The sequence below is a fragment of the Hevea brasiliensis genome, chromosome 2 (assembly GCF_030052815.1).
Source record: "Hevea brasiliensis isolate MT/VB/25A 57/8 chromosome 2, ASM3005281v1, whole genome shotgun sequence".
Lineage (NCBI taxonomy): Eukaryota > Viridiplantae > Streptophyta > Magnoliopsida > Malpighiales > Euphorbiaceae > Hevea > Hevea brasiliensis.
This window is the reverse complement of record NC_079494.1, coordinates 2,053,291-2,119,116: the sequence shown is the minus strand read 5'-3', so window position 1 is coordinate 2,119,116 and position 65,826 is coordinate 2,053,291. Positions and strand designations below refer to the sequence as shown.

At 34.2% G+C, this 65,826-nt stretch overlaps 10 protein-coding genes and 3 non-coding genes across 18 annotated transcripts; 9 read left to right on the top strand and 4 right to left on the bottom strand.

Moving 5' to 3' along the window:
- The first annotated feature begins 671 nt into the window (after positions 1-671).
- Positions 672-3,459, top strand: LOC110673772 (protein PXR1). Of its 2 annotated transcripts, none has more exons than XM_021836967.2 (4): positions 672-1,151; positions 1,357-1,521; positions 1,600-1,670; positions 2,924-3,459. In XM_021836967.2, the coding sequence occupies exons 1-4, from the start codon at positions 846-848 to the stop codon at positions 3,189-3,191; spliced, it is 810 nt and encodes a 269-aa protein (XP_021692659.2). In that variant the 5' UTR covers positions 672-845; the 3' UTR covers positions 3,192-3,459. The 2 variants fall into 2 exon arrangements, with proteins under 2 accessions (XP_021692659.2, XP_021692660.2); XM_021836968.2 differs by having other exon boundaries at positions 673-1,151; positions 1,357-1,512.
- Positions 3,460-4,665: 1,206 nt separating this feature from the next.
- Positions 4,666-6,793, top strand: LOC110673835 (uncharacterized). The gene is made up of 4 exons (XM_021837050.2): positions 4,666-5,372; positions 5,590-5,652; positions 5,828-5,902; positions 6,030-6,793. Exons 1-4 carry the CDS (start codon positions 5,007-5,009, stop codon positions 6,498-6,500), a joined length of 975 nt encoding a protein of 324 aa, XP_021692742.2. The 5' UTR covers positions 4,666-5,006; the 3' UTR covers positions 6,501-6,793.
- A 1,923-nt stretch (positions 6,794-8,716) lies between these two features.
- Positions 8,717-13,166, bottom strand: LOC110673828 (tubulin beta chain). Its single transcript, XM_021837042.2, has 3 exons — positions 12,415-13,166; positions 9,737-10,006; positions 8,717-9,651 (listed from the first exon to the last, which is right to left on the bottom strand). The coding sequence occupies exons 1-3, from the start codon at positions 12,812-12,814 to the stop codon at positions 8,975-8,977; spliced, it is 1,347 nt and encodes a 448-aa protein (XP_021692734.2). The 5' UTR covers positions 12,815-13,166; the 3' UTR covers positions 8,717-8,974.
- Positions 13,167-13,922: 756 nt separating this feature from the next.
- LOC110673832 (uncharacterized) lies at positions 13,923-18,700 on the bottom strand. Of its 2 annotated transcripts, none has more exons than XM_058131906.1 (13): positions 18,444-18,700; positions 18,101-18,234; positions 17,807-18,012; positions 17,620-17,710; positions 16,947-16,982; positions 16,718-16,816; positions 15,920-16,050; positions 15,757-15,805; positions 15,571-15,660; positions 15,432-15,485; positions 15,080-15,145; positions 14,314-14,411; positions 13,923-14,210 (listed from the first exon to the last, which is right to left on the bottom strand). In XM_058131906.1, the coding sequence occupies exons 2-13, from the start codon at positions 18,227-18,229 to the stop codon at positions 14,144-14,146; spliced, it is 1,116 nt and encodes a 371-aa protein (XP_057987889.1). In that variant the 5' UTR covers positions 18,230-18,234; positions 18,444-18,700; the 3' UTR covers positions 13,923-14,143. The 2 variants fall into 2 exon arrangements, with proteins under 2 accessions (XP_057987889.1, XP_057987885.1); XM_058131902.1 differs by having other exon boundaries at positions 17,807-17,996; positions 18,101-18,191; positions 18,444-18,697.
- A 1,670-nt stretch (positions 18,701-20,370) lies between these two features.
- Positions 20,371-20,467, top strand: LOC131178246 (small nucleolar RNA Z161/Z228). The gene has a single exon (XR_009147380.1). It is a non-coding gene; the product is annotated as a small nucleolar RNA Z161/Z228 (small nucleolar RNA).
- A 65-nt stretch (positions 20,468-20,532) lies between these two features.
- On the top strand, positions 20,533-20,606 carry LOC131178240 (small nucleolar RNA Z105). Its single transcript, XR_009147373.1, has one exon. It is a non-coding gene; the product is annotated as a small nucleolar RNA Z105 (small nucleolar RNA).
- Positions 20,607-20,807: 201 nt separating this feature from the next.
- LOC110673768 (putative E3 ubiquitin-protein ligase LIN-1) lies at positions 20,808-29,638 on the bottom strand. Of its 3 annotated transcripts, XM_021836963.2 has the most exons (17): positions 29,539-29,638; positions 27,139-28,162; positions 26,904-26,964; positions 26,414-26,803; positions 26,230-26,315; positions 24,793-26,073; positions 24,159-24,303; positions 23,817-24,074; positions 23,418-23,727; positions 23,203-23,327; positions 22,989-23,108; positions 22,723-22,854; positions 21,951-22,073; positions 21,717-21,827; positions 21,458-21,601; positions 21,113-21,364; positions 20,808-21,028 (listed from the first exon to the last, which is right to left on the bottom strand). In XM_021836963.2, the coding sequence occupies exons 2-17, from the start codon at positions 28,074-28,076 to the stop codon at positions 21,011-21,013; spliced, it is 4,494 nt and encodes a 1,497-aa protein (XP_021692655.2). In that variant the 5' UTR covers positions 28,077-28,162; positions 29,539-29,638; the 3' UTR covers positions 20,808-21,010. The 3 variants fall into 3 exon arrangements, with proteins under 3 accessions (XP_021692655.2, XP_021692654.2, XP_057987859.1); XM_021836962.2 differs by having other exon boundaries at positions 23,817-24,303; XM_058131876.1 differs by lacking the exon at positions 29,539-29,638 and adding an exon at positions 28,770-29,310 and having other exon boundaries at positions 23,817-24,303.
- Positions 29,639-29,695: 57 nt separating this feature from the next.
- Positions 29,696-30,452, top strand: LOC110673759 (peptidyl-prolyl cis-trans isomerase). Its single transcript, XM_021836942.2, has one exon. It carries the CDS (start codon positions 29,766-29,768, stop codon positions 30,282-30,284), a length of 519 nt encoding a protein of 172 aa, XP_021692634.2. The 5' UTR covers positions 29,696-29,765; the 3' UTR covers positions 30,285-30,452.
- Positions 30,453-33,831: 3,379 nt separating this feature from the next.
- Positions 33,832-39,577, top strand: LOC110673822 (protein PSK SIMULATOR 2). The gene is made up of 13 exons (XM_021837033.2): positions 33,832-34,142; positions 34,268-34,560; positions 35,844-36,169; positions 36,258-36,350; positions 36,448-36,538; positions 36,917-37,010; positions 37,276-37,373; positions 37,774-37,843; positions 38,111-38,214; positions 38,326-38,442; positions 38,528-38,604; positions 38,759-38,803; positions 38,921-39,577. Exons 2-13 carry the CDS (start codon positions 34,303-34,305, stop codon positions 39,423-39,425), a joined length of 1,878 nt encoding a protein of 625 aa, XP_021692725.2. The 5' UTR covers positions 33,832-34,142; positions 34,268-34,302; the 3' UTR covers positions 39,426-39,577.
- A 4-nt stretch (positions 39,578-39,581) lies between these two features.
- On the bottom strand, positions 39,582-39,689 carry LOC131178243 (small nucleolar RNA Z279/snoR105/snoR108). Its single transcript, XR_009147376.1, has one exon. It is a non-coding gene; the product is annotated as a small nucleolar RNA Z279/snoR105/snoR108 (small nucleolar RNA).
- A 9,584-nt stretch (positions 39,690-49,273) lies between these two features.
- LOC110673790 (chaperone protein dnaJ 11, chloroplastic) lies at positions 49,274-50,312 on the top strand. The gene has a single exon (XM_021836991.2). The coding sequence runs from the start codon at positions 49,563-49,565 to the stop codon at positions 50,070-50,072; it is 510 nt and encodes a 169-aa protein (XP_021692683.2). The 5' UTR covers positions 49,274-49,562; the 3' UTR covers positions 50,073-50,312.
- Positions 50,313-50,953: 641 nt separating this feature from the next.
- Positions 50,954-54,302, top strand: LOC110673789 (uncharacterized). 2 transcript variants are annotated; one of them, XM_021836990.2, is made up of 7 exons: positions 51,056-51,183; positions 51,261-51,480; positions 51,616-51,664; positions 51,808-51,859; positions 52,151-52,314; positions 53,060-53,173; positions 53,514-54,302. In XM_021836990.2, exons 2-7 carry the CDS (start codon positions 51,434-51,436, stop codon positions 53,685-53,687), a joined length of 600 nt encoding a protein of 199 aa, XP_021692682.2. In that variant the 5' UTR covers positions 51,056-51,183; positions 51,261-51,433; the 3' UTR covers positions 53,688-54,302. The 2 variants fall into 2 exon arrangements, with proteins under 2 accessions (XP_021692681.2, XP_021692682.2); XM_021836989.2 differs by having other exon boundaries at positions 50,954-51,480.
- Positions 54,303-58,357: 4,055 nt separating this feature from the next.
- On the top strand, positions 58,358-60,751 carry LOC110673814 (thaumatin-like protein 1). Its single transcript, XM_021837026.2, has 3 exons — positions 58,358-58,749; positions 58,847-59,537; positions 60,062-60,751. The coding sequence occupies exons 1-3, from the start codon at positions 58,686-58,688 to the stop codon at positions 60,252-60,254; spliced, it is 948 nt and encodes a 315-aa protein (XP_021692718.2). The 5' UTR covers positions 58,358-58,685; the 3' UTR covers positions 60,255-60,751.
- The last annotated feature ends 5,075 nt before the right edge of the window (positions 60,752-65,826 follow it).

Here is a 65,826-nt window from a genome sequence, read left to right as displayed (position 1 = left end):
TGTCAACTATTAAAAAGTAATTATTCTAATAGTCGTGAACTATTAAAAAGTAATTGTTAACTATATCAATAACTATGTCAATAATATTAATTATTCTAATGATCATAAGTTATTTTAATAATTATCAATTATTTTATTAATTATTAATTATTAGATATTCACGTTTACTAATTAGTTATTTATATAAAAATTTAAAATAAAAGTGTTCGATAAAAATAATTATTAAATTATTTATTAAAAATAAAAATAAAAATATCATTTTATTGATAATAATTAAAATATTTTCTTAATTTTTAAACATATTATTAAATAATATAAATAAAAAAATAATATTTTAATTATAATTAAATATTATTTTAAAAATATTTATCGAATATGATCTTAACCACTAATTTTGAGCCCGTGAACTATTTAACTATTCTACTAATTTTTTTACTAATAAAGTTATTTTCAGATAATTTTTTTCTCTTAATTCAATTATTTAATTACTGTAATTTAAATAATATAATTATTTAATTATCATAATCTTAAATTTATCAATTATTGAGTACTGTAATTTAAGTAATATAATTATTTTTTATTTTTCTTAACTAACTTGATTAATAAAAGAAAGTTCAAAAAAAAAAAGTATATTTTTCATTTTATTAAGTAGTTGCATATAGCTGGCGCGCTGTGGAGGGAGAGAGAGAGAGAGAGAGTAATTTCACTTAATGTACCTGTGAAGTGAAGAGCCAGTCCAGTATTAAGGGTTTGCAACCTCCAGTTGCTTTATGTCTTTCTAAAACAAAGTTGCAGGATTTCCTTCAATTTGTTCTGTGGAGTCAGAGGACGCAAAGCCAGTGAAGATGAAAGAAGAAGAGAAAGCGGAAGCTGATGAAAAGAGTTTAAGTTCCATTCCCCAAGCCCGTAAGAAGAGTAGGAAGAATCCTACAAATGCTGGTACTTTAACCACCAAATCTCGTCCCAAAAATGCCAAAGTCAAGAAAGAGGAACCCCAAGTTGATGACAACGACCATGATCATTTTGACACACCCATTATGGTTAAGGGCTCCTCAGGGTCGCGCCCTAAGGTAGCTAAAGTCAAGAAGGAAGAAGGCAAGGATGATGATGATGATCACAGATCCATCTCCAAGAAGAACTTTGATTCCAAGGTCCTATATTCTCCTCACTTTTCTTCAGTAAAGTTCCGTTTTTTATTAGTCTGGCCCTGTTTTTTTTTAAATTTTTTTTCTGAGAAAGGAGGAGGTAAATGGGATTATAGATTATTGCGTTTCAGTTTCAGTCAGCTACTAGAATTTACCTCTTTCATTGATATATGTGGTTTTATTTTGTTTTATGGATTGATTTGAACTGAAGGAAATGAACAAGAAGAAGAATATAAAAGAGGAAGAGAAGAAGAAGAAGAAGAAGAAGAAGAAGAAGAAGGGATCTGTAGTTTCAGAGCAAAATGGCAAAAAGAGGGAGAGGAAGGTTTATGAGTTGCCTGGCCAGAAGCGAGACCCTCCTGGGGAGGTATTATTCGTTAGTTGATTTATCTTACCATGTTTTCCTACTTCTGATTTTTCAACTGAGAGGATTCGGTGCATTATGTGATTGCAGAGAGACCCACTTAGGATTTTTTATGAAACACTGTATAAGCAGCTTCCCAACAGTGAAATGGCACAAATCTGGTGAGACTTTTTTTTTTTGCCATTGTTATGTTGTTTGTTTAGTCATGTCATACTCTTGTTTCATGTTTAATTTCTTGCTTTTGGTCTCCATAAATTAAAATAAAAGAATGCTTACACAAGGATTTAGTTCATGTTTTTGGTTGCTGCTTTTGAATGAAATGAATTTAGCTTCCGAGGCATTGTTAAAATGTCTGATGGTAAAATTTTAAGATCACCAACCGAACCATCTTTACAAAGGATTTTGTGAGATCATATTGGGGACAAGGAATTCTCTAGATAGGTAATTTTTTTAATGTTGAAGATGGAGTTTTAGCACATAGAGATGTTAAATGTCTTGCTTACATAATAGAAACATGATATAATGTATATGCACATGCAAGTTTAATCACCAACAGATCATGATACCTTGGGGAATATCTCTTATGTTGTGATGTGGAGACATGAATTGCTGTCCTCATACATGCTTTTTTTTCCTGTTCTCTAACTTGGATGTTGATGAGGACTTGGTGTTTAACAGATCCATATGGCCAACCCCAGCTAGTTTGGGATTAAGGCTTTGTTGTTGTTGTTGTTGTTGTGTATCTTCTCTAGTTGTTTTCGCATCCTTGTTTCAGTGCAGTAGCGGCTCCACCTCGCATGAATTTATTTATTGACCCTTCTTTTTGATAAACAATAAAATAAATGACTTATAATTATATGACTTGCTTGAATATGGTAGATATTTCTCTTTTCACATAAAAATGTTAGTTAAATTGACTAAATTTTATCCTATTAAAATTTTAAATGTCGAACTCTTAATACTTGAAAATAAATTTGAAAATTTTATTTTTAATATGCATATTTCTTTTAATATATTGGCACCAGTTTTTTTTTTTAAAGATTCGCCACTGTTTGAGTGCATCTTTAATGGGGTCTCTGTGTGGTCTTTTGAGAACGTTGTGAACCTAAGGGCAATTCAAATTCTTTACAGAACTGATCAAACTGAAGTTAAAAATTGTGTTCTCCGATTCTAGACCATGACACAAAAAAGGGATAAAGATTTGCGCATCTCTGCAAATTGCTATGATGAACAGCAATATCTCTTTCTGAAACTGTCATGACATGAGATGGTCTCTGAGGCAAAATGCTAATCTTGTACTCTTTAATAATTATTGCTGTATGTGTTTGTTTCAATCTTGAGTCAACATATCGTCTTGTGACCTTTACTGTCTACATATATTTTGACTGAGAGAAGCATCTTGATGTAATTTCAGGATGATGGAATCTGGTTTGCTCTCCAAAGAAGAGGCAAAGAAAGTTTACGAGAAGAAACAGAAGAAAAATCAGCAGAAACTGAGTTCCCTGATGAAAGCAGTTGTCACAACAAAGGAGACTCATTCTGTAACCATTGTTAAGAAAAAGACACCTTCATCCTCAGTATCATCAACTAAAAAGAAGACAATAGAATCCAAGCTTGAAATAAAGCAGTCCAAGAAGCGCAAGATTGCAGATCGAAGCTCTGGGGAATTTTCTGATAAATGATTCCATACTTGATGGAAACAGAAAGGAACGGAGACCATCTTCACCAAACTCATCTTAACACTAAATATAGGAAACAAAGATGTTTTGGAGGTCTAAATTGCCAATATGCAAACAAAAAGGGCACTAATTTGTGAATGTGACAAAAATGGTTCATTATTTAATGAGCCTCATTGCATTCATATCATTGGTGATTCCATTCCTTTCCTGTCATTTTTTGGAAACTAAAAGAAAATTGAGAAATATAAAGCAAAACAAAATTATGTGTCAAGTGGGAATTGACTAATTAGTGTTGCAGAGCATGAGCACACTTGTAATGAGCTTTCATGACTATAATATGTCCAAGATGAATATAAATGCTCTCCTATTTAATTTTTTAAATTTGGCCATAGAAATGGGAATATATATTAGCACATTCTATAAATATATTTTAATTAATTTATATATATTTTATTATAAATATTTAATTTAATAATTATTAAATTCGAACTCATGTTGGAATTTATTTTTTGTGTCAAAAGAAAAAAAAATAATTATTTAATTTTTATATTTTAATGATATTAATAATTTAGTTTTGTATTTTAAAAAATATAGTATTTAGTCTTTATATTTTACTTTCATTAAACTATTTAATCTCTCTATCAAATTTTTCATTGTTTATATTATTTAAATACTATTTAGTTTTTTTATTTTAAGAAAATTAATTGGTTAATTTTTATATTTTTAAAAATATTATTATTTAGTTTTTTTATTTCAGTGAAAGTAATTAGTTGATCAATATATTTTATAATATTTTAAAAAATATATTATTAGATAAAAATAAAAATTTTACTATTTAAAAATTAAATCTGAATTTATATTTTTTTTTAACTTTTAATTTCTTAGGCATCATTTTATATTTTTACTGTTAAAAATAGTTATTCCTTGTAAGAAATTTTCAATTTCTTAGGCATCAATTTATTAGAGTAAATAATTAATGAAGTCAAATCATATATACTAATTTATATATTTTTTTAAAATAGATGAATTAAATAATAATTTAATTAATATTAATTAATAAAAAAATATAAAAAATTAAATAATTTAATAAAAATAAAATATAAAAATTAGAATATATATTTTTTAAAATATAAAAATTAAATAATTAATTTTTTAAAAATATAGAGAGTAAATAAAAATTTTTCAAAAGAGAAAAAATGTTACCTTTTCTTTTTAGAAAAGAGGCGGAGGTTTTAACCGTAATGTCAAAGTAATGCATTCAGCTCCAAAACATTTTAAAATAAATAAATATATATATATATATATATAGTTTTTATATTGCAAAATTCAAGATTTACAGTGACCCAACCTTATCATGAAACCTGTTCTTTAACCCTTTCAAAAGCTACACCGTTTAGTCAACTCTAGGTTTGCAAGTTGCGACTCTGTGTATCCTTCTCTTCTTCGGCTACATTTCTTCTCAAATTCTAAAATGTGAAATATCAAAAAAAAAAAAAAAAGGCTATAAAGTTTATAAACCCTAAAAGACCATCTCAACCTCCCTTTTCACGACACGTGTCACAACAACACCCTTCGCCATGGATTTCCTGTTTCCATTATAGGAAGGGAAACCCCGTTTCCAAGTAACACAATCCCTCTCTGTCTCTCTCTCTCTCTAATCTTTTCTCTTTAAAGCCAATCTTTGGTCTTTACTTGTTCTTTGTCAGTCCAAATAAATTCTTGATTCTTTCTTGGTTTCTTCTTTCTCTACCTGGAGAATCGGTATCATTCTCTACATATATGTAGTTGTAGAGCGTAATTGTGACGGAGAAGAGCAGAATGGAACAGAGAAGTAGCCCCTCCTACCGACCCAAGTTCACTAGGAATGATGAGATTGAAGTCGCGGCAGTCTTGCTTATGCTTCCTAGTTTAATCGCTGATGGCCTTCGATTTTCATTATCTTGGGGTTCTAAAAAGCGGAGATCTTGTTCCTATGAGACCTCGTTTCAGAGCCGTGTTCATTTACAATCACCACCGCCCGTCCCTTCACTTCATGGGATTGGTTTTCTTCTGGGCTCTGCCTTTGACCCCGAGAAGGCTGCTGTCAAAGTCGAGGCTTCGAGTCCTGCCACGCCTCTCTCCTTCTGTCCCAGTGAATCTGATGAGAAGCCTAAGCGTTTGAAAAGAAAAGCCTCTGTTAAGAAGGTATGTTCTTACAGATGACTTCTTCTTCTTCTTTCTTGTTCTTATTCCCATTTTGGTAGTTTGCTTAGTGGGTTTTAATCATTTTAGAATTTTGATAACTGGGTTTTATCTGTAATTTATCAGGTTTCCCCCTTGCGTCTAAGATTTTTCTTTTTCTTCCAAGAATTCACTGTATCTCCATTGCTTACCGATCTGTGGTTTGTGGGTTATCTTGCAGACGAAAGAGGAGTGGCTAGAAATTATGGAGCAATACACTCAGAGCAACGAGTTACTTATAAAGGTGAGCTTTATTTTCTTATTTCCACAATCTGGAAGAACCATGTTTGTCCTTTTCTTAGATTTTACCCTTGAAAGCGTTTGTTTTTCTTCTAATTAATTGGTTTTTTCTTTAATTTCTATGCACTTTTTTTAGCCCAAAAAATATTAATTTGTTAAAAAAACTTCAAATGAATTAGGAGATAAAGCAGTTGAGGCATTATTACGAGGAGCTGAAAGCAAGCAATTTGTGGCTGCAAGCAAAGAAACAAGAGGTTTTTCCCCAATTTTCTTTTTAATTCATCTTTTTGTCTTCGTTATCTTTTCGCTTTTAAATTTGGTGTTGGTGGGGGCGAAGTATTGTTATTGACATTTTATTTTAAAAAAATAATAAATTTACAGCTGAGTCTTGGCAATGTTAGAGGAGAAAAGCCGCACTTGGAACTGAAAACCAGCTTAAATCTTCTCGAGGTGAAACTTGGGCAATCCACAGTGAAAGCATCTACTGTAGTTGGATACGAAGGTCATCATCTACATTTGGTGGTTGATCAGCGATCTTTGATCATGGATAAGACTGCTAATAAAGCTGGAATAGCCGAGAGTTATCCATTCCCGTATGATCAAGCACTGTCATTGCTCCCATCAAGAAGCGGATTGAGCATGAGCATGAGCATGATCAAAGGCGATGTGGGCCCAAATGGTATCCCTGATCTCAACGTATCTCCAATAGAGTCTGTCGACTTTGCTCAGCTAGTTGACGACAGCAGGACTCTAACCAAGGCAATGGCTGCGCAGGCTAGGCAGAGAAGGATGCAAATTTGCAGGGACAAGAACTCCAATTATGGTAGTAAGCTACGTCTCTCACATAGATGATAATTTTTGGGTTTTCTTTTAACTATTATAGTCGTAATCGTCAACTACGTCTCTCACATAGATGATATTTTTGGGTTTTTTTTTTTAATTAAATATTATCCCAATATATATTTCTACGATTGTAAACTCTAGTCAGGAGATTTTGGGCTATTAATTCTCCAATATTTGATATGAAAGAATCAAATATGTCGGAAATCTCGGCGTCTGTCTTCTCTAGATCCTAGTATTTGTGTAGAAATAGGAATCACTAATAGAAATAGATCCAATTTGTGTTGGAGTTGTTTGTTTGGTCAGTTTGGTTTGATTCACTTATTCAGGAGTAGATTTTATTCTCTCTGGTACATTTACAAGGCCACGTATCATATGAGAAAGGGGTTTACGTGATGCAATCGTAGCCAAAAAGCTAATTCTGGCAAGTTTAACATGTGGTGCGGCCTTATTGAGCCTCTTGTTATTACCAAGCATACGCCTAACCTTGACGCTGCCCAGCTCCATTGGCTTTACCTTTATGGCCCCCATTCCTCGTGGGTCGCAATTGAAATTGTCATTTTTTGCCAATCAGACGAAACAAAAAATCAAGTTGATTCAATGTAAACAGAACGGGTCAATTTGATACACAGCGGACGCTTAGTACTCACGGCTGTGTAAGAAAACAAATTTGCGTCACTGCAAACAGAACGCGTCTATTTAGTACACAGCGGACGCCTAGTACTCACGGCTGTGTCCGATTTCAGAGTCCAAATTGAATGTGAATTTTTTTTTTTTCCATGGGAATGTAAAAATTGAGCTATATTAAATTATAATTATAACTATAAAAGAATTTAATTTATTTTATTAATTTTTTAATTGTAATTATTTATCAAGAATATAATTAAAATCATACTAAATAAGAAAATCAATTATATATATATATATATATAAAATTTTTAGTCATATAATTTTAGTATAATTGTGAAGTTAAGTTATATGGAACTTAATACTACTTTTTATCTTTTAAATTTTAAAAATTTTAATTATAAATAATCTAAATTATCTTATAATCATTAATTATAAGCTTGTTAATATATTATATAATGTATTTTATAGTTATTAATTATATATTTACCTTATGTTTAAAGATGTATGTAATTAATTAAGTTATACAGAATAAATTATAAGTTGTCATAAAAATTATCTTTCATCTTCCTTATTAGTACATTACAAATTAATAAATTTAAACTGATCAAAATTAACTTTGATTATATAAAAAAAAATTATCATTTTTTTAATGATAAAATTGATATTTCCTAGGAATGAATGTCTAGTATTAAAATTTAATTGTTATAAAAAACGATTCTTTATGAAAATAATCATATAATTTTTTTTTCTAAAAAATGGGGATTTGAATTGAAATTAAAATATCAAAAATAAATTAAAATTGAATCAAAATCAAAATACATCAAAATAAAATCAAAACATTAAAATTGAAACTGAACTCTTATATTATGTTCTATAGTATTTTGATTACTTTTTGGATAGTTTACAGTGTTTCTAGTCTAATGAATTAGGATTAATCATGTTTATTAGATTTTATTTAAAGAATAAGAATTTTGAATTATCCATGTCAAACACACATTGATAGTAGTATTTCGATTATTAATAAAAAAACAGAACCAAACATAAAATTAATTAAGATTTTACGTGGTATCAACTATTAAGAGTTTCCTTACTGAAGATAAGCAGTCCTTGTAATGCAATTTTTGAAAATGATGAAAACTACGTGTCGATTGTACTAAACAAAAGCCAACTACAGATTTTCCTCTAGTAATACTAGTAGCTTATGTGCCTAAGACAAGTGAGCAGTGACCTTTCATTATGACTGATACAGCGTCTTTTCCCTTGTAATAATTAATCCCCTTCTGCTTCTAGATGATATCACCCATAAGGCCCAATATTAAATCCTGAACTCCTGAAGGACTAAAGATAACTTACTTTTCCTGAGCCCAAAATTAACGTTAGTGTCCTCATCCTGTAAGAAATGTGATTTATGAAGCGAAGAACATGAACAGCCAGATAAGCTCATTTAATTTCTACTCTCACGGTCCATGCTTCTCTTCTGGACAAGAAAATGATAGCCTTCGTGAATTGTCGTATCTATCTATAAAGATATAGGATGCAGTCAACCAGGATAAGCAACAACCTCAAGGATAATCAGCAAGAATACAGAAATCCAGCAATTGTAACAAATAATATCATTGGTAATTGAGATCCATTGTAATTTGCCTTCAAATTCAATTCGCTCCTGATTTCTAAGCAGGTAGAATCAAACACGAAATTCCCTTATTCAAATGCTTGATATAACAAACCAACAATATCACCTCAAGATACAGAATATCAAAACAATAAAGAAACTACCGGCTGCCACATGAACAAGTGAGGGTGAGTCGTCAAACCTCATTCTGACTCCAAAGAAATAGCCATAATTCATAGTCTTCTTAGCCCTCATAATTCTCGTCAACGCCTTCCTCATACTCAACATCCTCATCAGCAGTTGCATCCTGGTACTGCTGGTACTCTGACACCAAATCGTTCATGTTGCTTTCCGCTTCAGTGAACTCCATCTCGTCCATCCCTTCTCCAGTGTACCAGTGCAAGAAGGCCTTGCGACGGAACATAGCCGTGAACTGCTTACTTACCCTCCTGAACATCTCCTGGATTGATGTGGAGTTCCCTACAAATGTCGATGACATCTTCAATCCCTTGGGAGGTATATCACACACACTAGACTTTACATTGTTAGGAATCCACTCCACAAAATATGATGAATTTTTATTTTGCACATTAATCATTTGTTCATCCACCTCTTTGGTGCTCATCCTTCCCCTAAACATAGCCGAGGCAGTCAAGTAGCGGCCATGGCGGGGGTCAGCAGCACACATCATGTTTTTGGCATCCCACATTTGTTGAGTAAGCTCTGGGACAGTGAGGGAGATGTACTGCTGGGAACCACGAGAAGTGAGTGGCGCAAATCCTACCATAAAGAAGTGGAGCCGTGGAAATGGGATCAGATTGACAGCCAGCTTCCTAAGGTCTGAATTGAGCTGTCCTGGGAACCTCAGGCAGCATGTTACACCACTCATAGTTGCAGAGATCAAGTGGTTCAGGTCACCAACTGGAGAATTAAAATACAAAGAAGCCAAGCATTAATATCGTTGTGTTTCATCTTACGATAATCTAAAAGACAATTTACAACTCACAGCTTGGAGTGCTCAGCTTTAGGGTCCGGAAGCAGATGTCATAAAGCGCTTCATTGTCAAGCACCATGCATTCGTCAGCATTCTCCACCAACTGATGCACAGAAAGTGTGGCATTGTACGGCTCCACAACTGTGTCCGATACCTTTGGCGAGGGGAAAACAGAGAACGAAAGCATCATTCTGTCTGGATATTCTTCTCTGATCTTTGAAATGAGTAGAGTTCCCATTCCAGAACCTGTGCCTCCTCCAAGTGAGTGGCATACCTGAAAACCTGATTAAAAAAATATTGCAATATAAGAGTTTGATCTCCCAATTTAGAATTAAAAGAAAAACACTGACAGCCGTTACCAAGACAATTTTTTAAGGATTCCGGGGGAAATCAAATTCAAGGAATAAGTTGATAAACATGGACAAGAACATTCACTATATAACAAGGCAATCTCAAAATAGTTTACCCGGTAATATCAAACTGACAAGCAGTATATGCTTCCAGAAATATCCTAAAGAACTATAATCATGGAGATCCTCCTATAAATAGTTCCCTCCAAACCCAATGACTAAAAAAATGGGACTAGTTTTCATTTGGTGTCTCAAATATCAATTAAAGCTATTTAGACCCAAACACCTAATGTTGGGTTTTTGCCAAGTCTCCACTGTCGCAGTAACAGTCCATGCTGATGTTTTCTGTCATTCTGGTAACAACTGAACATGTTTGTTGCAGTAATAATCAAATCAAGCATTTAATATCGAAGGTCTACAAAATGGTTATGGTAATAGTTGCTGTAGTTCAGCGTTCAGATCCATAAGCTACTGTCATGAATCGAGCTTTTTTTTTACTTTTTGAAGCTACTCTTCATTTCGTGACTGAACATTGGCCATAAAAGAAATTCTTATGCACTCATGCCCACGTAAAACTTCTCATTTAGAGGAATACTAGCTACTATCTCCAATAACAATAAAAGTCATTGTAACACTTATTATTGGTTCAATCATCTATCTTTGTGTATTTAATAACACGACAAATGTTAAAAATGTTATTGAAAATGATGGTTAGCATTCCTCTAAATGAGAAATTTACGTGGGCATAGCATTGTGAATAGATCAAATTGAACTGAAATCAGTGAATCAACCCAACAATTCAGTCCGATTCAAATGATATTAAGAAAGAAACTGTCCCAATCCAGATTAATCAGGAACCATCCTGAAATCTAAACTAAACTCAAATCAAAAATTGTGGAGAATCCTCCCTGCAGTCTAATTCACAGACCGAAACCAGGCCGTGGCCGGCACAAATCACGACTCCATTATTTCAGTGTATTCCATATTGGTCAAGCTCATTTTTTTTAATGGTATTAGTATTGCAACTTTTCTGGGGTGCGTGCCAATGTTAATGAGATGTCGGTTCAATTATAATGTTGGGCCTCAGCCCATCACATTAGATCTGCTTATACTTTTATACAAACGTTTCACTAAAGGCTGAATAATTATTTTGATGTAGACAAAAATGGGGGCCTACTTATAAACTTCTCGGACTAATTATCGCAAAGCAACGACTAAAGAATAATTAATTAATTGAGCATTGAAACAAAGATGGGAAGTATGGCTCATAGTGTACAAAAAGAAGGCGAAAAGGCTTATTTTAACTTTTAAAATATGAGACTGTAATTGCATAAGTTTTTAAAATGTTTTGAGTTTAAATAAATTTTTTAAATTTTAAAAAATTAAATAAGTTATTTAAAATTTAAAATATATTAAATAAATCTTTTTATTATAGTTAAGTTTTTTAATTTTTAAAAAAGATAAAAGAATATATTAAATTATAACATACCTCTAATATAAATCGAGTTAAAGTCGTATATAAAAACTTTTTAGTTCTAAGAGTTCTCATCAATAATTTTACATATTTAATTTGTAATATTTCAGTAAATATATGTTACATTTTACAATAGATTGATAAATTATTTTTTATAATGGTTCTTTATTGAACTTATAAAATTTTTTTTTTTAAATTATTCGATAAAAAATAACTTATTATTTTAGGATGTATTAGATATCCGACGTGATATTATAAATTAAATATATTGAATTATTTATGAGAAACTTGTTCGCTAAAAGATTTATGTGTATGGCAAGAGATAAATTATAGTTTAACTTTTTTTTTATCTATTTTTAAAAATTAAAGATTTATTTAATTTATTTTTAAAAATTTAAGAACTTGTTTTATTTTAAAAAAAAATTAAAGAGTTTAATTTATCCAAAATATGATTATTTATCATAACTTAAACTACTGCTTTTGACTAAAAAGAAAACAAGCAAAGTATACATAGTAATGACAAAACTATTGAGGCAAGTAGACCATTCATGTTTGAGAGCAAAAATAAATAAATAAATAAAAGACTACCAATCAAGGTTTAGTATTTGCTTCACTACACATTGCAGTAAAAATAGTTCTAGAATAAGCGTATGAAAATGACACCACAACTTCAGCAACGGAAAAGTAGCTGAAATAGAAGCAGCACAACACTCACGCTCAGAACAGTGTACTACGACAATTGCGACAACAAGAAAAACAAAAACAGAAGAGCAATAATTACTCTACGAAATTCAGATCTCATATCGTCCAATTGCATGAAGTAGATCAATGAGAAATTTAGAATGGAAAAAAGAAAACGAAATTACCTTGCAAGCAGTCACAATTCTCAGCCTCCTTGCGAACGACATCAAGAACAGCATCGATCAACTCGGCTCCCTCAGTGTAATGACCTTTGGCCCAATTATTGCCAGCACCGGACTGACCGAAGACGAAGTTATCGGGCCTAAAGATCTGTCCATACGGACCGGATCTAATACTATCCATGGTGCCAGGTTCAAGGTCCATGAGAACAGCCCTGGGAACATACCTTGCACCGGCGGCCTCATTGTAATACACATTGATCCTCTCAAGTTGAAGATCAGAAGAGCCGTCAGCTGTGTATCTTCCGGTAGGGTCGACACCATGCTCGTCGCAGATAACTTCCCAGAATTTGGAGCCAATCTGGTTGCCGCATTGGCCTCCCTGAATGTGCAAGATCTCTCTCATTGAATGATGAATAAGGAAGAAAGAGATGAGTTGTGAGGGAGAAAGGGAGGAGTATATTTAGATAGATGGAGGGAGAATCGGAGGCTAAGATGGTATAAATAGATGTCGTTTCATGTGTGATACAGCCAGCCAGGCAAGAGAGGGCAGAGAAACGGACATTCCAACTAATTAGTAATTAGCTTACCTTACTTACCACACGGCCCTGAGTGTTCAAAAGTTGAACGAGTAGAATCACAAGCAACTAATATTACTAAAGTGCCAATTTCAAGCTCAAAGCCCAGGGAAGTGGTCGGGTTAAGATGGTGGGCCCAGGGAAGTGCTCACGTTAAGATGGTGGGAGTCCGCATGCAATGCCTGGCTGGTGTGGCCGTGGATTTGAGAGGGAAAGTTTAGAATACACATGTGGAGTGATCTCTCCCTAAATAAAAAAAAATTAAAAAAATAAATTTTATATAATTATTTATATATGGTCACGAAATAGAGTATAATATTGGGTATGTCGGTGTTATTTAGCAGCGGTTGGAATTGGGATGCAGAGTGAGTTATTTTTTTTTATGCTTATAAATGTCTGAGAAATTATAATATATTTTTAATGCATTGAAAAAATAATAAGAAGAGGAGGTCGATAATGTATATGTGAGAGATACTCCTGTAATACTGAATAATCTCTTTAAATGCCACGTAGAATAATGAATGGACATGCAACACCCCTCAAAACGACTTCTTTATAGAAAAAATTACTACTGATTTATTATTATAACATTAGCTTACCATTTCAAATAAATTATTCTACATAAATAACATATAATTACTACTGAAAATGGAAATTTTATTTTTTTAATACTAAGGTACTGTTTTTTAATAGTAAATAAGTCAAAAAATACATTGTAAATTATCATATTAATATTCAATATGATAAGTAATTTTTTATATAAAAATTTATGAAAATAAAAATAAAATAAAATAAAATAAAAAGACTATCACATGGTAATTTTTCAAACACTCTAATTAAGTTAGATGGCACACCTCTACAAAACCATTTGCAAGGCTTAACACTCTTATTTTAGTGAGCGCTCATTGGACTTTCTTTTTCATTGCAACAAGAGAATCGGACAATGTCAAAAACTCAGATTGAATCCTGTTTTGACAGTTTACATTTACCTTAGGGGTCACTAGCATTTTGAATGATTAACAAGGTTATTGGGCATTAAACTAATTACAATACAAGGATACCGCAGCAATCCATAGTGATATTGAAGAGTACATACAAAAAGTTTCAATGAGGCAACTCGAGTGAAGGGTGCAGTGACAGTCTCTCAGAACATTGATCTAATGTTGAAGTTGAGATTCGTTGCAGTGCCTTTTGAAGTTTACGGACTCATCGACCAAAAAGTCACTAATAAAATCGATTCATATGAAACATAGGCATAAGAAAGTGACGCAGAACCACAAATACCAAGCAAAAATATGTATAAAGAAAAAGGAGAACTTTAACTCACAAGATACGCTCTGCCATTTGAGATGCTTCCCATCTCGGACTCCATGGATACTCGGTTAGAAGGGGTGACTTGGCTGGTGCACCATGAGAATTGAAATGCTATAAAAACAAGCATATTAAAAAATAAAAAATAAAAACAAATCAGTAAAGGATTTCTATGCAAACCCTTTGAAGATTTATGTCTTAAAAGTATAAAGCAGATGGTTATTAGAAAAATAAACAACATTAGGTTTTCAAGGTTAATTGCCATTGATAGTACACCAGATCATCAACTGATTAATCACCAACAACATTCTTAACATAAAATTCAACCAACAAGAAGAAGCATACCAAGACAACTTATGGAGATCCTTTGCAAAACAATAGGTTTTCTATGCTTATTATTGGTGATCTAAAAACAGCAGATAATTTTAGTGGAAACCTGCTATGCGATACCAAGAGAATTATCTTGTGAAGCACAAAATCTAGAAACCACACTTCCTTTTGTTCTGTCCCATCAGATATCAGTAGTAAAAGAAAATTTAAAAAAAAAATTCTGATAATCAAGTGCTACATCAGCATCAGCCTCCACAAAAGGAAAGCAATTCTAAATTTGTGTAGACATATAGTTTATCAACCCCTTTCTGGTCAAAAGCATAGGACATCAAACAACAAAAAATATACAAAAGAATATGGTCCAATTTGATATGGGCATTCTTGATTAGTGGCATGCATTGATTAATGAAAGCACCACAAAATTTTAGATTGGAAGTAATAAATATCAGCACCTGAGTACTTTGAAGCATCATAGACGGCTGCTGTTTTGGAAACTGAGTTGAGAGGAAAAAATGTACCTGCAGTTTTAGGAATTCAAAATTTTCACCATGCAAAGAAAGAAAAGTGGATTTATTAACATGATCAGTAACACTGAAAGACATATGAAGTGAGCCAACTCCCTTTTTCTCTTTTGCCTATACTCTTCTTTTGGAAAATCTCCTATTAATTAGTCATGTTTAAAGCAATCTAAAGCTTTCCACTACCCACAATCAAAGACCACAAAACTAATAATCACTGCCACAGAGTTCCAAGTGAAAATCATTAATCTGTGCAAATAGTAAGATGTAGTGAAATATATGGTACCAGGAGAGTAAATGGTCCAGAGGTAGCAAGAAATGTAGCTTTTCTACAAAAAACCTGGCAAGAAAAAGCAATAATGAATAGGAGCCAGCCTTCATAGCTTGAAAGAAAGATTTTATAAAAAAAAGCCAAGCAGGCATACTGGATCAGCTTCTAGTGGCCTTCCAAATAGTAGGACTAAAGCCTCAATAAAGCGCCTCCTGACATCAATTAAGGAAACTGCCTCTGAGACCTACAGAACAAAAGAAAAAAGAAACTTCATGTTGTACAATCTTAATATACAATATAAAAACTAAAAGGCATCACCATGTAAAAGAAATGAGCAAACCTGTCTCTGGAGCAGTTGTTCTAGATGAGGAAGATATTCAGCCAAGCACCTTTTCAGATGAGAATAAACAAAAGATGTGATTTATCAGTAGAAGTCATGCAAGCATAGACAAAGAAATTAACATCATGATACCCAAACTTTAAGTAAATAATGTATAACATACATTCCATCCAACCATGGAGGAAGTTTGACATCATCAATGGAAAATAGAGCTTTCAACTCAGCAGAAGACATTAATTTCAAACGAGGTGCTGAAGGAGCAGATACATACATTCTACCAACAGGATATACAACCTGCACTCCATCACAAAATCCACATAAAACAAGTGAAGGGAAAAAGTATAAGAAACTTAGGCAGAAAGGAAAGAAGAAGCAGTGTAGTCAAAAAGCCCTCACAAAAGTAACAAATAGAAAAGCGCTTTTACATATGCTATGCTAAGCGAAGCGCGTTTTGTGAAGCAAGGGCTTTTTACGCTTAAAGCGCAAAGAGCACGCGCACACACACACACACACACAAAGCGCAAAGCACAAAGAGCCTTAACTTTAAGGCCAACGTTGGAAGATGTTGAGACTGATTTAGATGAGGATTTTGATGTAAATTGATCTTATTTTGGGGATGAGGATGAAATTGTTGAGGACTCTGATAAGAAATCTAGTGAATATCTCTAGGCTATGATTATGAATTTAAATGCTTAAAACTTTTGGATATTTGATGATTTACTAAGGGTATCAATTTTATATAGAGACTTGTATTTTCTTTGTATATTATATTATTAGTTAAGTTTTTACTAATTTTGCGCTTTCTTCAATGAAGAAAGTGCATTTTTTGTGCTTTACACTTTGAACGATAGGGTGATGCATCACTTTGAGTGTGCCTTATGCTTTTAACTACCTTGAGAAGAAGTGATAAATAGGATGAAATGGAAACCGTAATACAAAGGCAAGAGAAGGGCCATACAACCTGTAAGTATATCCTTTGTGGATGCCTCCAGGGACATGCAAGTACCATTTTATTTATATTCATGTCCATTAATGGCACCGCAAATTTGACCTCCTCTGGCTACGCTAAAATTCAAAGGCATAAAAACCAAAAACATAGTTAATTCCAACCTAAGCAGCCAGGAAAAAAATACTCATTGACTAGTAAACCAAGAAAAAGACAAAATAAAGATGTTTATTTAAAAGAATACCTTTTCAACACCTGAACTCATATGCATTTCAATCCCCTGCAGCATAATAATTGGACTTTCAGCAAGACAAAGACAATAATGTATTCACTCCATGTACCATTGGAATTATATCCCTTATAAACAAATGAAACAGTAAAACTAGTGAAGGTAAGTCAACTTGAAGGGCAGATGACTCATTAATTTTGCAACATAGTGAAACAATACATTATAACAGAACTAGACAACAAACCCCACCACCACCCACCCCACCCCCCCAAAACACCACCCACCCCCCCACCACCACAAACCCCCCCCCACCCGCCCCCCCCCCCTCCCCCGCCTCTCCCTCTTGTCTCTCCTCCTTTCCATGACTAAAGGAAATAACAAAATTAGAGTGAAGGTGACCAAAATATATTACATCAGGAAGAACCATATAATCAAACAAAAAATTCATAAAAAATTTTTTATGCTGAGAACTGATTATTCCATAAGCCACCACAAGAATTAATTCATCATAATGAGATTCTACTATTTGATAAATAAATGATTAGTTTCAAACAATGACAAACAAATTCATAAAAAGAAGGCACAAGCATATTTATCTAGCAAAATGATTAACAAGCATTCACTAATAAATAAAAGATGAATACCCCCTTCTTGCCAAAAAAAGGTCAGCATTTAGTGAAAATATTACCTCCCTTGATAAAATAGTGCTAATTTCAAACTTCAATCGATCATCATCAACTTCTCCAACACGCTTCTTTTGGTAGGACATGTATTTATCCCTAGAGAAAAAAAAAAAATTAAAATCTTATCTACCAGTCACAACCAGGTATTTTAAACATTAGTTACTTGAAAGAAACACAAAACGAATCCCATACCTCAGTTCCTCAATGAGAGCCAACAGCCGTGTAGGATCTTTGTTGTTCCAATCAGTCAAACTATTCTTGACTAAAGTTAAATCTTTGCCCTCCCCACCCAGTACATGAAATGGATGAAAATCTTCATCTTCAGGTCCAAAAATAACATCCGGGGCAGCTAGTGGAAATTCAACATTGTATATAATATCCCCTGCAATAAACAAAAACTACTAGAAAAACATTATTGAACGGAAATAAAACCCCAAATCAAGAGAATTCAACAAACAAAATCCAAGTTATCAAAGTGGCACTAACATTTAAGATAGTCCAGGCAGTAGGGGATAAGCAACGTGAAACGATCAAGACTTCCAGGGAAATACTTGCTACCTGACCACACCTGCTCAACCTGCAAAGAAATTTAAACAATACCCACTTTGTTTTCATGGCAGCTGAAAATGTACACACCATGAAATTACAGATTAAACGCATATGAGAACATTAACCAAACAAATTAAAATTAAAGAAGATTTGCTGAGATTAAAGTAACTTAAATTTGCAAAGATTCCATAACTGAAAAATCAGGAAGTCGATCTTACGATTCATTTTTAGCTAAATTTTCAAGAGATGTAAATGGAGAAATTAGGATTAAGAGAGTTACCTTGATGAGCTGAGGATAGTGGGCGAGGAGGTACTGAAGTTGAGAGGAGATGAAAGGAGGAAATCCGTCAAACGACATCGCTATTGGCAGAGAATTTTTGGGCGTTCCGTTTTGAAATTGACACTAGTGGCGTCGACTGGAAAAGGGATCTGAGATCTGCAATCTGCGTAGCTACCAGATGGCGCTTCCTCTGTTAATGAGCAGCTAATAATCAAACCAGCTTGGAGAAGAAGAATTTACCATGATGCATTTTTTTTTTTTTACAAGATACGAGTCGAAAATAAGATATTTTAAAAAATAAATTTTTTTTTATGATTTTTGGTATTTTAAAAAATTCCGAAAACCTCAATTCTTCCAATGGATTTTAAAGATTTTAATAAGTAATATTTTTTTTATTGCCCATATTATTTTAAATAAATTTTAAAAACTTTAAATTTTCTATAAATATTTAAATAATATTATACTTAACATTACTTTTTCATATTTAAATTGATGGTGTGGCTTTCTCTCTAAGGATTAAACTCCAATAAAATCAGACAAAACAAAGTGCATTTCCAATGCTTGATAAAAAATTTAATTAATTCCCAAATAAAATTCTTATAAATTGTACTTAAATTTTACCTTATATTTTATTTTTGTTCTTTAATTTTAATTTATTATTATAAAATTTTCATTTTTAATTTTATTTCAAAAACTATCTTTTTAAATTGTCATATTAGATACTATCTTTTTACGTGTAATTTTAACATTTTTTTAATAAAGAATAAATCATCTTATCTTCTACGAAGTAGATAGTTAATGATATTAATAATCAATATTTTTTTAATAATGTCAATAGTAGAATTTAGCACAACCGAGGAACAGAGGTGGGTGCCAAGGTAGAGAGAGAGAGATAACATTATTATTTTTAATTTTATTTGTAATTAAATATTATATTTCAATTAAAAATTAATCACATCATAATATCCGACGATCAAAATATAGGAATTTTTTTTCCCCACTTTTTCCTTCAATTAAATAGAAGTTATAAGTAAGAGCGAGTAGTATTTGGTTTGACAAAATTTTTATATTTAATTTTTTAAAATATTTAATTTATTTAAAAAATTAATAAATTTGAATGAAATAATTTGCTTTTAATTAATTATTGTTAATCTCAAATTTAAGTTAAAAATAAAAAATATAACTTAAAATTATTCAATGAAAAAATATAATTTAAGTTAGGTATGAAATGAATTCAACGTAAGTTTAAACAATAAATCCAAATTGATTAATTAATTGCAACAACAATAATTAAATTAAATTTTAAACTACTTAAAGTTAATTATATGAGTCTTTTTTTTCTATTCATTTTTGTTAGATATTAATTTACATAAATATTTAAAAATTATAAATAAATTAATAAATTAAATTAAATTAAATTAAATTGAATCGATTAAATTTTTTTTAATTTAAATATTTTTAATTTGTTTTAATATAAATTTCGTTTTATTCATTTTTTTTAATCAAAAGGAATCAGTAAAACTTATTAGAGTGTGCTATTGGCGGGTTTGATTTTAAAGCAAATCAAACTAACTGAAAAATTAAAATTAAAATTTATAAAAATTCAGTCAAACCGAAGTACAAAATCAAACCATACTAATCGGTTTAAACCGATTTTCACTCAACAGGGACATAATCGTCAATACAAAGGGACAAAAACCCTAGGGACAAAACCCACAGCCCACAGGCGCTATATAATCGTCACTCTGGGTAGAGTGTTTGAACAATCGTTAGGCTACTGGATCGATAATCGACAGCGTAGGTTTTGCTGTGGAAGTTTCTCACTTCCAGTCGGTGGTAATCTGTCCTCTGTTTTCAGTTTTTAGTATGTTGAGTTTCATTGAAAGCATTGGTTTTTGAAGATTTTTTTTTTCGGTGGCGGATTGTGGAATCAAGTGATGAAATTGGATTAAAATTTCTCACGACGGTCGTCTGAGACACGTCAAGTGTCGCCGATGATAAAGTGATCCGATGTTCTGATGGTTTCATCTTCACTTTTCTCTCCATATTTTTTATTATTTAACAATTAACAATGAAGGCGATTAAGCGAGCATGGTGATGATGAATTTGAAATTGTCCGATTCATTTCATGACAGGATTAATAATACCTCCTACTCATACTGAATGCTCGCTTAATCTTGGCCCGATGAGGATATTATGTTCGCATTTGAGGTCGAAAGATCTCTGAAACTTCTTGTTAGTCCTTTTCTTAGGCGTCTCCATTTTTTTTATATAAAATAATTTTGTAGAATTTATTTCATATAAAAATTAGACTGTAATTTTGAAGTAGAAGTTTGAATTATAAAATAATCTAAAAATAAATGATGAATAAAACCTCATTTTATAATCATTTAATTCAAAATCGATTCCGTACATAATCCAAGAAATTAATTTTGTAATACAACATGAGATTTAAGTACAAAATTATGAAGAAATGCCAAGACAATTTACAACAAAAGGAAGACGAACCGTAAAATGGTGAAGAATTGTCGAGACTTTGATTTACAGCAGAAGAAACATTGGATTTTCTAGTCCACAGCCCAAGCCTGCAACAAAATCTCAGAGAAATGAGTGATGGTTTTTTCTTTAGCTACAATATATAGTTGGATATACTAGCGGGTTTGTCTAACCTGGATCTTGCCATCAGAAGAACTAGCATATAACATTCCTCCGTCCATATCTGTTGTTAAGGATGTGATTTTGGAGTGCCCCCCACCACTCATCTTAATAGAGGCAACTCTTGTGATTCTTTCTTTTAACCAAACCTCAATCACCCCACATTTTGTAGCTGTGAATATGAAGTCATTGTTGACTACAATATGCAGGATGTCGAATCCTGTCAGAAATGATCCTACCACCGCTTTTGTGCAGTGAGAAAATACCTGCCATATGTTGATTTTTTTAAGGACTCTTGAATTGCAATAACCTTGTAACATAAGCATTAGACAATAAGAATAATGGGTGTTACTCTTCACCTTTCCTGCCGTCCCATCAATTGCTGAACCGCCAGCAAATAGTAGACCATCATGAATATGTAGGGAATGTATGATTTGTTTCCCCAACAATTTTCTTGTACCAGAATAGAATGTGGTTGATGTCAATTTGCACAAATCCACCTCCTGTTAAAATTTTTCTTCTATCAATTTTAACATATTTGCAGGTAGAAAGAGAATGGTAGCTAAAAAGCCAAAAACTTAAGTCAAATTCAACTGGATGCAAAAGAAAATTGTTTACCTGGATACTGTATCCAGAGCATCCGCAATATAATTTATCCCCTGTCATGGCAAGGCATTTCACAGTTTTATTGAAAGTTACATGCTTTGGAACCCCAGACCAATTATACACCTGCAATGACACAACTTTCATCAAAATTTGTTCTGCCAATGCCAAAGACTGCAATTTTTAGTTTTTCTTTAAAAAAAGAAGAAAAAAAGTTCAAACATTTCCTGTAACTGGAAGGGGACTTGCCTTAACTCCTGTTCCTTGAGAGATAAAGCATGCGACTTTAGCATTAGCTGTCAACTCACATACTGCCTCTTTTACATCATGAATTTGAACACAATGAATTTCTTCGGGCTTTATTGCCCAAACCTGCAGATAATAATTTAAAAAAAAAATCATAAACATCTAATGACAGAGTGTGAGGACTCCACCTTTCAAATTCAACAGTCCACAGAAAAGGTCAGCACAAATTATGGCTTATCACTACAACCACTAGATCTCTTGTTTAGCTCATTGTTTGCCTAGCATGGGTCGTGTCTTAATTATTGAATAATCAGAATTAGGAGGGATCATTAGAGCACAATTCAAATAATCCACTTATTTTTGCGCCAAATGGTGAAAGCCCAACAAAAATCCCAAAAGGAATTAAACAAAACAATATAATAAAATTCTGTCAGTTTTTTATTCAAGTTTAATGATAATTCAGTTCAGTGGTTTTTGAAGTTAATTCAGTTTTAGAAATTTTGGGAAGGAACAAACTAAACCATTTGAATGTCCAATCCTAACTGAAATACAAATAAAAGCCCCGCGCACACATTTTTTTTAGTGTAAAATATCAAAATTCTGTTGTCTGAAGCCCACCAGACAAAGATGATTTTTTCCATCACTACTTTTGGCCTTCTTCTTTTAGACGTTCACCAGGCGTTGAAAATCTTTGGTAAAATCATGCACCCACTTTACAAGGCCAACTAGATTAGCAAGAAAAAGTAATTGCATTTTGCATTATGAAATGACTTACCCGAATTGTTTTGTCCAAGGAGCCACTATACAGTTTGTCACCAGAAGATGGAACATAGAGGCATGTGACAGCTTTTGTGTGTTCGCGAACTTCTTGAATTAACCTTAGAACCCTCTTCCCAGATTCCCACACCTAAAAAAAAGTTATCAGCAAGGCACAGTTCACTCCTCCTATGAGTGCCATTTATTTACGCATATGAAAGAGCTAATTTCAGAAGCGTACATATGAGATAGAGAGAGATGAGGAGGGCACAGATAGATCCACACCTTTATGGTCCCATCAGAATGGCTGCTCAAAACACGACCTTTCAAATGAAGCAATGATAGAACGTCACCATTTCCAGATGATTCCAGCTCAATAACTTCAGTACAATGCCACAACTCTGTCTAAAATACAGAATACAGGCACCAATAAGCTCATCTATATGCCTGTCGCCTAGTTTACAAAAAGAAAGAAACAAAAAGTAAGTTCCCCACTTACTGCATTGACAGAGGACAAGTTCATCAAAGATTTCAGTACATCAGTGATCACGGGTGAAGTTCTCCTAAACTTTCTCAAGTTTTTATAAATGCATTTGGCATACTTTCCCAGCTCCTCGAGTGCAGCTTCAGATTATGTAAGCTTGGGTCAGTAATTATTTGTGTAGATATATTCTGAACTTTTTTTTTTTAAAATTTATCTACACTTAGTCTTACCAGGATCGATAACAAAAGTTTTTAATGCAAGGGTGGCCAAAATCTTCTCTTCCATGTTCCTGGATGATTGGAGGACATTTATAAATTCGTCAAGCAATGACTTACGAGCAGCCTCTCTGACACCAGTATCAGGAAGGACTGAAAGCATGTATGTGAGCCATGTGGAAATAACAAGGCAAGATTTCGCCATCTCCAGGGAATTACTCTTGAAACATTCCTCCAAAGCTTTAAAGATAGAACCCTTTTCATGATTGCAAAGTACAAAAGCTACTTTTTTCTCCCAAGAACTTGCAGCTTTCTCTTCATCTTCCTGTATAGAAGTAATATTTAAGATTCAGGAAAACTTATACTGAATATTACCAAGCTCCACATTAACCATAAAACAGTATAAATTCAAACCATTGTTTCCGCCAAATCATTTTCTCTGTTCTTCAGTCCTTCTGCCTTCATTAAGGCATTGTAAGGTTGATCAAACCCTGCAATCTTGAGTAACGAGGCTTCCATGTAGGACCTCCCAGATGAAGTAATACGCCCAGAGAGAGATACTAAAGCATCTAGAGCCATCATTTGAGAATTAGAAAAGTCCTTTTTGTGTAGTGCTTCAATAAGTGTCTCTAAAGCTTCTTCCCTATAAATGCTCATCTTCCGTGGCTCAACCTGGAAAAACAAATATAAACCAATGGTTAGATGGCCAACTGCTGTACAAAAAGAGGTTTCTTTTGTGAGAAGGATCTCGCGGACCAAGACATCAAGCTGAAGAAGAAGAGTGGCAATGGCAGGTTGCTGCTCCATGGGAGCCATTTGAAGATGCACAAGAAAAGTATGCATGGTACTAAATGCTCCCTCATCTTTAATTATCTGCAATATCTTATTGCAGAATGTCCTCCTGAGAAACCATGAGAAAAACAATACTTCTAAGAGTGCCAGAATTGTAGTCCTTAAGCAAGCAAATACTTAGATGCATGTCTTATGTGCATGGAAACAAGCATGCTTAAACTTGTATGCGAAGATATGACAAGAAATGCAAATTTAAAGGATTGCTTCCAGCTTAATGGAAGTAGATCTGTGAAATCAGTGTTTTCAGGAAGCTGGTACATGATTACTAGTATTATCCTTTGCACAAATGAAAATTTCTCAACTTGGAACCACAAAAAAAAAAAAACCGAAATATAATGTAAAATAATAAGAGGACTACAAAATTTGACATTATTAGACTCAAGAATATAAATTCAAAATCTTGAGCTGAGAATTAAGGTACAGAAATGATAATGGGCCTCTTATTTTTTTTCTTGGTTTTATTGTCCTTTCAATTAGCATATTTTAAAGTTGATTTCAGAAGCCAATATTTGATCTATGAAATGGTGTGTATAAGTACCTGTTTAACTGAACCAGCTCTGAAAGAAAATCTATGCATATACCTCTGACACTATCATTTCCCGAATGAAATAATTCAAGAACAGGACATAGTTCAATTCTACTTGCTATAAAGTTCCGGCAACTTTTATCAGCAAGCATGCAACATAGAAGTATGGAAACAGCAGATTTTCTTCCTTCCACCCTATCCAAACACTTGACCAGCGCTGGAATTCCATTTGCAGAAATAACACTCAAAGCATTAACGGACTGGCTGTTTTCATCCCCTCCAACAAGTATCTGGTCAAGCAATGCTATGGCAGCATCCTTTGGCTCTATTACTAACTGAAGATCATCCAAATCTTCGCTTTTGATCTGGATTAAAAGGACAAGGGAGGGTATAAAGTTGTGAGCAGAAAGCTGAGCAAATGCTGGCCTCAGTTGGTATATGAGAACAGCAGCTTCAGCTAGCCCATTTTTAAGCAAAGCAGCCAGGCAATCAAAATCAGAATCTACGCTGGTCAGAATCTCTCCAACACTTTCATCTGAATATATTAGCTCAGAGAGAATGTATATTGATGTTCTGAGAACTTCTCTGTTTAGTGAGGCTGATAGTATTTCCACAAATCCATTTACAATTGTTGGTTTGGATAAATATGAATGAACCCCAGGGTCACCCTTTGAGTCCTTCCATAATTTTGCTATTGCTAAAACTGCTGCTTCGCATTCTCGTAAGTTTTCTGAAGTGCAGAGACATGAAATATGTGGTTTTAACCCATTGATTATTGTTTCAATAGTGGCTTGGGAAATTACACTGGTTGGTGATGTAGACACTGCCGATTGTACAAATCTTTTGCTTCTCTGATGTATGTGACTATCTGTGCTATTACAACTGCGAAAATCAAACATTCTGGAGGGAGTGGATGCCAATGGAGTTTCTTTTACGGAGGAGGAGCTGAATGAGGTCCTTGGGGTTTCAGAGTACAAAAATTCCTGAGCAATATCCGGATACTGCTCTTTCCAAGATGTTATGAGTCTCTTCAGAACATAGTTTGTTTTGGGCAGTGAATTTGCAGAGAGAGCTTGCCGAGTAATGGGGCATGTTGTATTTCCTCTTTGTAGCCATTCTTGAATTGCTTTTCTTTCGTAAGTCTGACCAGTTTCAAGAGTTACTGGGTCATTAAAAAGCTGGCCTGTGATAGGGCAAACAAAATCTTTTGGTGGTCTTGAACGAGAAGTCAACTTATCAGACATTGGGAGCGAAATGTAACTCTGGCTTCCTTCATCACTTTCATTAACAAAACTGCATAAACAAAAATTTTAAATTTGTTAAAGAGTAACTAAGAGTTTTGTTTGAAATATGCTAACTTTCGATTCAAGGGCTAAAACAGCACAAATACTGCAGTCTGTGGCAGCATCCCACAATATTATTGAAAGGAAAAAAAGGCATTTGAGCTACCTATTATCTAATGCTTGGCTGTTTACATTGTCATAACTGATACTCCGTGCTCGATTGTGATTTTTCCTGACACTTTTCTGTAGATCCTAAATTGCAAGGCAAATATCAGTAGAAAAAAATTGAACAGTACAATTTTCAATCGCTAAAGTGAAAAGATCAACAAAATCTTAAGTCTGGGACATACTATCACTTCCCCATCTGAGTCTGGTGAGCTCATGCTGTAGTAACTACTCATGGGTGGAGAGACAGCTAAAGAGGGGGCAATATTAGAATCTGTTACATGGCTGGACAGTAGGCGCAATAGAGACCTGGATTCTTTTTTAGAATGGACATCTGGATTTGGCGAGAAAACTTTTGGCGAAAAAGTTTTTGGGGAATCAATAGGAGAAAAGATTGTGGGAGAATGTGTTCGGATGTTTGCTTTAGATGACTTTATGCTTGTGCCAGTTTCCTTATTCTCAGAAATTTTCATGCTGCTAAGAGTTACCAATTGACGACTTTTATCTTCAGAATCCAAATTACCATCATTAGGCTCACGATCAGAATCATCTTCATTCTCCTCAAGTATGGTCTCCTGAGATATTACATGCCATTAGGAGAAAGTATCAACTTCAAAATAAAAATTACCTTAGCAATACGACTTTACAAATATAGCCAGCAATTCACGGTCTTACCTGAGGATCCCCCATGGTAGGCTCTTCCAAATTATGTGACAAAGTTGAACCTACACTTAATCTGTTCAAAGCCACATCCAAAATAACATGCATGCATTAAAGCCTCTTTAAACATAAGATTGAACGCTGACTTCTGTTTTCCATAAAAAAACAAGATGATCCACAGCTGCACAAAATTTTCCATTTCCTGTTCAAAGAATACCATTTTCAAATTTACTTCAGGATATAGACTAACCTGCTAGCTTCTCTTGTACCATGTTTAGATCGGAAAACTGGAGAAAAACCAGCACTCTTGGGCAAGATGGGACCAAATTTCACGTAGTCAGGAATTGACCGGCTAACCTCATGCAGAGGAGTCATTGGTGGCTCTGCTATTGGCAACATTGGAATCATCTTTTTGCTTACAGTAGAATCGATCTTCGTGCAATCATCATAATATTTAGCAAAAAGCCGTGTGTTCTCATCCAATGATTCTCCATAAAGTTGCTCTAGCTTTTGCAATTTTTCCACTTGATCTGGTTTCATTGAGAAGACCAGAGACTCATTGAAGAATTGATCTAAGTCAGCTGTAAATGACAAATCAGAAGAATCAGGAATCACTTCCATCATCAGCCTGTGCCTCGCCTCAGAATACCATCCAACAATTGAGCTCATATGTGGCAGAAATAAAACTTTCCAAAGTTCAGGGGCAAAATCAATCCTTGAGAAGAATGGATCAATAATAAACATCTCAAGAAGATGATGAACTGAATTGTGGACATTGTTACGCAACTTCCACAAATATGAAAGGTTAAGGTGGGCCCATGCTGAGAGGTAGAAATTGGGGACTCCAGCTGTTCTCTGGTTGGAGTTCAACATGGCACAAACTTGCAGCATCTTCTCTGCATAATCTAATCGTGCTAGCTTTGTTTCCATATTGGCAGTGTCAATAGCTTCTTCAAGGGCTTCAATTCCCCAATCCAAATTTGCTAATACTGCTTGATCAGAGTATTGAACGTCCATGTCCTTGTTACAGCTCCCATCTTCAGCTGCTAATCTCTCAGAACATTGTTCTTTGTGCTGTGCCCTTTGTTCTTTATTGATCAACCGATCTTGTATAAAACTATCTGCAGTGGTGATCAAGAACCTTATAATATCCTTTTGGTCTGTTACATACCGATAGTCTCCCATCATCTTTGAGTCAATTTGAGATTAAATTCCACTCAATGCAAACAGTAACAGCAACTAATCACCATCAGAAACAGGCTTCTTTCCAATTCCTATGACAACACATTAAAAGAAAAGATATCAAATATTGAATTTGAAATTGAAAAAGATATATAAAAATCAAAGAAATTGACTCAAATGACATGCTCAGTAGAGATAACTTAAGCAAGTTTCATCAAAGTTAAATCAACAGAAAACAAAAAGTTTTCAAATTCATTTATGTTTCTTTACTTCGGTCTATGAAATATGAACCCTAGTACTAGTTGAAAATGTTAAATGTTAAGAAAGGTTGAACCAGAAAATTCCATCAATTTAATCACAAAGGTTCAACAATTATCAATAGTTCACATTATCTTTCAAAACAAAATAAAAAATGCTCCATCATCGTTTAACAGAGTGTTTAAACTGAATCAGAAGACATAAAAAGCAACTTTACACGCATTTTATTGGGTCTTGATATTGATAGATTTTGTATCACTCATCATAATTATCCTTTCTTTCAATTTTCATATCAGCATATGGAGTTATGACCAAAAAAAAAAAAAAAGGAGTTTCAAATAATACACCTTCTGGAGCCTTGAAGCAAAAATGCAAGAATCTAACTACAAGCATCATTGTCAATATGACAGTAATATTTACAGAATGATACGTAAAACTAACCTTCTTTTAATGAGAGAGAAAACAAGTCTATGCAGAGACAGGTTTCTCAACGTACATGGAAAACAATCTCAGAAATAAAGATTGTACAGGTCAAGCATGAAGAAGAAATTTTGTTCAAAAGGGAACTTCGCAGTAGTTGTGATTTGACAGAAAATTCACACTAGAGACAAGAGAAAGCCGGCCTTTAGACACAATTAGCGGTTGCCGGCTTCAATAGTGGTTGTGTGATGATCAAAGCAAACTGTGGACATTATACATTTAATATTACTAATCACTATTAGTATCACAATTTTTTATTGCCAGGACTTAAATAAATTCCAATAAGACATTGTCGTTAGGATTAGGCCTAATAATCTGAGAGTAAATAAACATCCTTAGACCTTTCCAAAAAATAAAATCCTAAGACCTAATCAAATCCAACCATAATCAATCACTTCTCTCACTATAGACAACCCAGAATACCAGCCACGATCAACCACTTCTCCTACTACAGACAACCCAAATTGCCCATTCCTCACAATGCTTTTTAACGGTATTTGGCGAATGGCGGGAATACCTAGCCCAGCCCAGATACCATCATCATACATGAGCCCCAGTTCTTGATGAACCCATGAAGCCCAGTTTTCGCTAAAGATCTTTATTTTCAAGGCCCCGTCTGCAGATTTTTCTTAATTATAGTTGTGACACAAATGAAAGGGTAAATTATATATAATTACAAAAGATAATGTATAGGTATGAAGTGCACCTAATAATTCTGTATTCCTTGTACCTCCACGTCGAATCATCAATATTCGCGTCAATGATCCGCGGTCGCAATCAACTCAGTTCCCACACCCCGTTAAGATCCTGACACGCGTCAAAATCGACGGCCTTGATCAAAACCTCAATGATATTCCACAAGCCACGCCTGCAATGAAAAGGACCTCAGTTTCTCAACCAAGTCATTCATTCCATTGACTCAATCCACATGGTGCAGAACCGTGCTCATTTTCTGCAATGGCAAATCCTAGGGTCTTCTTCGACATGACCATCGGTGGTGCTTCGGCTGGCCGGATCGTGATGGAGCTATTTGCAGATACTACGCCACGAACGGCTGAGAATTTCAGGGCTCTCTGCACTGGAGAGAAAGGGATTGGACGCAGCCGCAAGGCGTTGCACTACAAGGGATCTAGTTTCCACCGAGTGATCCCTGGATTCATGTGCCAGGGAGGCGATTTCACTGCCGGAAACGGAACGGAAGGGGAATCTATCTACGGAGCAAAGTTCGCCGATGAGAATTTCATTAAGAAGCACGCGGGACCAGGGATCTTGTCGATGGCTAATGCAGGGCCTGGGACGAATGGTTCGCAGTTTTTTATATGCACGGCAAAGACAGAGTGGCTGGACGGAAAGCACGTGGTGTTTGGGAGAGTGGTGGAAGGGATGGATGTAGTGAAGTCCATTGAGAAGGCTGGATCTTCCTCTGGAAGGACCTCGAAGCCCGTTGTTATTAGTGATTGTGGGCAGCTTGCTTGAATCAAGCTCTTGTGTTGCTCTTTCTGTTAGCCTTTGGGCCTGTTACTACTGCCTAACTGCAAGCTGCAGACTGCAGTTCATCTTTTCTCGTGTATTTCACTATTTCAGTATTTCCCTTGCTTCTTCTGTTTAAATTGATAATAAAAAAATTTTAAAAAAATATTGCTATATTCAAATTTCAGATTTTATAAATCCCAAGACCACTCAATGGAAATGAATTATACTACTAATTTTATGAATAATATTCAATAATATTAAAATGTAACAAAGAATAAAATTTGAGATTTATATGTAGTGAAAAGAGAGATTTTGCTGTTGTGAATCTCTGAATCGTCGAATGATTAATAACAAGTTCTCAAGATATTTGAAACTAAGAACAATGGGGATAGAAAACGTAGTTGCATGGAATCTCATCAGTATCCAATCTCACATTGTTTGCTAACCAATTAGCACACCTAGCTATTTGCTGAATGAGGAGTACCAACTGATACAAATCTGAGGATAAGACTGTAGGAAAGTCTGGATATCATGAATGAGAGACTCTGGTTCCCAAGGGATAGGAGCTAGAGGAGATAACACCAATCTTGTAGAGAATCAATCTCTATATGGCATGCAAAAAAAGATCTACTAATGGCAAACAAAGAAGCTGAGAGAGGAGAAAGGTTGACAAAAGAAGTTGCAGAGCCATCAATAACTGCACCTACTGAATTTCTCGCTGTAACACCATAACTAGCAACTGAAGAAGTATAATCAAAAGAGGTATCAACATTTATTTTTACACTTCCTTAAGGAGGTGGAATCCAACCTTGATGATTTTGGCTAAGATGAGTGTGAGCAGAATGAAGAGAGAAATGGAGTGGAGCATCCAACGCTTGAAACTCGTCATAAGCATTGCAAGCCTTCCTAATGATAGTTATTGGATCCAGCTGCTTAGAATCAAACACTAACTCATTACTATTAAATGAGAATTGTTATTATTAATTAATTTAATTGATATAAGTGGGAATTGTTTTATCAATTATAATTTAAACTCGTTAGTGAAAATTTAGAATTTATTCATTAAAAAAATTTTGTTTATTTTTTAAAAAATATTTAATAAATTATATGATACATTAATGCATTAAAAAATCATAGACTCATCACTTATAAAAATCGTTTATTTTTTAAATTTAAGAGTGTGAGACTCATGAAATAATTTTATGAGTATGAATAATAATTTTTTAAAATATTTTTTTTAAATAAAAAAAATATTTTTCTATTAAATAAAAAATTAAATTATTTTTAATATATACATTCACCGATATCTTATCTGACCAAACTTCATTGAAATCATAATTTGGTTTTATAAATGGGGCCATAGATCTGGAAGTGGACAAGAATTTTTGTGTAGTCGGCAGTTGGAAGCGGAGACTGAAGGGGTTCTTTCTTGTCCTCCACGCCACTGCTACTGCCAACGCGCCGAGCGGAGAGAAAACGGTGCGTCACGTGTGAGGCTCCTCTCTGTCTGCTCATTCTCAAACATTGAAATGACAATTATACCCTTCAATGAAAATGGAAAGTCGTCCCTTGTTTTATTTATCTCTTTCTGCCGGAATGGAAAAGGTCATAATATACTTTTTCTTGCCTAGGATTTTGCTCGTATAGATATTAATTATTAATATAATTATTAAAATAAAAGTATTTGATAAAAATATTTTTTTTAAAAAAATTTAATTTAAAAATATTAAAATTATAAAATAATGTTTTATAAATTATCTTTTTGATTAATAATATTTAATTCCTTGGTAGAAATCTATCTTAATCATTGAATTCGCAGTCTATATTAGCCTTAACACTATTCAAGGCCATGTGTTCTATTCACACTATAGAAAGCTAAGCTACGTACATTTGTCATCTAATAATTTGGTGTGGCTATGTCTATAGTTAATGTTAAATTAAATTATCCAATGCAATGGTCAGTTTGACATTTTACATTGAATATCTTGACTAATTCTTTCTTATTTTATTTTTATAAATTATTATATTAAAATTATTTGTATAAATAAAGGCTTAAAAAATCTAAAATCTACTTATTTATATTATTTAAGATTAATTAATCCAAAATTTATAAAATATTTTCAATTTTATCATTTATTTTTATTAAACATAATGAATATTTTAAAAAAATAATTATATAAGATAAAGGGTAATTTAGTTAATTATTAATATATTTTTATAAAAATAAATTATTGAAAATTTAAATGTAATAAAAGTAGTATTTTTAATCATTAAATATAATTAATTAATTAAATTTTAGATTAAATAAATAAATTAAAATCAACCCTGCATAAATAATTAGGAAGAAGTAAACAATGGTTACAAGACATTAACTACCAATGAAATCGCATCAAAAGGTGGTCATTGTTTATCTTCCCAAGTGTTGACTAATTCAAATATATATATATATAATTTATTTATTTATTTATATTTTTTTGATAAATTAATTAATATATTAGCCATGCATATATATAATATAAAATGCTGGCTTAGAGTATTAAAAACTCAAGAAGAAATGAAAGTAACTGAAAAAGAATGATGTTCTAATTGAACCTAAAGTCATCTTTGATAGCACAACCAAGCTTTGAACTGGTCTCTTAGAACAATATATTTATTAAAATATTTTGTGTTGATTTATTTTTTTAATTGTTCAAAATATTAAAAAATGAGAAAAATATTTTAAAAAAATATTTTATGTGAAATAAATAAAAACTTAAATTAAAAAAAAATATAATGATCATATCATTATTAAAAATCAAATTTATTTAAAAAAAAATAAATAGTGTTTTTTTTTATTGATATAGTTAAAGTCTCTGAAGGACTATTCGATATTACAATATAAAAAAATTTTATGAGTTAAAATATTTATAAAAAAAGTGAAATGTTCATATATTATCAATATATAATTATAGTATCTGTTAAATCTGAATAAAAAATGGCTATGATCTGTCTTTAAATTTTTTATTATTATATTTTTATTTAAATTTTAAATTTTTATCATAAATTTTATTTAATATTTTTTATTATTTTAATAATAAATATATTTATAAATTATTTTTTATCCAATACATAAACAGTTTATTAATTATATCTATAAATATTTTAATTAAATGTATAATTATATAAAATTTTAAATATTTATAAATTTAAATTAATTTTTTAATTTTTACATGTTAAATCAAATATTTTTTTAACTTGGCTAATAAAAAGTTAACGGAAAGATTAAAATAAAAAATTAAATAATATATATTTTTAAATAAATATACTAAATAGTTAGTGTTATGAAAATATAAAAATCAAAAAGATACAATGGAGGCAAAATAGGAGAATACAAAATCCAGGAGCGAGAGAGAGAGAGAGAGAGAGAGAGAGAGAGAGAGAGAAGACTTTAAAGTCAGACAAAACAGCGAACTCACTCAGACAAGGTAGGCGGGATGACTTTCATTTAATGTGTTGTGTCCCCTTCTGAGCCTGTTCTCCATTCTTATCTGTACATCTACACAACTGACAGCAGCACCACCACCACCATTTCTATTTTTTATTTAATTTAATTGAGATTTTTTTTTGTAATAGTCAATCCTTTCGGTTTCTTTGCCTTATTTCTCCTTTATTATTCAATTCTATCTCGGTCAAAAATTCCATTCCCCCACGGGATTTCCATTGCTGCCAAAATAAACGCGTTCATTCAAAGAATTTCTCAAAACCAACTCTTTAATAATCTTCTATCTTCCCTTTGCTTCTTCCTACTGTAACTGCTCTGACCTTGTCCTTGCTGTTGAATCTTCTCTTCTTCTTAATCCCAATTCCATTCTTTCTGATCAGGTATGCTGTTGCTAGATAACTGGGTGCACTTATTATCATTCTCTTTTTCAAGTATTGGATTGGACCCAAGAGTTTTGATGTAGGGTTGGAATTTTTTTGTTATTTTTGCATGTTGTTTTGATTAGGAAATTGTTTGAGCTCCAAGGAATTTTCAAGAACGATGGGAGGAGTTTGTTCTGGAGGGACGAAAGGAAAGCATGATAAAGTTGCAGCACAGAAAAATCCTGGGTTTTCTGGGAAGCTAAACTCAATTAAGAGCTTTAGCAAGCATAAAGAGAATTTTCATTCCTTTACTAATAACAATGATGATAATTTTGGCAAGACTACCACTCCGCAGAGGTATAATTCCGGTGAGCTGTTATTGTCTTTCTCAAGAGAACTTAAGCCGTCAACGCCTGCTAGGGGAGGGGCTGCCAAGGTATGTTTGGTTTATTATATCTAATTCTCGTTTCATACGCTTAGGATATTTTTCGAGCAGACCAAAAGAACTTAAGCTCTCTTTGTTATGTTGAACTGGGGGTGAGCAATGTGATTAACTTATTATTGATGAAGCAAGTTTCGAAGAAAAGAGAAAAGGGATTTGCGGATTTGCCTTATTAATGATCAATTTTGCTGCTTTTTTTTGGAGTGGGAGCCAAAGCAATACTTTCAGATAGCAGAATGGTGAAACAAGTTATGTTCCACAAGTGATGTGGATTGTTGCTATGCTTAGACATATTAGAAGATAATCTTGATGGTTCATTGAATTTTTGTGTATGCATGATCGGTATTGAAGCTGCGAGATGAGATCTTACATATCTTATTATCGGCTTATCGCTAATCGCTATCTACCACATAATGGATTGCCATCTTGATTTTCCTTTTAATCTCCTCTTTAAATTTTTGTGATCATCATTACTGTGGTGCATCCAGTGCTAAGTTCAATCCATTTCACTAATAACGACTGAGATGTCAATTCTTTCCTCCATAGAATTAAAAAAGGATATGGTGATTGTCCACTGTATGCAGCAAAAAGAAAAGACCAGCTTGCAAATGGGTAAAAAGATGCAAAAAGGCCTGATGCCACAGTTTGCAAAAGTGTTAGCTAGCTGATATGCTCTGGCCAGTTTACTAAGACCATCATATATTATTAATATGTGCATTCTGTTATTGTGGAGATATTCCCCTAGGACGCACCCTGAACATGGGGTCAGAAATTGCGGAGGAAATGGAAATATGTTCCATAAATGAGTAGGGATGTGGAAACGCTATAATTGATTCTGAGTTTTTCTTAGCTTGCAGTGAGGCCTGTATAATTTGTTTGTGGTTTGAATGATCAGAGGCAGATGTAAAACAAATTTCAAGAAATCCTAACTGCATAAATTTTATGAGGCTAAAAAAAATAAAGAGTTTTCTCACATATTGTCAACTCCGAATTCTGTAGCCAAAACATAAGAGAAAAATGTTCGAAAGTCATAATTGACTATACTAAAATTTATTATTCTAATTATGTTGCTCAGTTTTATTCTAGGGTTCACGCAACATTCTCAAGAGTGTATCTCTGCACAGATTTAGTGTTGTTTAAAATGTTAAAACTAATTAACTTGAATCTTCTTTATAAGAGTGTGAGACAACCTCTACTAGCATGTGGTATATGGATTCCCTTTTCTGTTTCCTGGTTCTGGCTTTTGCTTATCTATGTTATGTTTTTCTTTTCTGTAGGATGGCCAGAAGAGTTCATTTATAGGGAAAGCTGGCACTGTGAGCTTGGAGAAAGCAGTTGACGTTTTAGACACTCTTGGAAGTAGCATGTCAAATCTGAATGCCCGGAGTGGTTTTATCTCCGGCATGGCTTCTAGAGGGAACAGAATATCAATATTGTCATTTGAAGTAGCCAACACAATAGCCAAAGGTGCAAACTTGTTTCAATCGCTTTCAGAAGAAAATGTTCAGTTGCTGAAGAAAGAAATATTACATTCGGAAGGGGTACAACAATTGGTTTCCACAGATATGAAAGAGTTGCTAATTCTTGCTGCTGCTGATAAAAGGTTGTTGCTCATTAGAATTAGTTTGGATCGTCTTTTATGTCCAGCATAATTGGTTTTTGACATATCACATCATAACTTATCTTTGTAGGGAGGAATTTGATGTATTTGCAAAGGAAGTAATTCGGTTTGGAGATCTATGTAAAGACCCACAATGGCACAACCTGGGTCGATATTTTACAAAGTAAGGTACAATTTTTATAATGCAATATTTCCTAGTTACGTTAATTATGTTTGCTGACAAAGAAATTATGTCTCTTGGCATGGTTGTAATATTTCAGATTAGATTCAGATTATTCCGATGATAAACAATCTAGAGCAGAGGCAGAAACCACAATGCAAGAGTTGACTACTTTGGCCCAACATACCTCTGTAAGTTTCTTTCCATGTACAATCAGAAATTTTCATTTTTGTCAGTTTTGGTGCTGCATTTTGTCTTTGGGGATGCTGCTACATATTGAACTAATGCCTATGCAGAGTCATCATTGAAAATTTCCACCTTCTATGAATGCTGCATAATGCTGTTGAAAATCCTCTTGCTTATTTCTAAGCAATTTGAAGTATCTAATTCTAAGAAAAATGTCATTGAATGTTGCCTCGTGTGCATCATAGATATACTAAAGAAAAATATTATGATACTAATCTTTCAAGCTTTAAGCTTTCAAACCATTTTGGCTCACATTTATCTACAGTTGATTACCAAACTACTTTGTGTTTTCTATTATAATGATCTGTGTTCTGCTTTTGCAGGAATTATATCATGAATTGCATGCTTTGGACAGATTTGAACAAGATTACCAGCAGAAGCTTGAAGAAGTGGAGTCCTTACATCTCCCCAAAAAAGGTTAGGCATGGACGACTTTTTCTCTTCCCATGATTTTTGAAATACGTGTGTGAATAATTAGAAGCTTTTGCTTGTAATTAATCAGCAACATCTGAAGTGACTTATGTGTTGCTATGACATACCAGATGTTTTTTTTTCCTTCTTTTTTCATACCAGATTTTTTTTTTCTTCTTTTTTCTGTGCTTCAGGTCCAATATCTGCTTGACATGTGCTAACCATAATGAACAGTTATAATATTAACCAGATATTTTCATTATAATTGCAGGAGAGAGTCTCACGATTTTACAAAGTGAGCTAAAACAACAAAGAAAGCTTGTGAGGAGCTTGAAAAAGAAATCCCTGTGGTCTAAAAATATGGAGGAGGTACATGTTATGACCCATCAATCATTGGTTACTTCTGTTGAAAAGTTACGCCATTATTTCTGGTCTGCTTACTTTAATTGCAAGATTGTGTAGTTATTTCACTTTCATTAATTGTTCTAGAAGCATTTTATGCTTCTATTAATAAATTTTATTGCTAGTTTTGCTTACTTTTCTGGCATGCCATGGTCCATGGATGTTTCAGTCTTCATTAATTTGAGTATAGGTTCTAGAGTAGATGGCAGTTAGAATTAAATTAATTATGATTTTAGATGGAACATACTGTTGATCATGGGGGAATGATTAGCATTAATTGCTATTGGATTTCATAGGAGACAGCAGAGTGTCTTGCTATAAATCAAACAATCAAATCATCTTACAACTTAACCTTTCATTTCTGCAGATCATGGAGAAGCTTCTTGATATAGTTACCTACTTGCACCAAGCTATCTTAGATGCATTTGGAAACAATGGTATGAGTTCAGTTTCTGAAGACAAAATCAGAAGATGACCATATTTTGAATATGATAACTATATAAGCATGTTTATGCACTTATATTGGTAGGAAATTTGATAAATTTACCATAAATGCTTTTATATGCTTTGATTTGGTCATGCCCGCAAAAAAAAAAAAAGCCAATATGTGTGAATTTGCTTTTGTATATTATTCTGACCTTATTTGCTATGCATCATGAGGATGGCAGTTGACAAATACTTATAGTGTTGTAAACTAATGGCAGGTGTCAGACCAGCCAGTAAGGAGCCTGAAAAGAATCCTGAAAGGCTAGGTCCAGCTGGTCTTGCTCTGCACTATGCTAATGTTATTAACCAGATTGATACCATTGTGAGTATACTGTTCCTTTTCTTTTTCATTTTCCCCAGTGATCACATAAATAATAGTCCGAAAGGATTTTCTATGGGATTCTTTTTTTAATGAAAGCTTATATTTTATCAGACATCTCGTCCCACCTCCCTTCCTCCTAATACAAGGGACAATTTGTATCATGGGTTGCCAATCAGTATTAAGACAGCTCTACGTTCCCAACTACAGATGGTTGACCCTAAGGAAGAGGTATGTCTGCGTAGTAATTTCTTCTTTTTCCTCATAATGCTTGTGCATGCACTTAATAGCTGCTTCCTTCTATGTTTATCTGCAGTTCACAGTAGCTCAGGTGAAAGCTGAAATGGAAAAGACTCTTGAGTGGCTTGTACCCCTTGCCGCTAACACAAACAAGTATGTTGACTCATGTTTTGAATAAATTTTTCTCTGAGCTCTCAAGTCAGAGTGGTCTATATGGCCTGCCTTGCCTTTTTCTTTACCATTTATCTTGCTTAAAAAAAGTTCCACCATTGTCTTTCATTGACAATTTGTTCTTCATTGGCTACAGAGCACATCAAGGTTTTGGGTGGGTTGGAGAATGGGCAAATACTGGGTTAGTTGACATCTCTCTCTCTCTCTCTCTCTCTCTCTCTCTCTCTCAAGTTCTACTTTAAAATGATGCATCATATTTAGTTGAATGAATCTTGATTGTGTTTGTTCGTTCTGATAGAAATGAATTTGGCAAGAACTCAACTGCACAAAATAACCTGATCCGCCTCCAGACACTTTACCATGCTGATAAGCAGAAGACTGACACATACATTCTTGAATTGGTGACATGGCTTCATCGTTTGATAAACTTAGTAAGACATAGAGATCATGGTTTCAAAGCAATGCCGGTTCGATCTCCGACTCAAAAGGGACTAGATTTCCACGCCAAGATGCAACGAGCTTTATCCGCAAACTATGGTACTACAACCTATAGCATTCAACTTTCTCAAGAAGACAGAGATTTATTAGACAAGGTGTCCTGGAGGAGATTGGTTCCAGAAATAAGCAAGAGTCAGGATTTTTCCAAAGCCAATAAAAGAAGGAAAGTGTTGGGATCTAGCAGGAGCACAGGAAGTTCTCCAGTAAGGGAGATTGGTTCCAGAAAAAGGTTACAACACCCAAATAAATTGGACATTATTGATGGCTTGCATTCCACTTCCACATCATCAATTAATTATAGCTAGGCATTTGAGTTCCCATGGGAATTTATTTTTCATGTATATTCATTCGTTAAATTCTTATTACATAGTTACCATGTCAACCATTATGTATTGTGATGATTTGTTTACACCGGCATATAATGATATTATATAGATTGATATTTCATTAAATATAACATAGGGATCAGATTGGTACAAATGGGAGTGCCCGTATTGTCGTAACTGGCATTGGGGCGGACACCCATTTCGCATAGCCATTTGCGAGAAAAGGACCACTCTTCACATCCCGTTAACTGCCATGAAGGATCATGGTTTAGTAAGGATTCCTTTCATCATTTTATAGCAAGGGCGTCGACCCTCACCCGCTCTTGTTGGTCGATGTGGAACAATGTCACAATAACTATGGGGGAATATCGAACCAACTAAGGTTTAAAATAAATCAATTTAATTAAGTATCAACGGATGACATATGGTATCAGTTATGACAAGTAGTATGTTCTACTAATAATAATATCTATACCTGATTGCAAAATTTGTATATGCACTGTAGTTAGATAACAAATTATGGAATATACTTGAGGTATGTATTTCTTCACTCACATAGATATGAAGCTTACTTTTCATAATTTATGAGAGAATTTTATGTGAATATAAAAATTTTTAAATTTTAGTGTACCAATGCACAAAAACTTTCTTTAAATAAGTAAAAACTCATCTTTTTCTTTTCTGACTTGCAGTCTTCTATTTTTAACCTAAGTTTGAGTCCCTTCACTTTGCTGGCTTGCATCCAGTCTCCTCGGTCCCTCAAGGCCAGAAGGACCTCCTCCTTCTTCTACCTAGAGTGGGTCTTGCCAATCCCACTTTTGGAATGGATGGTGTAAAGTTTTTAGTACTTTTCCTTTTGCAGGTCCTATACTCAATAGAAGGGCTCCTTGTCTGTTGATCAAAGCAGTCTTGAAATCTCTAGTTGCATATGTGATCTAATGCACCAATGGTGTTGGTTTTAGCAAGATAGACAGGCCTCTCTCTTGTGAGGAGAAGGATGGATGTCTTCGAGTGTCTATAAAAGTCGGCCGCAGTAGGGCTGCTGCTCTCCCAAATGGGCCTTATTTGTATGATGGAGGAGTTCCATGGTCGAATGGTGAGGATGAGTGGCACTGCTTGATGAAGAAACCGGATGGTTCTTCACTTCGGGTGTCCTACCCAATTAATTATGGGGTTACTTTTTTTAGATCGAGTCTTTGTTAAGCTTATATATTATAATGTTCACTTTTTTTAATAGTTAATTGATACACTAAAATATAAAGAGCATGTAATTGAATAATACGTGCACATCCTAAATGATAAATTAAAAGAATAATCTGGTATAGGAGAGAGGGGAGTAGAAAAGCCCGGGCCTTAGCCAAATAGGTCGTAGGATATGATGAGGTCGGATTATAGATTTGCTTGAACCTTGTAACTAATTATGCCGTATGAGCTCCTTCAATAATCAAGTCTCCGAAGACTAATACTAAACCCAAAAGATATAACTAGAAGCAAAGGAGGACCTAGTACCTAAGCCTTTAGGCCTCCGATCAATTTGGGGGGAATAAATAATATTAATGAGTCATTGGACATACCTATTTCACAAACAGGTCAGATAGGCCAACACGTCGATCGAATAGATTATCTAAACACCGACTAAATCTATCAAGATTAATTGTTAGTATTACATAGGCACTTGATTTAACGTTTGAACGAATATCTATGATTTAAACATGTTATTTGGGAAAACTTCACACGTGTTAGGTAAATATTAGTTCTCTAGTTCTATAAAAGAGGGTCGACTTCCCACAGGAAGGACAAATTTTTCTCAGCCCATATTATGCTTCAATCAAACTATCCCTAAAGAAACTCCCTTAAATCAAACAATGGCTAGGTAGCCAAGTTAAGTCCACGTTCAACTACCCATCCTTATTGACCCAAACACATATCAGTATCTCACAAGTCCACCTAATTGTGAGTTATCATTAATTTTTTTCTCATTTATTTTAATAGACCATAACCTTATAACACCTTTTCTATGCCTTTTAAGGCCATTCTTAATGAAATCTTATCTTTTGAAAAAATGCACCAATAATTTCCCTACCTAGATAGAGAGTGCTGCTTTGTTGGCTTGCAAGAAGTATGCTTTCATGCCAATAACCATAGGAGGCGGCAAAATACTGGCTTGCCAACGGGCGTAAGCCACAAAATGGACTAAACAAGTCTAGGCCAGGTCCGAGGTTTTGCATTACTGAGATGGGTTTCGATTCTGGGCCCATTCTATTCCTCTGTTAACAAGATTTCTTATTTTTTTCCTTTTGGGCTTCCGTTTCAGGCCACGAATTTAGCCTAGTTGTCGTCTTGTCATGGTGAAAACTTTTTCTTAAGAAAGTTGACTTATTATCTCCTTGACTTCACTCACACACACAAAAAAGAAAGGTTTGATCTGAATCTTCTTGTGGCCTTCGATCAGAGTTCACCGTCCATTTCACAAGAGATGAACACGTGTCCACATTATCAGATGGAAGATCCACCCTCGATGTTCTAATGTTATGTTCCCCACATGAAGGCCAAGTTGAAAACCGACAAGGTGCTTAGGCCCCGCTTGGGGATGAATAGATTCTAAAAATTCTTACAATTATGTGAAACGCCATTTATAGCAATTAAAATTATTTTTTGAATTGAAAATAAAAATTATTAAGTGGGTCAATTACAGTGGTTGTATAATTAATGAAATTTAATTCAATGAAATGGGGATTGTCTTCAAAATTGTAAAATTTCAATTTTAATTTTTAATTAAAAGAAATTATATAAAAAATGGTGATTATATCTATCTTTAAACTAATTAAACTCATTGATCAAAATAAACCTTTAAATTATATTAGAACTAAAATGGAATAGGCTATAATCAATTTTTATTTAGAAAAGAACATTTAAAAAATTTTTAATTATTAAATTTATCAAAATTAAATTGAATTGGAAACAAAATTATTCAATTCGATATTATGATTGTTTTAATATTTTTTTTGTCGTAAATTAAATAAACATTAGAACCTACATATGATTGGATTAGTAGTGTGAAGCTGATATATAAGTGAATTTTACCTAAAAAGTCAAGAATTCGAATTCTGAAGTCATCATTATTAAAAGGGTTTTACTTAAATACTACTCTAGACTTGAATAGAAATGACAATGGATTATATTTTTACGGATATCCAACTTGACTAAATTTTAACATGACAAATTTGATTAGTATAAAATCGAGTTTAAGATAAATTTGAGTTTAAAATTTAATACCCGTGACAAATTCATGTCGAGTTCAAATTTTATATATTAGATATTCATTATTTAAATTCGTTTATATAAATATTTAATTAAATATAAAATATAAGTTTTTTTTATAATAATATTTATAAATTTTTATATATTTTATTTTATATAAAATAAAATTAAAATGTTTTATGAAATTATTAAAATTTTAAATTATAAATGATTAAATAAAAATAATTTTTTTTATATATTATTAATTAAAATATATAAAATTAAAAGAATTCAAATATTTTTTAAATGATAATAATTGAGTATAATTAATGATAAATTTTAATAAAATTTAAAATAAATTTAAATTTTAATAATATTAATCAAATTTAAATTTAAATATGATAATTTATCCAAACCATTACCGTCTCTAAACATGAACTTGAGGAACCGAAAAGCCGTGGACAACATTAAATGCAAATTTACGGTAGTTTAGGACAACATCAAATGATTTTAATAATATTGTTAATTTGACGCGTTTACATATAATACAGCAGGAAAAAAGTTGGCTGTGTGTCTGTCGGTATGAAAATGTTGCACAGACAATCGTCTCCATCCTTTCATTTGGGTGGAGGATAAATAAAATAATTTTATTTTTTTTATTTATTTTATGTTTGATTGAAAATAAAATAAATAAATAAGAAATTTTGGAAAAAAAATAAATTTTAAATTAGAAAAGTGGAAGCAAAATGTTAAAATTAATTTAATTTAATTTAAATAAATTTTAATCATTTTAATTTTAAGCAATTTTAATTTTAAATTAAATTAGTTTAATTTTTATATAATCTTAATTTGTATTTTATGTGTCAAATAAGATAGAAATGATAGGAAAGAAAATTGTATATATTCTTCAAACGTGATGTACATAATTTATACACAGAGACTGCACTAATCAATACATTTACAGCACTAACTACTCCCTTATTATAGGCTAATATAAAGCTTATTACTATATTTATCTGACTAATTTAGGTAAAGATAATTACATAAAGGGTAACAAATATCTTTTCCAATACTCCCCTCAAGTTGGTAAGTGGAGATCTAACACTCCCAACTGCGTAAAATTCAAAGGTTTCTTTGAGGGCTTAGTAAAAATATCTCAATTGCATCTTAGTTGAAACATGAATAATTCCCGACATCATTTTCTCGAACAATGTGGCTATCTCAATATGCTTTGTCCTCTCATGAATTGGATTTGCAAAGAATGTGAAGTCGCTTGATTATCACAAAGAAAGTGGCGAAGGACCTACTTGTGATACTCTTAAATCATGAAGGATATACCTTAACCAAGTTAGCTCCAAACAAGTATTCGCCATTGCTCTATTACGCCTCCAGATGATCTAGAAACATTTGTCTGCTTTTTGATTTCCAAGATATGAGAGAAGGACCAAGGAAAATACAATATCACGATCGATCTTAGTTGTTCGCAACCTCCCCAATGAGTCACAAAATGCTTTTAATTGCAAATTATTATTAGATGGCAAAAATAATCCCTGACCAGGATTTCCTTTCACATATTTGAGGACACGAATTGCCGCATTCCAATGAGATTTACATGGCTCATGCATAAATTGGCTCAACACACGAACTGAATAAACATTGTCCGGTCTAGTCACAGTTAGATAAATTAATCTGCCAACTAACCTTCTATATTTGGTAGCATCGTGTAATTTTTCATTGTCATCAAGATCCAATTTGCAATTTTGTTCCATCGGAAACTTCTCCGGTTTAGCACCTGTGAGTCCTGCGTCGTGTAACACATCCAAGGCATATTTTCTCTGTGACATAAAAATGCCTTGATTGGAACGGGAAAACTCAATCCCCAAAAAATATTTGAGGTCGCCCAAATCCTTGATATGAAAGTGCTGAAGTAAATATGATTTGAGGCGATTAATTTCCTGTTCATCATTCCCTGTCAATAATATGTCATCAACATATATGAGAATAACAGTAATAGATGATGCATTAACTTTGGTGAATAAGGAATAGTCAGCTTTAGACTGTGTATAGCCGCCTTCTTGTAGAACATTGGATAATGTAGAGAACCAATTTCTGGAGGCCTGCTTAAACCGTAGAGGGACTTATGAAGCCGACACACCTGTGTTCTCCCGGCGCAATCCAGGTGGCGGTTGCATATATACCACTTCATTTAATTTACCATGTAAAAATGCATTCTGCACATCTAATTGATAGGTAAACCAGTTTCTGGCAGCAGCAACAGTCAAAAGACATCTCAAAGTGGTGAGCTTAGCAGTTGGGGAAAAGGTTTCCTTGTAATCGATCCCTTCAACCTGTGTATAGCCCTTAGCGACTAATCGAGCTTTATAGCGTTCAATAGTTCCATCAGAATTATATTTAATTTTATAAACCCAACGACATCCAATAGGCTTAATACCATGAGGTAAAGGAACCAATGACCAAGTGTGATTCCGTTCTAATGCTTCAAGTTCAGCAGTCATAGCCTTCTCCCATTGGGGATGACCGGCGGCCTGATCATATGTCTGTGGTTCTGTATGAGTAGAAATGCTTGCCAGAAAATGTTTATGAGAAGAAGAGAAACGATTAAAAGAAAGGAAAGATGAGAGTGGATACCTTGTACCTGTTTGTGAAACCCTTTTACCGGTAGGATCATTGGTTTGAGTAGACAGAATGTAAGAATCATGCCATGCAGGAGGATGTTTATCTCGAGTGGAACGGCGTGGAGGATCAGGTGGTGATATATTGGGTTGATCAATGAGTGGCTGGGCTTCGATAGGTGCAGAAGGATTTGGTGATGGACTGTGAATGGAGGAATCGATATTATTATGGAAGGTATCATCTAAATTTGTTGAGGAAGGATCAGAATTTATTTTTGGTAAGGTGGCAGGATCTATGGCAAGATTTGGCAATAATGGTGGAGGTGAGGATAATGGTGAATCAGTTCTAGAAGAGGAATGTAATTCAGAAGTCATGAATGGGAAGATATTCTCATTAAAGGTAACATCTCGGCTGATAATAATTTGATTAGAGACAAGATCAAGTAATTTATATCCCTTTTGATGATGTGGGTAGCCAAGAAAAACACAGCGTGTAGCTCGGGGAGAAAATTTTTGCTTAGGTTGGACAATAGTGGCATAGCACTCACACCCAAACACACGGAGATGTTGAAGAGGAGGTGGCTTTTGGTATAATTTTTCATAAGGGGACTGATTAGAGAGTAAGGGTGAAGGAAGCCGATTGATTAAATATACGGCTGTTAAAACACATTCTCCCCAAAAATGAAGTGGCACATTTGATTGAAAAAGTAAGGAGCGAGCAACATTTAAGATGTGACGATGTTTTCGTTCAACGACTCCGTTCTGCTGCGGAGTATAGACACATGTATTTTGAAACTCAATACCATTTTTTTGTAGAAAAGAAATTATGGGAAGAAACTCAGTACCATTGTCTGTACGAAGTATTTTAATTGATTTATGAAATTGATTTTGAACAAAAACCACAAATCGTTGTAACAAAGATGTTGTTTCAGATTTATTGTGCATTAAAAAGACCCAAGAACAACGAGTGTAGTCATCGACAATGCTAAGGAAAAATCTCGCCCCTGAATGTGTAGGGACTTTATGTGGTCCCCAAACATCACAATGTAAGATTTCAAAAGAACTTTTTGTAGATATAGAACTTCTAGGAAAGGGCAGACGAGTCTGCTTTGCTAAAGGACAAGTGTTACATTTATTATCAATATTGCTGGAAAGTTTTAAAAAAGATAGAATGGGTGCAAGTCGTGATGAGGATGGGTGACCCATTCGCAAATGCCATAGATAAGAAGACTGAGATGTGTGATATGCAGCTGGTGAAGGGGTTGAAGGATGTATGTAGTAGAGTCCGCCATTCTGTCTACCCGAGCCAATCATCTTCCCCGTAGCCAGGTCCTGTAAAACACAGAAATTTGGAAAAAGAATAACACAACAATTGAGTGCATTAGTGATTTTACTGGCAGACATTAGATTCAATTTGAATGAGGGAACACACAACACATTTTTTAAAACTAGTTGAGAATTAAAAGACATTGTGCCAGTATGTGTAATGTTGACAGTGGCACGATCGGCAAATTAACAAGAGGAAAGGAAGCTGAATTTGTGTGAGAAGAGAAGGATCGAGGTGATATGATCGAGCCCATTGTCCGTAATCCAAGGCTTAACAACCGAATTTGAAAAAGCATTAAATGGAGAGATTATACTGCTGCATTAGCGAATATATCTCCATTGCGAATTTTATTTTGATTAATCATCGTCAAAGCTCGTGCTAATTTTTGCAATTGTTCATTGGTAAAATTAATCGGAAATCCGGAGCTTTCCGCATCGTTGTCTCCCCCAATTGTTGTTTCAACAGCATTGGCTGAACGTCCCCTAGTTTGATTGTTGCTAGATTGTATGGATCTAGCATTTTGGTTAGCCTTTTTGAGTCGACAACGATCTTCTGTGTGCCCACTATTGTCACAAAATTTGCAATGATATTTTAACTTGCGACACTCATCAATATTATGGCCTGACCTGTTGCAGTGTTCACAAAATTTTTCTTTAGGACCTTTTTGTGTGACTGACCAACTCTGAACGGCAGCTGCTACAGAGAAATTCTCAGTGATGCTTGGACCAATCTATTGCTGGGTTTCTTCTTGAATGATCATGGAGTATGCTTGACGAACGTTGGGTAATGGTTTCATCAGCAATATGTTGGATCTCACAATCTTGTAAGGATCATTGAGCCCCATGAGAAATTGCATCAATTTATCCTCCTTTCTTTCGGTCTGGTGATCATTGGTGCGATTGCAAGTCACTGGTGTACGATGAATCTCTAATTCATCCCACAAAGCTTTGATTTTGATGTAGTAGGCTGCCACGGACATTGTACCCTGAGTGATTGTTGCTATTGCTTTTTGGATTTGGAATATAGCGTGACATTCTTCTGAGAAAACTGATCCCGAAGATCATCCCACACTTGTTTGGCTGTCTCGGCATTCATGAGGCCGGATGCTATATCAGGTTCGACTTAATGAGATATCCATGAGAGTATCATGCTGTTACATTGGTTCCATTTTTCAAATTCGGTTGGCTGTTCCGTGGATGATGGCATTTTGATAGATCCATCAATGAAACCCAATTTTTTCTTGGCAATGAGAGCATGCGTCATACTTTTATACCAGGATTGATAATTTGTTCCGTTTAACTTAGTTGGAACCAACAAGTGTCCTGGTTGATCAGAATGGTGGATGTAATATGGATGTGATGGATCCATAATGTCTGATTTGGATTGGTCTGAAACTTATTTTGACATTGAAAAACGAGCGGAAGAAGGTGAACAATTTTATACAGAGTACTAAAATCGGCGCTCTGATACCATGTCAAATAAGATAGAAATGATAGGAAAGAAAATTGTATATATTCTTCAAACGTGATGTACATAATTTATACACAGAGACTGCACTAATCAATACATTTACAGCACTAACTACTCCCTTACTATAGGCTAATATAAAACTTATTACTATATTTATACAGCAGCTAATTTAGGTAAAGATAATTACATAAAGGGTAACAAATATCTTTTCCAATATTATGCTATTTAAAACTATTTTTTTTTTGTAAAATAAATAAAATTAAAATGGAACAAGAAGTCATAGATTTAATATGAATCGAAACTAAGATTCTGAAGCATCGAATTTAATCTTTCTCCCTTCTTAATATTTCAACCGAATTATAAATTTATAAAAAAAAATTATAAATTCTCATTAAAATCTTAAATTTATAATTAATTTTAACAATTTTTTATTTTATAAAAATATTCAGAATCACTTCGTTATTCATTATTCACTATAGACTTTAATTTTTAAAACTTCTTTGTCATTAATATTAAAACTACTGTAAAAAAAATATTTTTTTAAACATATTAGTAAGAAAGTATGAAAAATTAATTTAAAATATATTTAATAAATTTTAGGGATAATAATATTAAAATAATAAAATAAATAATATTAACCTGATTTTTATTCGATTCCAAATTAGATAGATATGGTTCTTAATTAAATCCGGTTAGATGTGAACCTAATTGGTTTTGATGATTTCAGTTAGCCTTCTAAATTAATTTAGATTGAACTTTATAAATTTAGTTTTATATGATTTTGATTTTAAGTGATTTCAATTTGATTCAAAGGTGAATTTAGTTCAACACATGACAAATCTTTAAAATGTAATTTGAATTGGATTGAATTGGCAAACTAAATTGATAATTTTAGTTCTATTCAAAGTTTAAAAAGCCTCTAAATCAGAACATGTTCTATACTATTATGAAATCAATTTAATTGGATCTCAAAATTATGAATCGATTCTGATTTTAATCAGCCTGATTTCTGTTCTAATTCGAACCGGCCATATTTAAATCAGACTTCCTAAAATTTTAAAAAAGGAAGATTTGAATTTATATGATTTTTTTTTTAATTTGACAATTATATTATTACACTAGTTAGACACGTAGCAGACAGTGATTGTCAGAGAAACATCCAAAAGATTCCATGTTCATAAACTTCCAAAAGTCAGTTATTATATGGTTGTCAGGTTGAGGGATAGAGATTCTCTTTTACACCGTCGGTTCGCTGAGTCAGCATGTGACAGATCCGAGTACACAAATGGATAAGCCTTTAACTCACTAACCAAGCCCAACTAACCATGGTTAAGTTAAGCTCTCGCCTCCCTATAAATAGCCAGGTCATCCAATCCGCAATCCATCGATTATTCTTAACCAACACACAACTACACAAGCAATAAACATAGCGTTTTGAATTTGATAATGGCCTTCTTGTCTTCTCTTTCATCTCTTAGCCCCTCCGCTCATTTCATTGGCTCACGGTTGCCCATCGACGGTGCCCGTTTGCCGCCATCTACCGTCAGCTTCCGTCCACTCCGTGTCTCCGCCGTTTGCGCCACGACCAAAGAGAGAACAGTGTCCCACATTGCATCTCCAGGATCACTTTACGAAGTTCTTGGGATTCAGATGGGCGCCACGTGTCAAGAGATCAAGGCTGCTTATAGGAGACTAGCAAGAGTTTTGCATCCTGATGTTGCAACTAACAGTCAAAGTGAGGAGACAACTTACGAATTCATAAAAATACACGAAGCTTATGAAACTCTTTCCGATCCCGAGAAAAGAGCCGATTATGACCGCTCGCTGTTCTGGCGAGGGCGGCAGATGAGTTCTCCGATTGTAACGTCGGCGACAGCAACCAAAATGACGAGTTCTTCAGTTTCTGGGTTTTCCAGGTATACAAGGCGGAAATGGGAAACCGATCAGTGTTGGTAGGAGAAAAAGCTGGGAAAGCATCTGTTTGCTTAGAATAGGCAGTGAATCTGATGGATCTAATCATTAATTGCTTAGGATAGTAGAAAAAATAGCCAGGGAAAACTCATTTCTGTGGGATTATTGTAAATAGCTAAGATTTGATTCCATCTGTAACATGTAAACAGGCGGCATTTTTTCAGCCTGTTGGTCAATTTAGCGCCACCATCAGTCTTTGGGTTCAATGCAACAATTAATTAAGCTTGAGGGATTTCAAAACAGAGTTTGATGATTGTTTTCAAGTGTTCATGAACCTGAATTGGCTTTGAAATAGGGGAATTGGCTTTAATACTCTCCTCTCAGTTTTGGATATAGGAAGGAGTTATGTGGACCAAATTGTTCAAAAACTAAAATCAGAACCTCCTCAAATCGAAATTACAATCCTCATTAAATCAGACCGAATTCAGTCTTGAATCATCTTGAATTAAAGTCAACTACAACTGTCTAAAATTGGTTTGATTTCAATTCATTTCATCTTATGTCTAACTCCCGTCTAAAATCAAACCCATCATGAACAGGTCTAATTGGGTAGCAGCAATAATTACTTTTTATTAATATCGTATCAAACAAAAAATTATATTTTTTTAGAATTAATATCAGAAGGGACCATATTGTCACTCTCCTTACAGTACAATATCGTCTTAAAACTGTACAAAATTCTCGAAATGTTACTTATAAATAAATATTAAATTCCAAAACATAATTTTTATAAATTTATTTAATATTTAAGTATGAGTTTTAATAAATATTTTAAACACAATTTTTTTTCATAAATTTATTTGATTAAATTCTTGTAATGAAATTGAATTTTATCATAATAATTACTCTAAACGGGTTTACAATAAAGCCCAAACTCACTAAAACAGTGTTTTTCCTATTGGGTTTACCTTGAAAGGGTATGGGCTCGCTAACCTGATGGAAAACGGATCGAGCTCGTCGTGACTTGTCTCAGAATTACTCAAATTTTGGTTTATGCTTGCGGCGTCGAATGAGAGCCAAGCGGAGCAGCAATGGCTAGGCTAATACGACCTCTAAGGCAATGGCCTCTGTTGCAGCAACACTACTGCTCTCCCGCGTCGTTTCATCATCTCCTATCTCCATCTTTATTATTATCCACCAAAACTGCTTCTCATCGTCTCGCTTTCGCTGCAGTGTACTCCTCTAATCGTCGCTTCCATTATCGTTCACGCGGTCTCAGATTGCCCGATGCTTCAACACCATCCGATCTCGAAGAAGGAGGAGCAAGCAGCAGCGATTCAGATTCCGATGTAAAGAAGAGTCGCAACGAAAAGAAGCGCGAGGCTAGGCGCGCTGTTCGTTGGGGCATGGAGCTCTCTTCTTTCTCTGCCCCTCAAATCAAGCGCATTCTCCGGTAACAACACCCTAACTATTTTATTTTCTCGGAATTTATTCCATTTTTTTAGCGAATTATAAACTGAAATTACCCATTCAGGATTGGTTTCTTGTATGTGTATAGCTTTCTTAACCTGTTTGCATGTGATTTTAGAGTGGCGTCCCTTGAGCGAGAAGTGTACGATGCTTTAATGCTAGTTAAGGTGCTTGTTATTAGATACTGTTTTGTTTTGTTTTGTTTTGTTCTTCTGTGCTTATAAAGAAGTAGAACTATAGAAGAAATTAGTTGATGTGGTACTTGGTTTCTGGAACACTTGAGGTTAAGGTGTTTGTTTTTTGGTCGCAGAGACTAGGACCCGATGTTCGAGAGGGAAAGCGGAGGCAATATAATTATATTGGTATTCAAGTCTATTTCTTCTAAACCATTATATTAATCAGTAGCTTTTTCAATCGAACCAGATAACGAGCAGATCGACATGAATGTGATATTGCTTTTTAATCCTCTAGTCGTGTAAAAAAAACCAATTTTGTTGTTTAATTTCGACAAGATAGATTTCTGTTTGCTAATTATTGTGAAATGTGATTAAATACATTTGTGGAGAATCTTCGGCTTTTAAGTTTCAAATGATGTTTCATTTGTAATGGTTTAGGTTTGTATTCGCCTAATCTTTTTGTCAATGTGTTTATAGGGAAACTACTGCGGGAGGTAAAACCGGAATTAATGGAAGCTTTGATTCTTGCAACAAAAGATGGTGACTGGAGTAGGCTCCAGGCTATATCTGATATAGACACAGGAATTATTGGGGATGATTATGAAGAATCTGAAGAAACTGATTATGAAGAGGAAGAGGAGGTATGGTATTGATCCACAACTTTGATTATCATTGTATAAATGGAGTCTTGATTGATAACTTGAAGCTATATTCAGCAGTACAGATTCTTCTATTTGAATGGTGCCACATTATTAGACATACTGAATACTCGATTTATCTTTGTAATAATAATTCCTGATATGAAATTTGGTAATTCAATATACTTAACTTATTTAAGGTATTAAAAGTGCTTTATCATTTCATGTGGGCCTATTTGCATTAGACTAGATCTGGCTGCGGGGCTGGTTTGGGATCAGAACTGCAAAACTGGATTGACTAATATTGGTATTGAACCAGTCGGCTCAGTTCTAGGCCAAACCGGATTTTTTTTTCCTCTTTTTAAAAAAATTAAAAAATTCTCAACTATTAAGTTTGATCAAAGCTGGAATCGAACCTAATCATTACTGGGTTAACTCTTAATTAGACTAAATATATTATTTCACATCACTTTGCCTTCAATTACTGCATTTACTTTCTATATGGACAAACTAGACACTAAATGACAGATACTTTAAGTGGAACCTAATATTATTGGAACCTTGTTAGAAGAGAGATTTTATTGGGAACTCTTAATTGCAAATGGACACAAATAAATCTATGTAGATATTGAGAGGGGAAAGATTTCTACTCAGCTCACAATTCAAAGTACAAGCTTAGTTAGATGGACATCAATGTCCATGGACCATTGTGATACCTTCTGTCTTACTTGTTGAACAATATTTTCAGGTTTCACAACAGTACATTGACATGGCAACGAGATGGCTTGATGGCATAATCAATAAGGACTTGAAGATTACAAATGAAGTTTATGCTATTCGCACTGTTGATTTTGATCGTCAGGTCAGTAGAATGTTGCCTTTTACCAATGAAGTGTACTGTGCACTATTTGATGAAAGCATATAGTTCGGATGGCAATGGCAAATGAGAAATGAATTTCTTCACTTTGAAGGACAGTAAGAGATTTGTCATTTCTTGTGTACTTAAGTAGTGCTTTCTGTTCAAAAAAAGGGATGAAAATGAAAAAGAAACAATTAGCTCAGGCCTAAATACATAACTTTTCCAATGTAGAACCCATTTTCATGGCTAGCTTTATATTTTCATCCAAATGCATAGCTGCTTTCATTGGTAACATTAGATTGTCCATTCTTTAGTGTTTCTTATGATGGCATTTTTTGAATAGGAACTGCGTAGACTTGTTCGAAGGGTGCATGCAGTTCATGAAAGCAGGAATATCAATGAGGAGAATGAACAGGAAGCAGAAGCGGCAATAATGGCTGCCAAAAAGCCCCTAACTCACTTCCTTCGTGGCCTGGCCAAGCAAATATCTACTGAATCTAGTCATATTGGTTTGTAACATAATTAATTTTGATCAAAATAATTTAATACGTGTTATAAATGTTGTCTTACATGGACCATTAGAAAAAGAGCTTGATAGTAGCAGCTTTATGGAGGATAAACCAAAAGTGGCAAATTTACCTTGTGGCTTGTGTTTGGGCCTGGGCTTGGGCGTGCCCTTCCCTTATTTAGCCATGGGTGTCACCATTCCTGGTCTTTGGGGATATGACCTCTACATACATCATCTCTTTTCCTGCCAAACCTCATTCGGGTCGTCGAACCAGTATTAAAGGTACTTGTTAAAGGAGCAGAAAAAGGCTTAGCAACGAAACCACGGGTAAAGCGGTATCCAATTTTTCTGGATTTGAACTTGATGGTATCGGAGAACTTAAGCAGACATTGGCAGATCAGTGACTCAAGTAGTGATGAAAATCTTGAATCTAATTTGCATGCTGCCACCTACAGGGTCACCTTTCAGGACGTTATCCTAACAGTAACCGTCTATGTCCTTTAGTAAGAAACTTTAGCTTCATGGTCTCTACTTAGTGATTGTTACGTTTGATTTCTTCATTACTTGTGGATTTCTTGTGGCACACAGCCAACTTTTATTTATTTATCATCATTCTTTGTGAAATATTTAGGGATATTGGAGATTGTAAGGGATGAGGCAATAGATGGTACAGGATAGTAACGTATTTGTCAAGATAGATACCTACAAAAGCAGGTCTGCTGAATTATGCATTACTGCTTCTCAATAATGGTGTTACTGCTTCTCAATAATGGTGTTTCAAGTCTTCCAATTAGGGATCCTTTAGTGTCAGCTTACGTCATTCCAGAAAGATTGCTTAAATATTGTTATCACTTCCCTTGATAGAAAGTTATATATAAATTGAATGATGCCCATCTCTTTCTATCGTTAGTGATAATATATGATTTCATAATAGTTGGTGCTGAATGCTGATTTATTCATGTTTCCACATACATTATTTATAATGTGAATAAAATCTTTCAAAATTGGGCTGCTGATATTTGTTTTGACATATATACCAGGCGGCCCTCAGCAGCCGTACATCAATCAGTCTCTGTTTTCTATCGTTCCCAAGCAATCACAAAAAGAGTTTTGCTTCTACTCTTTAAACTCATCTCTTGAATTTTATGCATCTAAATTTCAAGGATTTGACCTCCAATCAAGACTTGATTCTTGGAACCTGTAATAAAGCCCTTGTGATACAAACAAAAATATCTTCACGTTTGTCTCATTCCAAGACCATGGTCCAGTCAAAGTAAGATCATGTTTAATGTTTTTGGCATACTGGTAGGGTTGGGTTTTACCATGTAGGAGTGATTTGTGATGAAAAATCAGAAATTTCAACCGATAGGTTCATAGTATGGTGTAATGGGTGATGGTGAAGGGCTCTTTAGATTGATTTTCTAATGTCATTATTTAGTTAATTGGTGTGCCAGCTAGGGCTGAGCAGAATTCGGTTCAAATCGAATCGAATCGAATCGAATCGAGTTAATTCAATTTAATCGATTTGGTTTTAAAATTCAATCGGTTCGATTCGGTTTTACATTATAAAAATTTCGGTTATCTTGGTTCGGTTCGGTTTTGAAGAGAAAAAAATTGGTTAAACTGAATCGAACTGAATAGTAATTTATATATTTAAATTAAACTAAATCAAACTGAATCGATTTTTAAATTGATTTATTTTAATGGGAAATTTGTGAATTATATTTAATTTTATATATATTAATTGTTTAATTTCATTGATTAATGGTTATTAGGTTCAAATCAAAGTCAAAATTAGATCAAATAACTTGAAAATTAAGTCTAAATTAAAAAATCAATTAAAAATTAAAATCGATCGATTTAAATCGAACCGAACCAAAATAGTGCGATTCGATTTGATTCAATTTTTTACTCATTTTAGTTTAATTCGATTTTTAAAATTTAAAATTTAATTTTTATAATTTAATTTAATTTAGTTCGATTTAATTCAATTTGAATTGAATGCCCACTCTTAGTGTCAGCTGTGATAACCTTTACTTGATTATGATAAAAAGCTTTTAGACAAAATTAAGTTAATGGGTGTGCCAGAGGGAGTGCCTTTAGACAAAATTAAGTTAATTGGTGTGCCAGCTGTGATAACCTTTGCTTGATTATGATAAAAGCGGGAGTGCTTTTAGACAAAATTATGCTTGTATCATATGGTGGTCCCATCATTAATGACTGAGACTGGTTTAGGGATTTTCTTCCCAAAGAGGGTAGCAACATGGTAGATCGGAGGCGGGATAGCTTCTCCGTCTTTGCTCTGCAGAGGATCGGGGTTGGGGTGACAATTTCTCTAGCGCGTTTGGGGTGGAGCAGGGAAAGTATCCCTGCAAATTTCTTTTTATTTTAATTTTAATTTCTATTGAGATATCTTTTTACTGTTCCAGCTCCACACAATGTCCCAGCTCTGCACAATATCGAAGACAGGATAAGATCAGAAAAATTATACAGGCGGATCAAACTGGGGCCAGATGAAACTGGGGCCGAAAACAATTGCGATCTCTGTTCCTATTGCTTTGGCAACTCTAACAGAGATGTTTTCAAGTGCAATTTTGAAAGGGCATTATTTTCCTTCTGAAAGTTATATCAAAAAGAAAGAAATGTAGAATCTTGACACCTAACATACCACATTTAATTGCTGCTTCTTGTGTGGGGGACGATGCCACAAGTTTATACAAATGAGATTCATTGAATTAGATCCCCTGCCGACTGCTTTATTTATTTTTTTTCAGGCACAACTTAACAGTTATAAATAATTTTTTTTGAGGTAAAAATACACGTACACTTAAATCAAAAATAAAAATACATCATATTTTAAAATTATAATATTTTTGAGGAATCCTTATTAATAATTAATTTGAAAATTCAAAGAGGATTCAATTATGAGCCATATGATATTTATCAGTTTTTTGTATTTGAATTTTTAAGCTTAATTTGATTCAGTGATTAAAAATATTACTCTTATAATTTTCTATATTAGAAAAAAATTTTATTTGTTAACACATGTGGATGAGAGATATTAAATTTGAAAATAAAATGTCTCATATATTGAAATATTTTATTGTTTTCGACTTCTATTGTGAAATGCAGGCAGAAGGCGGCACCCATGGACTTGGTTCAACTTAAAAACCCTTTGTGCTACGGCAAATTGTCAACCATGTCGTTGTACTAGTGATCCTTTATGACTGTTCTCAATTGTATTTGATTTTGACAAGCAGATTGCAGTCCAAGGCTGCCCTGCTGGTATTCAAAGGTCTCATTTTTTTTTTTCCAATCTACCCAGCAGCCCTGTTGTTTGTCGGCCTGAGTTCACTGTTCACTGAACTCTTCGTTAGGGTGATAGTGAGAGATCGATACCCTTGTAAACTCTGACGAGAAAGTGACAGAAGAACAACTTCTTTTGAATGGAGTAAAAAAGACTCATGTAATTGCTTGAGAAGAAACTATATGCATACTCTGTCAAAGAATGGAAGAAAGAACATATCCACTTGCTTCTACAGTGAGTAGCAAGCTAGAATTGCAGAAGCCGCCCATAATGAATTGGCTGCTTTGTTTCCGGAACATGTTATTTGACCATCCAATTAAAAAACTGAAATTAACCTAAATCATACCCAAATCATCATGATTGGATTGGTTTTCACTCTCTGGTTTGACGGATCCAACTGCCGCCACCATTTAGTGTTACAGCAAGCGGCCCCATATCCAGTAAGACAGCAAGCGGCCCCATATCCAGTAAGATTGAAACTTTAGCTATAATAAAATATGCAGAAAGCAACTTAGCTTTCACCTGGCCCTGGAGCCAGCGTGCTAAGTTTGCTAACATGCAGATTTCAACCATAAAGGGTCTGGTCTAAGGTGGTGGCTTTAAGCTAGCTTTGTAATGAAATCTTCAAAATCAACGTGTATTTTATGATGTAAGATAAGAAAATTGTGTTTATGTAATTATATTGTAGATTGTTGAAGTTTCTTTGCATGAGATATTTCAAGATTTAATCGACGAGTAGTTGCTTTCTGGTAAGACTAGTTTCTGGGCATTAACTAATCCTTTGAATTAAAATTAGCGCACTACAGTCTACAGACCAAATGCTAGGCAGTTCAACAAACAAAAATACGGGATTTTTGTAACACTTGGAAGTTGAAACCAACTTTAACCGTATAATGTCCCGGTGGGCATAGTTCGGAATTAAAACCGAATTATTTTCTCTTTTTCTCTTGATTTGAATTGAAATCAGAGTAATCAAATTGATTTACTTATGATTGAAACTATTTTTATATTTATTCAAATTAAATTAAAATTAAATCGAAAAAACTTATTTGTATTCTATCTTATATTTCATCTCTTGATTTTATGGTAGATTAATTTTAGGTAAAAATATTTTTTTTATAATAATAATAATAATAGAAAGATATCATTGAATTTGGTTAGAAGATGATGGATTTATTGGTTGGTAATTTTGAACCCATATTTACTATTGAGTCTATTTTTCATTCCTAATTAGTTTATTTCTGCCATTAAATATATACCAGAAAGATAAAGCTGTTTGCTGGAGATTTAATAGCGACTCACCAACTATTTCTTATTATTTTTTTCTTCCTTAGCAAAACCATTTTTTAAACACAAATTCATGAGAAATAAGAAGCAAAAGTTGCACCCAATTTTTATATAAAATGAAAAAAACACTAATGCTGTAATGCACGTTAATCTCTCAACCAAACGCCGGCCAGCATTAATCCATAGCTAATGTGGCATCTTGTCAGCAATTTCTTTGTGGGTCCATCACTCTTATCACCCCAGCGCTTCTCAACTTTGTTTTTGGCCTCTATAAATAGCCAATCCGCCCCTACATTCGGATTTCTCACAGTGGCCTCTCCAATTTAGCCAGGGCAGAAGAAGAGTTTAGGCTTTTGCTTCTTCTCCCTTAATAATATATAAAAATTTTCTTAAGCTTTCTGTCCTGTGCTTCAATGGCTCAACTAACATTGCTCATTCGTCTGTGTTTTCTCTTTATCGCGCATTCATTCATATCGGGTAATAATGGCGATCTTTTAATTAAGCTTGGTCTCTCTTATAAATCTTAAGGTTTTAATCAATTAACTGGTTTTTTGATTTCTTCTTCTCGTTGCAGGCGTTGTTTCAACTACCTTTACGATAACAAATAAGTGTGAATATACCGTATGGCCAGGCATTCTCTCAAACGCTGATGAGCCGGAGCTTTCCACCACCGGTTTCGTCCTTCAAAAGGGTGAGACCAAGACCATCACCGCACCTACTTCATGGGGTGGCCGCATGTGGGGTAGAACCTTTTGCTCTCAAGATTCCACTGGAAAATTCTCTTGCCTTACAGGTGATTGCGGCTCTAGTAAGTTAGAATGTTCCGGCAGCGGTGCTGCTCCACCGGCTACACTTGCGGAGTTCAAGCTCGACGGTTATGGTGGGATGGATTTCTTCGATGTCAGTCTTGTGGATGGGTATAATCTGCCCATGCTGGTAGTGCCTCAGGGTGGCTCTGGGCAGAATTGTTCAAGCACAGGCTGCGTGGTGGATTTGAACGGCTCTTGTCCTTCGGAGCTCAAGGTTACAAGCTCAGCCGGCGACGGTGTGGCTTGTAAGAGCGCCTGTGAAGCTTTCAGCCAACCACAATATTGTTGTAATGGTGCGTACTCTACACCCGACACTTGCAAGCCATCCTCCTACTCTGAGATCTTCAAGAACGCGTGTCCACGTGCCTACAGCTACGCTTACGATGACAAGACAAGCACCTTCACATGTGCCTCTGCGAATTATCTTATCACCTTCTGCCCGACCCCAAACACCAGGTAATTTTTTCACTTTTTACCGACTCACTGAAGCTTAACGTTTAACAGTAATTATGACCGTTGGAAAAATTAACGGAAGCCTGTGGATTTGAACGTTGGGTTAGCTTTGTCCTCTGACAAACACCCGATGAAGAAAATCTGAAAATATTGTCAGAACTGAGATTTACAAGGTGGGACTGGTCTGTTGCGTAAGTCGAGATGTTTAAGTCACTTCACCTCTACGCCGACATGACATGACATGGTTAGGCAATCCACATCACAGTCTGGTCAGATTGTCTAGGCACGATTGAAAGTAGGGGCATTATAGTCTTTTCGTAAAATTATGAAAACGGATTACAGTGGCTACTGTTTCCCGAATCCCTATATAACTTTGCTGCGGTGCACATTCTCCAAACGCACTTTCGTAACAGTCAGTGTGACACGTAATCTGACGCCCAATTCTAATTAGACACGTTGACCATATTTTATTATAAAAAAATGTGATTCTAACGGTTATGTATTGGTGTTCAATTGTGATTTTGCAGCCAGAAAGCGTCGCAGGGTCAGAACACCGACGCTACGAGTGCGAACACAGTCAACAGCACCATGGTTTATGAAGGTGCCTTGGACCAAAGTGGAGCATCGGTGTCCACGTGTACTGACGTGTTAAGATCACATGCTATTACGGGTATAGTCAGCGTCACGGTGGCAATTTGGCAGTTGAGGCATCTCTTATGAGTTCTAACTCGCTAATTAGCTAGTTTTGGTAAAAATGGCATTGTCGTTTCGGTCGTGGAGCCTACGATTCTGGTGGCATGCACTTTTCCATGCATGGGCCATGTGACCCATTGGTGACGCGGTACTGAGTCAGGATGGATGGAAAAGCTCACCTGTCGATTTCATCGCCATTTGCTTCTTATTCCCATTAAATCCAATACACTAATTTGTACGAATATATATATATATATGTTGAACTGCCTTTTATTATATGGTTAACTAATATAGATCGATAGTAGTGGGAGGCGGAGGAGGTGGTGGTGGTGGGTGGTGGTGCAACTGCAAGATGCAGGAAGAAAATGAGTGAAGTTGAGGTAGAATTTTATCTTTTTAGATTAGATTAGAGTAATATTGATTTTTAAAGGAGGGGATGGGATGATTCATTTGTTGGTTTCTACATCATATCAAAAATGTAACCACCACATTGGTGTCCAATAATATGAAATATCTCTTCTTAATTTTTGTTTTTTAAGTTTTTTTTTGTCTTGGTGTTTGACGTCATACTGCCACTTGGGCAATTTCTAAATACAACAACGAATATGCCAGCATATGAAAAAATATATATTAAAATATGAATGGCATATACATAAACATAAACACCCATTGGTGCATAAAGACCTAACTCCACAAGACGCAGAATGCACAGATCAACCCTTGAGGGACTTAGGCTGAGGATTAGTGTCGAGCCTAACCCCAGCAGAAACCAGAGAGTTTGGTATGGATTAAGATGTTTAGTTTTGACTAATTATTCACGTCACGGGTTTGGCTTAATTAATATAAATGCATTTCACATCTCCCACCTATAAAGTTAGATCGAATTTTGAAATTCAGCAACCCCATCATATCCCATGCATTGACAATTAGTAGTTTAGTTGTTATTTCTTCATATTTAAAATATAGGAGGTGGAAAGATTTTAAATTTAAATCTCTTCAACTATATATTCTAAAATAATTTATTTTTGTAATAAAATGTTGTGTAGCCTAATATGTTATTACTCAGTTCATTGGGTCTTTATTAAATGGGTGATTGCTTCAACTGTTGAATGCTGCAGATTGCTGATAGGCATCTAAATGATCTAACTAAACTGTTTGGTAATTCCTTTAAAATGACAACTGATAACTGATGTAACACATATTAGCTACCTTTTTCATTAGTTTTATAATATAAATTGTTCATGAACTCCAATATTTTTTTTATTGTTTTGACAAAAATACTCATAAATATAATTCTCTTCTTTATTCTTTCTCTCGGAAAAAAAAAAAACTGAAAATCACTCTTTTTGAATAAATCTTATATATATATATACACTTTTATTTATCAATTTTTACAAAATTTTTATAATAATAAAAGATGAAATAATTTATTTAATATTGTTAGAATTCATTTTTCCTATTTTTAATTTATCACTTTAATTTCAATTTCTTTATAACATTTGCTTTTTTTTTTTAATTTTTTCTTAACTTATTAAATTACATTTTTTTAGATTATTTATTTATTTATTTATTTATTTCAATAATAAAATAAATAATATAATACAATAAATTAATAATTATATATTTATTTCAATAATAAAATAAATTATCAAATATATCATTATCGGTAATTTTACATATTAACAGTAACAATTATAAATAATTTATCACGACCCAAATTATAGACTCGACCGGCACTGGGACTTCGATCAGTATAAGCCCCCAAAACTTATAGCAAGCCTAACTGATTTTAGCTCAACCGTAAAGCCCATATCTAGAGCTCATTTTCAAAAAATCAACCGGACAGAGTCTGGCCATAAACTGAACTATCCAATGGGGAGTTCTAACTCACCTGACCTGTGATCACAAAATATATAAATTTGGGGAGCTCTGCTCACCCTCACAATCCTCATCATAAAAATTATATTAAATGAGAGTTTAGCTCTCTCATTCAAAGTATATATTCATCCCATTCAACCAAACATGCATAAATATAGGTTTACTATTTTAAGACAAATAATCTTTTATAGTCTCAAACCAATTAAAATACTTTTAACACATGCTAAGCTCTAGATTTGTAATCAATACTATATAATATTGATTTTTGCTGCTAATAGACCTGCGAGGAAGAAAGCAGGTTAATCACAAAATGAATTCTCTTATATCCTAAAAAAATAGGGTGAATAGGATTGAGCATTCGACTTATAGAGTAAGATATTTATTTTAAATATAATTTTTATAACTATCTAGGACTTATGCATCCCTAGGAATGAAATGCAACATATATCAACACATTCAACCAAGTTCAAACAATATTCATGCAAAGAATAATTTGGAGCACTCACACACCCGTGTGTCACATCAATCAAATATATATATATATATATATATATATATATATATAAGAGCTGAGCATCCTGGTGGTACTGGATGGTACAATCATAATACTTTAGAAACTCCATCCATTTCCTCTACCTCAGGTTTAAGTCCCTCTGCTGAAAAATATACTTTAGGCTTTTGTGATCAGTGTATATCTCACATATTTCACCATACAGATAATGCCTCCAAATCTTTAATTCAAAAACTACAGCTGCCATTTCTAGTTCATGAGTAGGGTAATTTTGCTTGTGCCTCTTTAACTGCCTTGAAGCATAAGCCACTACTTTGTCGTGGTGCATTAAAACACACCCCGACCCAACTCTGGAGGCATCACAGTACACTATGTATCCTTCTCCACTCACTAGCAATGTCAACATAGGGGCTGTAGTTAGACATTCCTTAAGTTTCTGAAAGCTTTCCTCACATTCGTTTGACCAGAAAAATGAGACATTCTTTTCGAGTTAACTTGGTCAGAGGAGCTACTATTCTTGAGAAATTATGCACAAAGCGCCTGTAGTAGCCTACTACACTTTAGTAACTGTTGTAGGCCTAAGCTAATTAGTTGTTGCTTTAATTTTCTTAGGATCCACTTGAATACCTTAACTAGAGACCACATGTCCCAAGAATGAGATACTCTCCAGCCAGAACTCACATTTTAAAAATTTTTGCATATAACTAATACTCCCTTAAGGTCTGCGGTACTATCCTTAGGTGCCAAACATGTTCTTCCTCAGTGCAGGAATATACCTTATCATGAATGCTATTTTCGATACATCCTTATTTCATATCCTTAACTGGTGATAACCTAATCGCAAGTCTATTTTGAAAAAGTAACTTGCTCCTTGTAGCTGATCAAATAGGTTATCAATCCAAGGAAATGGATATTTGTTCTTAGTAGTCACTTTATTCAATTGTCCATAATCAATACACAACCTCAAAGATCCATTCTTTCTCACAAACAGAACAGGAGCACTCCAAGGTGAAGTGCTTGGCAGAATGAAACCCTTGTCTAGAAGTTTTTGTAACTGTTCCTTCAGTTCTTTTAACTCTATTAGTGCTATCCTGCAAGGTGGCATAGAAATGGGGTTTGTACCCTGCATAATGTCTATGCAAAACTCTATCTCTTAGTCTGGTGGCAACCTTGGAAGTTCTTCAGGAAACACATCCATAAATTCTCTGACAATAAGAACATCTTTCACACTAACACCTTCAACAGATGTGTCCCTTACCAGTGCCAAATAACCCTAACATCCACGCCTCAACATCTTCTTGGCGCTAATGGTTGATACTAGGTTGTTTGAAGCCACGTTTCTGTCACCATCAAAGCTAAATTCTTCTATTTTGAGTATATAGAAATACACCTTTTTGTTTTTGTAATCTAGGGTGGCATAATGAGTTGACGGCCAATTCATCCCTAAGATCATATTAAAGTCCATTACTGGTAAAAGAATCAAGTTTGCCGAGAGGATCTTTCTATCTACTACCATTGGGCTACCGAAAAAAATCATATCTACATTTACGTTGTCACCAAGACGGGTGGTTATAGATAAGGGACACTCTAGAGTTATAGGATTCTTACCCAATCTTAAGGAGAATACAAGAGAAATAAACGAGTGCGTAGCACTCGGGTTTGTTAAAACACCTGCCTCAAAAGAATAGAGAGAAAGAATACCTACCACCACTGTATTTGAAGCCTGAGCATCCTGGTGGGTCAAGGTGAAAAACTTAAGCTTGACCTCTGCCCTAAACTGCAGAACTCTAAAGTTGACTCCTACCTCCAGATCTATCTCTAAAGCTGCATCCTTCCTGACCACAGCCTGTTGGCCACTGAATTGGTTGCCTATTATGTTGGAAGTACTAGGGTGCAACTGGCAGGGTACATTAGCAACCGATCCTTGGGACACCATCAAATGCTCGTAGAACATGGGACATTCCATGCCAAAGTGAACCCGTTGGCCACATCTAAAGCATCCATCAAAGCTCATCAAACAAGGCTTTGACTATACTCTCCCACATTGTGTACAAGGTGCCAAAGAAGACCTTAAACTAGATCCAGAACTGTTGTAACCCAAACTCTATCCAGTGCTAGACCCATAGCCTGGCCTGAATCCTCTAGCTCTGTGTTTGAGGCCTGCTTTCTCATTCCCTCTATTCTTTCCACCTTGGTGGCCCTGGTTGCCACCACCCATGGTGCTTATATGCGGCATACTTGATGACATTTCAACTCTATTTTTTTTTTACTCTGCTCTTATCATCTCCCATATAACTAATTTCAATCTGAATAGCCTGATTAACTACCACATCAAATGACTGGTCTAACAACATAGCCAAGTTTGCATACTTCCTATTTAGCCCCTTCAGGAATCTTTTCACTTTTATGCCTTTTGTGGCCACTACAGTAGAGACGTACCTGCTCAACTCCAAAAACTCAGAAGCATATTCATCCACTGATTTACCATTTTGTCTTAAAGCCTCAAAGGCTTACTGCTTTTGATATCTGAAACTCTTTAGCACGAACCTGTTTATGAATAGTTCCATAAATTATGCCCAGGATAACCCCTCAATATGAGGGGCACATAATTTGTCATCCACTGTCTAGGCACAGGTCCCATCACATGCTACACACACTCTATTAGGCTCCTGTACGTCAGTCAACTGCAGCTCCACTCCTGCCTATTTGTAAGAGTCCAGAAATCGATATGCATCTTCTGTAGCATCATATGTACTAGGCACCAACTTCTTGAAATTTATTGTTTGCTTATAAGGTTCGCTTCCCTGTATTGAGGGTTGCTGCTGTTATGAAGGGCGGACCATATACTGTGCTATCATGTCAATGGTCCTCTGTAAACCAGCTAGAGTGGCTGCCATTGGATCCATAGGACCTTGGGCCATAAAAGACTGCTCCTGTACTTGTGGCTGCTACTTTTCCACTTGAACAGTTCTAGGTCTCTTACCAAGTTTCCTCGGGGCAGGTGCTTCTTCTTATGCTGATACTTCGTCCGGCACTTCCCAATTTTGGCGTCGTGGTAGCTCTCCTACCTCTACATATTTTCTTGAAATTCAGCAATATTAGCCCACAAAAATCCAAAACAATGTACTAAGCATCTCTACAAACTCATAATTACATACAGTTATATAAAGCAGAAACTAGATGTAAGGATGATAGTGCAAGGATGAATAC

Bases quoted from the DNA above. Each gene is read 5' to 3' on its own strand.
- LOC110673772 (XM_021836967.2), top strand. From the start codon at position 846: ATGAAAGAAGAAGAGAAAGCGGAAGCTGATGAAAAGAGTTTAAGTTCC. The intron at 1,152-1,356 runs GTCCTATATTCT...TTTGAACTGAAG, and splicing joins AGAAGAACTTTGATTCCAAG to GAAATGAACAAGAAGAAGAA. The intron at 1,522-1,599 runs GTTAGTTGATTT...ATGTGATTGCAG, and splicing joins CTCCTGGGGAGGTATTATTC to AGAGACCCACTTAGGATTTT.
- LOC110673835 (XM_021837050.2), top strand. From the start codon at position 5,007: ATGGAACAGAGAAGTAGCCCCTCCTACCGACCCAAGTTCACTAGGAAT. The intron at 5,653-5,827 runs GTGAGCTTTATT...CAAATGAATTAG, and splicing joins GCAACGAGTTACTTATAAAG to GAGATAAAGCAGTTGAGGCA. The intron at 5,903-6,029 runs GTTTTTCCCCAA...ATAAATTTACAG, and splicing joins TGCAAGCAAAGAAACAAGAG to CTGAGTCTTGGCAATGTTAG.
- LOC110673828 (XM_021837042.2), bottom strand. From the start codon at position 12,814: ATGAGAGAGATCTTGCACATTCAGGGAGGCCAATGCGGCAACCAGATT. The intron at 10,007-12,414 runs GTAATTTCGTTT...TTTTTTAATCAG, and splicing joins GAATTGTGACTGCTTGCAAG to GTTTTCAGGTATGCCACTCA. The intron at 9,652-9,736 runs GTGAGTTGTAAA...TTAATTCTCCAG, and splicing joins AAAGCTGAGCACTCCAAGCT to TTGGTGACCTGAACCACTTG.
- LOC110673832 (XM_058131902.1), bottom strand. From the start codon at position 18,521: ATGTCGTTTGACGGATTTCCTCCTTTCATCTCCTCTCAACTTCAGTAC. The intron at 17,997-18,100 runs GTTAGTGCCACT...TGTTTATTGCAG, and splicing joins CTGCCTGGACTATCTTAAAT to GGGATATTATATACAATGTT. The intron at 15,661-15,756 runs GTTTGCTCATTT...TTTGTTCTGTAG, and splicing joins AACAACTGCTCCAGAGACAG to GTCTCAGAGGCAGTTTCCTT.
- LOC110673768 (XM_021836962.2), bottom strand. From the start codon at position 28,076: ATGATGGGAGACTATCGGTATGTAACAGACCAAAAGGATATTATAAGG. The intron at 22,855-22,988 runs GTGTGGATCTAT...ACTTTTTTTTAG, and splicing joins ATTCTGATGGGACCATAAAG to GTGTGGGAATCTGGGAAGAG. The intron at 22,074-22,722 runs GTAAGTCATTTC...TATTATCTGCAG, and splicing joins CCTTGGACAAAACAATTCGG to GTTTGGGCAATAAAGCCCGA.
- LOC110673759 (XM_021836942.2), top strand. From the start codon at position 29,766: ATGGCAAATCCTAGGGTCTTCTTCGACATGACCATCGGTGGTGCTTCG.
- LOC110673822 (XM_021837033.2), top strand. From the start codon at position 34,303: ATGGGAGGAGTTTGTTCTGGAGGGACGAAAGGAAAGCATGATAAAGTT. The intron at 37,011-37,275 runs GTTAGGCATGGA...TTATAATTGCAG, and splicing joins CTTACATCTCCCCAAAAAAG to GAGAGAGTCTCACGATTTTA. The intron at 38,443-38,527 runs GTATGTCTGCGT...GTTTATCTGCAG, and splicing joins TGGTTGACCCTAAGGAAGAG to TTCACAGTAGCTCAGGTGAA.
- LOC110673790 (XM_021836991.2), top strand. From the start codon at position 49,563: ATGGCCTTCTTGTCTTCTCTTTCATCTCTTAGCCCCTCCGCTCATTTC.
- LOC110673789 (XM_021836989.2), top strand. From the start codon at position 51,119: ATGGCTAGGCTAATACGACCTCTAAGGCAATGGCCTCTGTTGCAGCAA. The intron at 51,481-51,615 runs GTAACAACACCC...ATGTGATTTTAG, and splicing joins CAAATCAAGCGCATTCTCCG to AGTGGCGTCCCTTGAGCGAG. The intron at 51,665-51,807 runs GTGCTTGTTATT...TTTTGGTCGCAG, and splicing joins ATGCTTTAATGCTAGTTAAG to AGACTAGGACCCGATGTTCG.
- LOC110673814 (XM_021837026.2), top strand. From the start codon at position 58,686: ATGGCTCAACTAACATTGCTCATTCGTCTGTGTTTTCTCTTTATCGCG. The intron at 58,750-58,846 runs GTAATAATGGCG...TTCTCGTTGCAG, and splicing joins CGCGCATTCATTCATATCGG to GCGTTGTTTCAACTACCTTT. The intron at 59,538-60,061 runs GTAATTTTTTCA...GTGATTTTGCAG, and splicing joins TGCCCGACCCCAAACACCAG to CCAGAAAGCGTCGCAGGGTC.